At 53.1% G+C, this 71,358-nt stretch overlaps 3 protein-coding genes across 3 annotated transcripts in view; 2 read left to right on the top strand and 1 right to left on the bottom strand.

Moving 5' to 3' along the window:
• Positions 1–23,168: 23,168 nt before the first annotated feature.
• On the bottom strand, positions 23,169–23,504 carry RPRML (reprimo like). Its single transcript, XM_054396542.1, has one exon. It carries the CDS (start codon positions 23,502–23,504, stop codon positions 23,169–23,171), a length of 336 nt encoding a protein of 111 aa, XP_054252517.1.
• Positions 23,505–28,478: 4,974 nt separating this feature from the next.
• ITGB3 (integrin subunit beta 3) lies at positions 28,479–53,801 on the top strand. The gene is made up of 15 exons (XM_054396559.1): positions 28,479–28,551; positions 34,822–34,907; positions 39,274–39,466; positions 41,845–42,097; positions 42,576–42,738; positions 43,640–43,801; positions 43,947–44,042; positions 44,576–44,665; positions 45,043–45,177; positions 46,044–46,473; positions 50,343–50,565; positions 51,568–51,668; positions 51,778–51,897; positions 52,883–53,049; positions 53,733–53,801. Exons 1-15 carry the CDS (start codon positions 28,494–28,496, stop codon positions 53,799–53,801), a joined length of 2,346 nt encoding a protein of 781 aa, XP_054252534.1. The 5' UTR covers positions 28,479–28,493.
• Positions 53,802–58,550: 4,749 nt separating this feature from the next.
• Positions 58,551–71,358, top strand: part of METTL2A (methyltransferase 2A, methylcytidine) — a 16,279-nt gene continuing 3,471 nt past the window's right edge. The window contains exons 1-6 of the mRNA XM_054396509.1: positions 58,551–58,639; positions 60,768–60,859; positions 65,668–66,029; positions 68,145–68,194; positions 68,674–68,734; positions 70,267–70,406. Of these exons, the coding sequence (XP_054252484.1) occupies positions 58,551–58,639; positions 60,768–60,859; positions 65,668–66,029; positions 68,145–68,194; positions 68,674–68,734; positions 70,267–70,406 (794 nt within the window). The remainder of the gene's footprint in view (positions 58,640–60,767; positions 60,860–65,667; positions 66,030–68,144; positions 68,195–68,673; positions 68,735–70,266; positions 70,407–71,358) is intronic.

Genomic DNA, 71,358 nt, shown 5'->3' with positions numbered 1-71,358 from the left:
CAGATCAGGTGGAAGCAGTGTTGAGTGTCCAGGCTGGTGCCTGTGCAGTGGTGTGGCAGCTGGCACAGCACACCCCAAGCTGGCTGCCTGGCTGCACTGGGGATTCATTGCAACCAATTAGTCCCATTTTCAATTATGTGAGAGAATGAAGTTAGCTGATTAAAGCCTAATTACATTTTTGTCTGCTTCTTCAGCTGTCTTGTCCCATCAACCCTGCATTTGGGGACCCTGGGAGGGGAAGGGAGGCGGTGAGGTGGGGCTGGGGGGGAGCTACTCACAGCTGCACAGAGAAACCTGTAGGATGTGAACACTTGCAGGGGCTGCCAGAAGAAATAACTCTGGGCTTAGCCCCACATGTGTGAAAGCTTGAGCCATGCCAGGGCAGAGAGGCAGCAGCCAGCACCAGCCAGGCAGCTGCCACAGCAAGGGGACAGTGCCCTGAGCTTGCTTTCATGCACACCTTGTTCTCCTTGCAAGGTGGAGTGCTCTGCACAAGCAGCAGCATCCATCCGCACAGCCACACTCCTGTGCCAGCCTCAACCAAGACAGACTGAGGCAGCCAAAGCAGCTCCTGGCTGCAGAAGCAGAGTTGTGTAGCTCTGTAAGTCCAGCCCCCCTTCCAGAAAGGTGACTCTGGTTGCCTGCTGCCACAGGGGAGATGTTTCTCCTCCCTTTTGTGTTTCTCCTGCTCTTCATGGATTGTTGCCTTGATCATTTCCCAGTGTCACATCCACAGCTAGAAGGATGTGAAAACTCCTGGCCTCAGTGTGTTGCACCTGGAGCACCACAGGAAGGATGGATCTTGTTTCCTCTCTCTCTAGAGTCACTCAGAGCAAAACCAAATGTGGTGGCACTCACCAAAGGCACAAAAAGGCACAGCTGGAGCTGCATAAATTACAACCAGCCAGGGAGCCCACCTGGCAAGGAAAGGCAAATCTGGCAAGGGGTTCTGGTGCTGTGTGTCCTCTAATCACACAGCTCCTTGCTAGGAGAGTAAATCCATCTGCTAAGGTGATGTCTTCAAAGGTTCTCTTTGGGGCAGGACAACCACATGCACCTGAGAAGCAGTGTTCAGCCAGGTCTCAACAAATCAAAAAGAGGAAAGTTGGTGGATGGAAGAGTTCTGCCAACACAGAGCACTATGCCATGGCCAGAAGGATACCAGGGGATGTCACACAGACCATCTCTCTCTGGCACACACACCCATCTCTGCCACACACATCCATCTCTGCCACACACATCCATCTCTGCCACACACACCCATCTCTGCCACACACATCCATCTCTGCCACACACATCCATCTCTGCCACACATCCATCTCTGCACACACACATCCATCTCTGCACACACATCCATCTCTGCCACACACATCCATCTCTGCACACACACATCCATCTCTGCCACACACACCCATCTCTGCACACACACATCCATCTCTGCACACACATCCATCTCTGCACACACACATCCATCTCTGCCACACACACATCCATCTCTGCCACACATCCATCTCTGCCACACACACCCATCTTTGCACACACACCCATCTCTGCCACACACACCCATCTCTGCACACACACATCCATCTCTGCACACACACATCCATCTCTGCCACACACACCCATCTCTGCACACACACATCCATCTCTGCACACACATCCATCTCTACACACACACCGATCTCTGCACACACATCCATCTCTGCCACACATCCATCTCTGCACACACATCCATCTCTACACACACATCCATCTCTGCACACACATCCATCTCTGCACACACATCCATCTCTACACACACATCCATCTCTGCACACACACATCCATCTCTGCACACACACATGCATCTCTGCACACACATCCATCTCTGCACACACACCCATCTCTGCACACACATCCATCTCTACACACACACCCATCTCTGCACACACATCCATCTCTGCCACACATCCATCTCTGCACACACATCCATCTCTGCACACAGACATCCATCTCTGCACACACATGCATCTCTGCACACACATCCATCTCTGCACACACACCCATCTCTGCACACACATCCATCTCTGCACACATACATCCATCTCTGCCACACACACATCCATCTCTGCACACACACATCCATCTCTGCACACACATCCATCTCTGCACACACATCCATCTCTGCCACACACCCATCTCTGCACACACATCCATCTCTGCCACACACCCATCTCTGCACACACATCCATCTCTGCACACACACCCATCTCTGCCACACACCCGTCTCTGCACACACATCCATCTCTGCACACACACCCATCTCTGCCACACACCCGTCTCTGCACACACATCCATCTCTGCACACACACCCATCTCTGCCACACACCCATCTCTGCACACACATCCATCTCTGCACACACATCCATCTCTGCCACACACCCGTCTCTGAACACACATCCATCTCTGCACACACATCCATCTCTGCACACACATCCATCTCTGCACACACATCCATCTCTGCCACACACCCGTCTCTGAACACACATCCATCTCTGCCACACACCCATCTCTGCACACACATCCATCTCTGCACACACACCCATCTCTGCACACACACATCCATCTCTGCACACACACATCCATCTCTGCACACACATCCATCTCTGCACACACACCCATCTCTGCACACACACATCCATCTCTGCACACACACATCCATCTCTGCACACACACATCCATCTCTGCACACACATCCATCTCTGCACACACATCCATCTCTGCACACACACATCCATCTCTGCACACACACATCCATCTCTGCACACACATCCATCTCTGCACACACATCCATCTCTGCACACACACATCCATCTCTGCCACACACACATCCATCTCTGCACACACATCCATCTCTGCACACACATCCATCTCTGCCACACACCCATCTCTGCCACACACCCATCTCTGCACACACACATCCATCTCTGCACACACACATCCATCTCTGCACACACATCCATCTCTGCCACACACACATCCATCTCTGCCACACACATCCATCTCTGCACACACATCCATCTCTGCACACACTGGATGGCTGGAAACTTATCCAGTTCCTCATGCAACTGCACGTAACACCATTCTTGGCCTGGAGAGACAAATCCTGTGGAGACACGGAACTCCAGAGAGGATTGAGTCAGACAACGGAACTCATTTCAAGAACAATCTTGTAAAAAACTGGGCCAAAGAGCACGGCATCGAGTGGATATTCCACATTCCCTACTATGCACCAGCTGCAGGGAAGATCGAACGCTACAACGGTTTGCTGAAAACCACTCTCAAAGCCATGGGGGGTGGATCATTGAAAAACTGGGAGAAACATTTAGCACAAGCAACCTGGTTGGTGAATAGTAGAGGTTCAGTGAATCGAGCTGGACCTGTCCCAATCAGATTTGTTGCGAAAGGAGGAAGGTGATAGAGTTCCTGTTATCAGAGAAAAGAATCTGTTAGGCAAAACTGTTTGGGTATTTTCTCCTTCAGGAGAGGCCAAACCTGTCCGAGGGGTGGTTTCTGCTGAAGGTCCTGGTCACACCTATTGGGTGATGCAAGAAAATGGTGAAATTCAGTGTATTCCACAAAGAAATCTAACTTTGGCTGAGAGAGGTTAAATTCAGAGTGTTGCGCAGATACAGCATCGCGCCCAAGAGGAGAGTTCCATGAGATCTACGGTGCACGAACCCTGAGAGCCCTGAGTCACCTGAGAGTCCCTGTTCCTTTCTTCGCTCCATCTGCGAGGAAACAAGCTGTTTGCTGTTTTTCCTGTGATTTGACTCTTTTGAATCATCTACATCCGAGATAGCCGGAATGGACTATGGTCTTTATTCACCTATTGTTGTAGATATTATTTTAGATTAGATAGATGATAGTAGCAGCCAATGGAATTGTTTAGAAGGGGTGGACTGTGATGGTTTGAAACTGTCTTTTTAATTTTTCCTTGCAAAGTTCAGAACAGAGAAAGTGAAAGAATGTAAATAAGTCACTATTGGGTGTAAGAAAGCAAAATAACGATTGTTCTAAACACTTCCATTGGATAGATAGAAATGTTTAAGAAATATTACCCAAAACAAAGTAGGCATTCTGCACATTCTGCGTTCGGCAGTGGGGGCAGTTGCTGGGCTGTCTGGCTGCTGTTTCTTCTTCTCTTCTGGCTGAAGATAACACACTGACCTTGGCAGCTAAGTTAACAACTTTCTGCTCTAACTAAACTCTGCTTCTCTGTCCAGGGGGGTCTGGGGGGGAAGCTCCTGGGAGAGGGAGGCCCCTTTGGGAGGGTCCCCTTGGGGGGAAGCAAAGGGAGATTGGTTGTGCTTTTTCTGTTGATTGTATATATTTGTAAGTGTTGTGAATTTTGTATATTTGTACATATTCATTGCATTTCATCTGCTTGTAAATACAGCTTTTCATTTGCTTCCAGACTGGGCTAGCCTGGTTATTGTCGGTGGGGGGGGAATTTCAGCTCACACCGATACACTTTTTATTTTTGGCGCTCCAACTCGGGGCTCGATTGCTTGTGATTTATTTCTGCTCAGATTAGGAAGCAAAATGAAGCTGTTTTGGGTTCTGAGTCATTCTATTTTATCTATTATCAGTGTGATTGTCTACAGATGGGCCATTTCTTGCATGATAGACAAGATTGTGAGATATGTGGCATATAAGTCTCTGCACACACACCCATCTCTGCACACACACACCCATCTCTGCCACACATCCATCTCTGCACACACATCCATCTCTGCCACACACATCCATCTCTGCACACACACCCATCTCTGCACACACACATCCATCTCTGAACACACATCCATCTCTGCACACACATCCATCTCTGCCACACACATCCATCTCTGCACACACACCCATCTCTGCCACACACATCCATCTCTGCACACACATCCATTTCTGCACACACACATCCATCTCTGCACACACACATCCATCTCTGAACACACATCCATCTCTGCACACACACCCATCTCTGCCACACATCCATCTCTGCACACACATCCATCTCTGCACACACACATCCATCTCTGCACACACATCCATCTCTGCACAGGCACACCCATCTCTGCCACACACACCCCTCTCTGCACACACATCCATCTCTGCACACACACATCCATCTCTGCACACGCACACCCATCTCTGCCACACATCCATCTCTGCCACACACATCCATCTCTGCACACACACCCATCTCTGCACACACACATACATCTCTGCACACACATCCATCTCTGCCACACACATCCATCTCTGCCACACACATCCATCTCTGCACACACACCCATCTCTGCACACACACATACATCTCTGCACACACATCCATCTCTGCCACACACATCCATCTCTGCACACACACATCCATCTCTGCACACACATCCATCTCTGCCACACACATCCATCTCTGCCACACACATCCATCTCTGCACACACACCCATCTCTGCACACACACATACATCTCTGCACACACATCCATCTCTGCACACACACATCCATCTCTGCACACACATCCATCTCTGCACACACACCCATCTCTGCACACACACATACATCTCTGCACACACATCCATCTCTGCACACACACCCATCTCTGCACACACACATACATCTCTGCACACACATCCATCTCTGCCACACACATCCATCTCTGCCACACACATCCATCTCTGCACACACACCCATCTCTGCACACACACATACATCTCTGCACACACATCCATCTCTGCCACACACATCCATCTCTGCCACACACATCCATCTCTGCACACACACCCATCTCTGCACACACATCCATCTCTGCACACACATCCATCTCTGCCACACACCCATCTCTGCACACACACATCCATCTCTGCACACACACCCATCTCTGCACACACATCCATCTCTGCCACACACATCCATCTCTGCACACACACCCATCTCTGCACACACACATACATCTCTGCACACACATCCATCTCTGCACACACACACCCATCTCTGCCACACACATCCATCTCTGCACACACATCCATCTCTGCACACACACCCATCTCTGCACACACACGCATCTCTGCACACACATCCATCTCTGCACACACACACCCATCTCTGCACACACATCCATCTCTGCCACACACATCCATCTCTGCACACACACACCCATCTCTGCACACACATCCATCTCTGCCACACACATCCATCTCTGCACACACACATCCATCTCTACCACACACACCCATCTCTGCACACACATCCATCTCTGCACACACATCCATCTCTGCCACACACATCCATCTCTGCACACACACCCATCTCTGCACACACATCCATCTCTGCACACACACATCCATCTCTGCACACACACCCATCTCTGCACACACATCCATCTCTGCCACACACATCCATCTCTGCACACACACCCATCTCTGCACACACACCCATCTCTGCCACACACACCCATCTCTGCCACACACATCCATCTCTGCCACACACACCCATCTCTGCCACACACACCCATCTCTGCACACACATCCATCTCTGCCACACACATCCATCTCTGCACACACACATCCATCTCTGCACACACACCCATCTCTGCACACACATCCATCTCTGCCACACATCCATCTCTGCACACACACATCCATCTCTGCACACACACATCCATCTCTGCACACAGATCCATCTCTGCACACACACATCCATCTCTGCACACACATCCATCTCTGCCACACACACATCCATCTCTGCACACACACCCATCTCTACACACACATCCATCTCTGCACACACACACCCATCTCTGCACACACATCCATCTCTGCACACACACCCATCTCTGCCACACACATCCATCTCTGCACACACACCCATCTCTGCACACACATCCATCTCTTCACACACATCCATCTCTGCCACACACACCCATCTCTGCACACACATCCATCTCTGCCACACACATCCATCTCTGCACACACATCCATCTCTGCACACACACATCCATCTCTGCACACACACATCCATCTCTGCACACACATCCATTACTGCACACACATCCATCTCTGCACACACACCCATCTCTGCACACACACATCCATCTCTGCACACACACCCATTACTGCACACACATCCATCTCTGCACACACACCCATCTCTGCCACACATCCATCTCTGCACACACATCCATCTCTGCACACACATCCATCTCTGCCACACACATCCATCTCTGCACACACACATCCATCTCTGCACACACATCCATCTCTGCCACACACATCCATCTCTGCACACACACACCCATCTCTGCCACACACACCCATCTCTGCACACACACATCCATCTCTACCACACACATCCATCTCTGCCACACACATCCATCTCTGCCACACACATCCATCTCTGCACACACACCCATCTCTGCACACACACATCCATCTCTGCACACACACCCATCTCTGCACACACACCCATCTCTGCCACACACACCCATCTCTGCACACACACCCATCTCTGCACACACATCCATCTCTGCACACACATCCATCTCTGCACACACATCCATCTCTGCACACACATCCATCTCTGCACACACATCCATCGCTACACACACACATCCATCTCTGCCACACACACCCATCTCTGCACACACACCCATCTCTGCACACACACCCATCTCTGCACACACATCCATCTCTGCCACACACATCCATCTCTGCACACACATCCATCTCTGCACACACACCCATCTCTGCCACACACATCCATCTCTGCACACACACACCCATCTCTGCACACACACCCATCTCTGCACACACACATCCATCTCTGCACACACACATCCATCTCTGCACACACACATCCATCTCTGCCACACACATCCATCTCTGCACACACATCCATCTCTGCCACACACATCCATCTCTGCACACACATCCATCTCTGCACACACACATCCATCTCTGCCACACACATCCATCTCTGCACACACATCCATCTCTGCCACACACATCCATCTCTGCCACACACACCCATCTCTGCACACACACCCATCTCTGCACACACATCCATCTCTGCACACACACCCATCTCTGCACACACATCCATCTCTGCCACACACATCCATCTCTGCCACACACATCCATCTCTGCACACACATCCATCTCTGCCACACACACCCATCTCTGCACACACATCCATCTCTGCACACACATCCATCTCTGCCACACACATCCATCTCTGCACACACATCCATCTCTGCACACACATCCATCTCTGCACACACATCCATCTCTGCCACACACATCCATCTCTGCACACACATCCATCTCTGCACACACATCCATCTCTGCACACACACCCATCTCTGCACACACATCCATCTCTGCACACACATCCATCTCTGCCACACACACCATCTCTGCACACACATCCATCTCTGCACACACATCCATCTCTGCCACACACATCCATCTCTGCACACACACCCATCTCTGCCACACACACCCATCTCTGCACACACATCCATCTCTGCCACACACATCCATCTCTGCACACACACCCATCTCTGCACACACATCCATCTCTACACACACATCCATCTCTGCACACACATCCATCTCTGCACACACACATCCATCTCTGCACACACACATCCATCTCTGCACACACATCCATCTCTGCACACACACATCCATCTCTGCACACACACATCCATCTCTGCACACACATCCATCTCTGCACACACATCCATCTCTGCCACACACATCCATCTCTGCACACACATCCATCTCTGCACACACATCCATCTCTGCACACACACCCATCTCTGCACACACATCCATCTCTGCCACACACATCCATCTCTGCACACACATCCATCTCTACACACACACATCCATCTCTGCCACATACACCCATCTCTGCACACACACCCATCTCTGCACACACATCCATCTCTGCACACACACATCCATCTCTGCACACACATCCATCTCTGCCACACACATCCATCTCTGCACACACACCCATCTCTGCACACACACCCATCTCTGCACACACATCCATCTCTGCACACACATCCATCTCTGCACACACACATCCATCTCTGCCACACACATCCATCTCTGCCACACACATCCATCTCTGCACACACATCCATCTCTGCACACACACCCATCTCTGCCACACACATCCATCTCTGCACACACATCCATCTCTGCACACACACATCCATCTCTGCACACACACCCATCTCTGCACACACACCCATCTCTGCCACACACATCCATCTCTGCACACACATCCATCTCTGCACACACACATCCATCTCTGCCACACACATCCATCTCTGCCACACACATCCATCTCTGCACACACATCCATCTCTGCACACACATCCATCTCTGCACACACCCATCTCACATCCATCTCTGCACACACATCCATCTCTGCCACACACATCCATCTCTGCACACACATCCATCTCTGCCACACACACCCATCTCTGCACACACATCCATCTCTGCACACACACCCATCTCTGCACACACATCCATCTCTGCACACACACCCATCTCTGCCACACACATCCATCTCTGCACACACACCCATCTCTTCACACACACCCATCTCTTCACACACATCCATCTCTGCCACACACACCCATCTCTGCACACACACCCATCTCTGCCACACACATCCATCTCTGCACACACACCCATCTATGCCACACACATCCATCTCTGCCACACATCCATCTCTGCACACACACACCCATCTCTGCCACACACACATCCATCTCTGCCACACACATCCATCTCTGCACACACATCCATCTCTGCACACACATCCATCTCTGCCACACACATCCATCTCTGCACACACATCCATCTCTGCACACACACCCATCTCTGCACACACATCCATCTCTGCACACACACCCATCTCTGCACACACATCCATCTCTGCACACACATCCATCTCTGCCACACACATCCATCTCTGACCACACATCCATCTCTGCCACACACACCCATCTCTGCACACACATCCATCTCTGCCACACACATCCATCTCTGCACACACACATCCATCTCTGCACACACACATCCATCTCTGCCACACACACCCATCTCTGCACACACACATCCATCTCTGCACACACACACCCATCTCTGCACACACACATCCATCTCTGCACACACATCCATCTCTGCCACACATCCATCTCTGCCACACACATCCATCTCTGCCACACACATCCATCTCTGCACACACACCCATCTCTGCCACACACATCCATCTCTGCCACACACATCCATCTCTGCCACACACACCCATCTCTGCACACACACATCCATCTCTGCACACACATCCATCTCTGCACACACACCCATCTCTGCACACACACATCCATCTCTGCCACACACATCCATCTCTGCACACACACATCCATCTCTGCACACACATCCATCTCTGCCACACACATCCATCTCTGCACACACATCCATCTCTGCACACACACATCCATCTCTGCACACACACATCCATCTCTGCACACACACCCATCTCTGCCACACACATCCATCTCTGCCACACACACCCATCTCTGCCACACACATCCATCTCTGCACACACATCCATCTCTGCACACACATCCATCTCTGCACACACACCCATCTCTGCCACACACACATCCATCTCTGCACACACATCCATCTCTGCCACACACATCCATCTCTGCCACACACATCCATCTCTGCACACACACATCCATCTCTGCACACACACATCCATCTCTGCACACACACCCATCTCTGCCACACACATCCATCTCTGCACACACATCCATCTCTGCCACACACATCCATCTCTGCACACACATCCATCTCTGCACACACACCCATCTCTGCACACACATCCATCTCTGCACACACATCCATCTCTGCACACACACCCATCTCTGCACACACACCCATCTCTGCCACACACACCCATCTCTGCACACACACCCATCTCTGCACACTCATCCATCTCTGCACACACACATCCATCTCTGCACACACATCCATCTCTGCACACACACATCCATCTCTGCACACACACCCATCTCTGCACACACACACCCATCTCTGCCACACACATCCATCTCTGCACACACATCCATCTCTGCACACACACACATCTCTGCCTCACACATCCATCTCTGCACACACACCCATCTCTGCCTCACACATCCATCTCTGCACACACACATCCATCTCTGCACACACACACCATCTCTGCCACACACATCCATCTCTGCACACACATCCATCTCTGCACACACACACCATCTCTGCCACACACACCCATCTCTGCCACACACACCCATCTGTGCACACACACATCCATCTCTGCACACACACACCCATCTCTGCACACACACATCCATCTCTGCACACACACATCCATCTCTGCCACACACATCCATCTCTGCACACACATCCATCTCTGCCACACACATCCATCTCTGCACACACACATCCATCTCTGCACACACATCCATCTCTGCCACACACATCCATCTCTGCACACACATCCATCTCTGCACACACATCCATCTCTGCCACACACACCCATCTCTGCACACACATCCATCTCTGCCACACACACACCCATCTCTGCACACACACACCCATCTCTGCACACACATCCATCTCTGCACACACATCCATCTCTGCACACACATCCATCTCTGCACACACATCCATCTCTGCCACACACATCCATCTCTGCACACACACATCCATCTCTGCACACACATCCATCTGCCACCCATCTCTGCACACACATCCATCTCTGCACACACACCCATCTCTGCACACACACATCCATCTCTGCACACAGATCCATCTCTGCACACAGATCCATCTCTGCACACACACCCATCTCTGCCACACACATCCATCTCTGCCACACACATCCATCTCTGCACACACATCCATCTCTGCACACACATCCATCTCTGCACACACACCCATCTCTGCCACACACATCCATCTCTGACCACACATCCATCTCTGCACACACACATCCATCTCTGCACACACATCCATCTCTGCACACACATCCATCTCTGCCACACACATCCATCTCTGCCACACACACCCATCTCTGCCACACACATCCATCTCTGCACACACATCCATCTCTGCCACACACATCCATCTCTGCACACACATCCATCTCTGCACACACATCCATCTCTGCACACACACCCATCTCTGCACACACATCCATCTCTGCACACACATCCATCTCTGCACACACACCCATCTCTGCACACACACATCCATCTCTGCACACACACAACCATCTCTGCACACACACCCATCTCTGCACACACACCATCTCTGCACACACATCCATCTCTGCACACACACATCCATCTCTGCCACACACATCCATCTCTGCACACACACATCCATCTCTGCACACACACCCATCTCTGCCACACACATCCATCTCTGCACACACATCCCTCTCTGCACACACACCCATCTCTGCACACACACCCATCTCTGCCACACACACCCATCTCTGCACACACACATCCATCTCTGCACACACACCCATCTCTGCACACACACCCATCTCTGCACACACATCCATCTCTGCCACACACATCCATCTCTGCACACACACCCATCTCTGCCACACACATCCATCTCTGCCACACATCCATCTCTGCCACACACCCATCTCTGCACACACACCCATCTCTGCACACACACATCCATCTCTGCACACACATCCATCTCTGCACACACATCCCTCTCTGCACACACACATCCATCTCTGCACACACATCCATCTCTGCACACACATCCATCTCTGCACACACATCCATCTCTGCCACACATCCATCTCTGCACACACACACCCATCTCTGCACACACATCCATCTCTGCACACACATCCATCTCTGCCACACATCCATCTCTGCCACACACACCCATCTCTGCCACACACATCCATCTCTGCACACACACATCCATCTCTGCACACACACCCATCTCTGCACACACACCCATCTCTGCCACACACATCCATCTCTGCACACACATCCATCTCTGCCACACACACCCATCTCTGCACACACATCCATCTCTGCCACACACATCCATCTCTGCACACACATCCATCTCTGCACACACACAACCATCTCTGCCACACACACCCATCTCTGCACACACACATCCATCTCTGCACACACACCCATCTCTGCACACACATCCTTCTCTGCACACACATCCATCTCTGCCACACACACCCATCTCTGCCACACACACCCATCTCTGCCACATACATCCATCTCTGCCACACACACCCATCTCTGCACACACATCCATCTCTGCACACACATCCATCTCTGCCACACACATCCATCTCTGCACACACACCCATCTCTGCCACACACATCCATCTCTGCACACACACCCATCTCTGCCACACACATCCATCTCTGCCACACACACCCATCTCTGCCACACACATCCATCTCTGCACACACACCCATCTCTGCACACACACCCATCTCTGCACACACATCCATCTCTGCCACACACACCCATCTCTGCACACACACATCCATCTCTGCCACACACATCCATCTTTGCCACACACATCCATCTCTGCCACACACACATCCATCTCTGCACACACATCCATCTCTGCCACACACATCCATCTCTGCACACACATCCATCTCTGCCACACACTTCCATCTCTGCACACACACCCATCTCTGCCATCCACCTCTCAGCCTCTTGCACCACTGTGCTAAAATCTCTCTTATTAAACAAATGTTTGGGCTTTATTGTTGATTAACCTTCCTTAAATTAACGATGGGAAAATGGCACTGATGACTTCTGGGCAGGATGAGAGCTGCAAAGGCACCTCTGTAGCTGGACTGGTGTTGTTCTTACAACCTTAATTCCAGGTAGATGAGCAGCATTCATCAGATCAGAGACAGGAGCTTTGGATACATGCTCCTGCCTCTGAAGGCTGCCAGTGGGCCCCACCACTTCCCAGCCCGTTGACAGTGATGTCTTCAGGGATGTGCCAAACCATCCTGGCTGTTGGCAACATTCTGATTTTTCTCTTAACTGAATTTCCCCTAACCATGTGCTGATGGAACAAAACAAAGTCCAAGAAATTTCCTGGCTCTAAAATTAGAGGAGCACAAACGTGAGCAGACTGTTGGGGAATTGCCTGGCTCTGCATTCTCAGTGGGAGAGCTAAGTGTGAACCCAAAGGTGTCCCCAGCACCAGGCAACAGGCAGTTGTCAAGGCTCTTGAGGAGGTTTTGTGCCTCTCTGTGGCTTTTTTTTTTTTCCCCAAGATATTCTCCAGGATAAATCCAGGGGCTTCCAAGCCCTCATTTGTACCTGAGAAGATCGAGTTGGATTCAGAGAGCCAAACAACTGCTCTAAAGACATCAGAGCTGAGATCTTACCTTGCACAGACAGCAGATCCCAAGGCAGTGTCCTTGACTGCACTGTCATCTGGGAACTCTGCCCAGGGTCAGGTTGTTGGCACAGGTCCATAGCATGCCAGCAACCATTCTCACAAGTTAACAAAGTCAGAGGATGAATCATAGAATGGTTTGGATTGGATTGGAAGGGACCTCCAAAGGTCATCCAGTCTGACCCCCTGCAGTCAGCAGGGACATCCTCCACTAGATCAGGTTGCTCAGAGCCTTTTTGACCCTCACCTTGAATATCTCCAGAGATGGAGCCTCAACTACCTCCCAGGGAAACCTGTTCCAGTGTTTCACCACCCTCATGGTGGAGAGCTTGTTCCTAACATCCAATCTAAATCTCTTCTCTGATTTCAAACCATTGCCCCTCATCCTATCACTGCAGGCCAACAGTCCCTCTGCAGCCTTCTTGTAGCCCCATTCAGGTACTGGAAGGCTGCTCTAAGGTCTCCCCAGAGCCTTCTCTTCTCCAGGCTGAACAACCCCAGCTCCTTCAGCCTATCCTTGAGCAGAGGTGTTCCAGCCCCCTGATCATTTTTTTCACCCTAAGTTCCAGTGGCCAGGAACATTCCTGGAGCTGTTCCTTTTCCTAGTACAGATGGAGCTGTAGGATCCATATTTTGTATCAAGGACTCCAAATGGTCACAGGATCACAGACTGCATCAGATTGGAAGTGACCCTTGAAGGTCTTCTTATCCACCCCCCCTGCAGCCAGCAGGGACATCTCCAACTAGATCAGGTTGCTCAGGGCCCTATCAAGTTTGTCCTTGAATGTCTCCAGGAATGGAGCCTCCACCACCTCTCTGGGCAATCTCATGCCCTGACAGCAAGGGCACAGCACAGGGAGGAGCTTTCTGTGCCCCAGGTTTTGTGGTGGGTGCCAGGTGCTCTCTGCACCTCCATGAAGGGCAAGCCCTGTGCCAGGCTACCAACTCCAGGCAGGCTCAAGCATGTGGCTAGTGCAGGACAGGGCATAGGAGAAATTCCAGGCCAGAACTGACTGTGGATGAAAAACAAAACATAGTCAAATCAAAACCTAAATACATGAAATTAAACATTCCCTGTTCCAAAATTAATCTAAGCAGTCCTGCTTCAAACCAGTGTGGTCTGCTTTGGATACCACCTGATCACTTGTGGTCAGAAAGGTCTCCTTTGTCTGGCTTCCCTGAATGCTGCCCTTGGGTTGGAATACTTCTGCCTGTTATCCTCTGTCCTGAGAGAACTAAGTTATCAGGTCTCAGGTGATAAAATCTGTGAAATAATGGAATCTTTTTTATTGCTTGGACAGGGCCTCCAGCAACCTGGACTAGTGGAAGGTGCCCATGGCAGAGGGGTTGGAACTGGATGATCTTTAAGGTCCCTTCCAACCCCAAGCTGTTCTGTGACTCTCTGAAAATGCAGCACCAACCACAGCAGCAAAGTGGCTGGGAAGACACAGAAAATGGGAAGACAGAGTTGGAAGACAAACTGGGAATACAGAGACTGGGAAGACACAGAAATGGGGAAGACAGAGAGACTGGGAAGACAGAGAGACTGGGAAGACAAAGATTGGGAAGACAGAGACTGGGAAGACAGAGACTGGGAAGACAGAGACTGGGAAGACAGAGACACTGGGAAGACAGAGACTGCGAAGACAGAGAGTGAGAAGACAGAGAGTGAGAAGACAAAGATTGGGAAGACAGATTGGGAAGACAGAGAGACTGGGAAGACAGAGAGACTGGGCAGACAGAGAGTGACAAGACAAAGATTGGGAAGACAGAGAGTGGGAAGACAGAGAGTGACAAGACAAAGACTAGGAAGACAGAAACTGGGCAGACACAGGGACTGGGAGGGGAGACTGGGAAGACACAGAAACTGGGCAGACATGGACTGGGAAACGTTTCCACTTCAGAGAAACTGGCAGGCAGTCTCTGAAGCTGTGAGGCAATGCTGGCTCTCAAATGCTGACAGAATTTGGCTGCAGTCCTCCCTTGAGCACCTGACTCTCATGGCATCAATTTGTCCCTTCCTAGCAGAGCTAATGGACTACAGAGGCTTCATCTAGAGGCTAATGGCTCTCTCATAGCCAACAGCAGAGAACCATGCTGGGCTGTGGTGGGGATTTATGGAGAGCTGCTCCTGAGGAATTGCCCTGCGTGTTTCAAGCCATCTCTCTGCTAAGTGAAGCCCTGCATGCACTGCCTCAGCTTCCTGAGCACAAAACAGGCTCCCCACGCTGCTGATTGAACCAGCACTGAATTAAAATCCAATGTGAGCATCAGCTGGAGAAACCTGACACACTTGCTGGAGGGGATGGCTTAGGCAGGGAGAGGGAAGTGGCTTTGTCCCCGCTGATGGGAGGGCAAGAGGGAGGCACAGGTAATTTCCATTCTTAATTGATGGGAGCATAGCAGCCTGGAGGGCTTGCCAGAGCTCAGGAAACCTTTTCTTGTTTGCTTCTTAGGTCAGTCATGGGGCTGTAGGAAAAGTGGTTTGTTACCTCTTTACCAGCCCCCAGTCTGCCTGCCTCATCTTGGAGACCACCTTTGGGACCTTCATCATTTGGGGTGCAGGTAACAGCAGGCTGGCTGCAAACTGACATCACAGCATCCTTCTGTGTGCTCAGTGGGATGAGGGCTGCTCCATGACTGCTCTCCTGTGTGATCCTTCTGTGTGCTCTGTGGGATGAGGGCTGCTCCATGACTGCTCTCCTGTGTGATCCTTCTGTGTGCTCAGTGGGATGAGGGCTGCTCCATGACTGCTCTCCTGTGTGATCCTTCTGTGTGCTCAGTGGGATGAGGGCTGCTCCATGACTGCTCTCCTGTGTGATCCTTCTGTGTGCTCAGTGGGATGAGGGCTGCTCCATGACTGCTCTCCTGTGTGATCCTTCTGTGTGCTCTGTGGGATGAGGGCTGCTCCATGACTGCTCTCCTGTGTGATCCTTCTGTGTGCTCTGTGGGATGAGGGCTGCTCCATGACTGCTCTCCTGTGTGATCCTTCTGTGTGCTCAGTGGGATGAGGGCTGCTCCATGACTGCTCTCCTGTGTGATCCTTCTGTGTGCTCAGTGGGATGAGGGCTGCTCCATGACTGCTCTCCTATGTGATCCTTCTGTGTGCTCAGTGGGATGAGGGCTGCTCCATGACTGCTCTCCTGTGTGATCCCTCTGTGGGATCAGTGGGATGAGGGCTGCTCCATGCCTGCTCTCCTGTGTGATCCTTCTGTGGGATCAGTGGGATGAGGGCTGCTCCATGACCCTTGTGCACATACACTTGGAGGGATGCACTTGTCCTTCCCTTCCCCAGCCAGCTGGGGACATGCCTGAAGTCAGGCAAGAGGTCTGGCAGGGAAACCAGGTGGTGGTGGAGCATACCAGACCCAGCCATGAGAGAGGTCCAGCCCCTCACCCCCATCAGCACTCAGACCTGCAGGGATCCACTCCAGCCATTCCCCAGGCTCTCCAGGACAACCTGTGCCTGGAAGAACCTGGTTCCCTCCACCTACCTACAGAACAAGCCCAGAACTGCCAGACAAGAGACAGGAAACTGCTACTTATCTAATCTGATTTTATTTCACTTCTTTTTTTTTTTTTCTTTTTGGTTTAATATTATTTTTTTGGGCTCTCAGAACTGTATTCAGTCTGGATTGAGGTTACAACCTGGGTAATGCCTCCCTGCCTAGGAAAAAAAGTCTGTTGCCATAACAACCTGACTCTGCTCCTCATTACCATGGCAATTCTCAGGAATTATTAAATACTGTGTATGTTTGGTGCACGAGCTCCAGCTCCAGTACATCTGGTGCTGGGCTCAGGTTGGGATCCTCCCTCCACCCTAATCTGTTTGTCTGTCTCATCTTGGTTAACTCTTTCTTTGCCCTCAGCCAAGACTGCCAGGGGAGGGAGAAGGATGTGTGCATTGTTTGGGACTTCATAGAATGGTCTGGGTTGGAAGGGCTCTCCAAAGCTCATCCAGTCCAATCCCCTCTGCAGTCAGCAGGGACTTCCTCCACTAGATCAGGTTGCCCAGAGCCCTGTCCAGCCTCACCTTGAATATCTCCAGGGATGGAGCCTCAACCACCTCCCTGGGCAACCTGTTGCAGTGTTCCACTACCCTGATAGTAAAGAGGGTTTGGGTTTCTCCCACCACATGCAGGTCTGCATCTCCTGGGTTGCTGAGCTTTCCCAGGTGAGTCAAGCCACCTCTTGATTCCCCCAACTGTACAATCAGTAGTAGAGGATTGCTCTTTGCAGGCAGGCTGCTTGGCAGAGGGAAATGCTCTCACCCTTGCCTTGCTCTGCTCTTTCCCTGCTGCCTGTCTAGAAATCTTACCAGGCATTGGAAGAGGAGAAGTGGTGGAGTCCCCATCCCTGGAGGTGTTTAAAAGAGGCATGGATGTGGTGCTGAGGGCTGTGGTTTAGTGGCAGTGTCTTAGCAGCAGCTCTGGAATTGTGAGCTCTGGGTGAGTGGTTGGACTTGATGAGCTCAAAGGTCTCTTCCAACCTCAACAGTTCTATGGTTCTGTGAAATAAGAAATTCCAGCTGGAACAGAATTGTGGCAAGCAGGGACCAGCCCAGAGCCAGGAAGCTGTTCCTGAAGGAGGTCCAGGGCAGGTTGCTCTTGGTGAGGCTCAAAAAGCAGTCCCCCATCAGCAGGATAACCTAACTGGCCAAGCATTGCCTAAAATGCTGACTGCTTTCAGAGGAGGGATGGCAGGCCAGTTGGGCCAGTGGCCCAGAACACTATGGCCAGTGCCACAGGATTGCATTGGTACCTTGGGTTCCTCTGCTAGATGATTTTAAATGAGACTCAATGGCTGGCCCTTACTCTGGCACTGGTGTGATGATCCCCCTCAGCATGTCCCTTCCCTCCCTGTCTCCCTGCTGGACTTTCTAACCAGCATCACCCTCATACAGCTCCTGGCTCCCCAGTGATGGTCTGGAAGTTAAGCTGCTGCAAGCAGCAATTAAAAAGGAATAAATCAATTTAAAATTAAACCAGCCTCATTTAAAAAAACAAAACAAAACAAAAACAAAACCCTGCTGACATCATCTTAGGAGCCAGTACCTACCTGTGGGCTTCAGTTAGATGAGTAGAGGAGTGTGAGGAACACACAGAGTTATTTGTAGAGAGAGGCAGCAGCAAGAGCTATTAGACTCTACTGTCCTAACACAAGCCCTGCAGTTGCCACCTCATCCTCTGGCTGCAGGACTTGTGCCCATGGGGCAGGGCATTTGGGTTTGCAGGGGCTGAGCTGGCAGCTCCCCTGAGATCTGGGGAGCATCGTGGTGCCCTCAGCCCCCTCCCTGTCCCCAGGCACAACCTGCTCTGGCATCTGCTCTGTGCAAACAGAGTGGGGAAGAAATCACAGCAGTTAAAACAGCAGCCATGCCTTCACCTCAAGAGGGTCTTTAGACTCTAAATCTCTAACCCAAGAGGTTTCCTCATCCTGCCAACCCTCCCTGCCTTTACTTCTCCCTTTGCTGTCTCAAATCGATGCCTGGCATCAGTCCTCCAGAGATCTTCCTTTCCCTTACTTATTCCTCCTCTCAGTGGGGTAATCAGCCTTTTATTGGGGATCTAGTGGGATGAGGACTTGTGTGCAAGTCTCTTAAACCCACTGCAAGCAAGGCAGAAGCCCAGGAGCCCCATGGAGATACAGGCCATGTAGTAGGGCAAAGGTGGATGGTGCTCACCAACTGCACCACTCTGCAGACCCTCCTCTGTTGGCCCACACAAGCTGGAACTGTAGACATTACCTTATGGCTGAAAGGAGGCACAGCACAGCTAGAGGATGGATAAGGCAATGGAAAGCTGGGCTCTTGCCCCAAGGGGCCATGTGGAAAGTCCTCCCCCTCCTCACTGACTCCTGAGCAAGCTCCATCTGTCTCAGCAGGTGCCCAGCTCTGCTCTCAGGGGTATTACACTGCTCCTCCACCTCATGTGTACACAACCCTGCTGTGGTTGGCTTTTCTCCGTTCCTCTGGAAGACTCTGGAGCACAAAAGGGATGAAGACCCCCACGCTCTCTGCAGGATGTGGCTTCTAAGGACATTTGGTGACGTGGTGGCTCTATGGGATTGCAGAGCCATGTGGAGCCCTTGGGCAGCAGGATTCATCAACACACCCCAGCTCTGGCAGCCCCTGGGGACAGCTGAGATCATTTGGCCAGCTCCCTCACTCAGAGCATTGCTGCAGGTTGGAGTGAAGGTGGTTTTGATGTTCTCTGTGGATTAGCAGCTCTTCCTGTGCCTTGCTGCCACTGCTAACACTGGAAGGCTTCTTCCATCACCTCTGAATCCTCCCTTGTGCTGGGGCCATGGCTAGTGGCTGGACTGGCAAGAGGGACCAAATGCCAGCTCAAAGCACAACCTGGATGGGAGTTTAGGGAGTACCTCTGGGCTGTTTTCTGGTGGCACAGGGACCTGAAGGCCATAGAACCATGAAACCACAGAATCATTTTAGTTGGAAAAGACCTTTAAGATCTTTGAGTCCAACCATCAACTCCACACCTCCATGGCCACTGGACCCAAATGCCATGGCCACTAACCCCAAGTGCCATGGCCACAGGCTTTTGGAACACCTCCAGGGATGGCAACTCCACACCTCCCTGAGCAGCCTGTTCCAGTGCTTGGCCATTACACATGTAGCTGATGCATGGAGCAGAGCCCCAAGTGTTTGCAGAGCTGGGTCATTGTGTGCAGTGGGGTTATGTGCACCTCAGCCTGAGGTCCTGACCAGGCTGTGCTCCCACAGTGGGAGCAGTGTGCACTCATGTGCAAAGAGGTCAGTGGCCATAACACCCTCTTCAGCAGCAGGGACCACAATGCCCTTCCAGGCTGCTGCGTGAGGCCAAGGGAACAAACCCTCCACGCTAGGAAGGCTGCTCAGGTCTGCAGACCTACAAGCTGCTCACACAAATCCAAGCCCTGCCTGTTTGGTCATTTCACTGGCACCAACAGGAGAGTTCAGAACTCTGAATGCTGAATTCTGGTCCTGCTGCCACGCTGTCATTGTCCTCTTAAGGTGTTACAGACAGCAGCTGAGTGGAAGCAACCAGTGGCAGCGCTGCTGGTCCTGCTCTGCATGGGGTTTAGTCCAGCAGTACCCCCTGGGAACCTGGCAGAAGGTGCTCAGCAAATATTGATTCATTCCAACACAATTTTGGTCCTCCTTCAGGGAAAGGCAGAGGGCTTTCCCTGAAGCTTTCCCATTTACCTCCAAGCAGATCAGCTCACCAGCTCCTCCAGCACCCTGGATTGCTTTTCCCACTCCAGAAGTGCACCCAGCAGGAATATTGTTGGCTCAACAAAACTCAAATTATTTCCATCTCACTCCCACAGGCAGAGCTGTAATTCCATCAGAGAACACAGGTCAGGAGTCCTCCTCCTCTCACATAATTTAGTTTTGGCAGCTCATCAGGATCAGAGGAGCTGGAGATTGTAACTCAGAGGCCTGAAATCCTGCTTTGGAAGAGGCACTCAGAGCATCTTTATGAATGTCTGCTTCAGAGCTGGGCAGATATTTATTGCACACACACCTGAAATTCCCAGCTCCTGAGGAATTTGTTTGCTGCTGGTGACTGACAGTTGCCTGTGATGAACAAATGATCATTCCTGCTCTAAAGAAACATCTCTAATTAGAGTTCAGTTGGCAGCTGAGCTGATTGCATCTGGAACGAGGATTGAAATACCTGAACCCCACACAGGCAGGGAAAGAAAATGAAGACAACACAAAATTCTCTTGAACCAGGTTCTTTCTTTGTGGTTTTGTTGTTTTGTTGGTTTTTTTTTTTTTCTTCCTCAATGTTCAGCAGTTTACAAAAGAACTACAAAAACCTGTTCACAACAGAGCACTTGGGGGACAGGCTGCTGTCTACAAAACCAGGCATGCTTTGGGGTTGGGGTTGGAGTGGGGCTCTTGCATTTCTCTGGGTTCTTTCCTCCCTTCAGCACAGTGTGAAAGAAGAAAAGGACCAATTTATTCACCAGGAGAGCTCAGGGAAAGAAGGAAGAACATGCTGTCCCCTCACAAAACTGCCCCAAGCTGCATGCTGGAGGTCCCAAATACAAACACACATTTTGTAGCACAGAGACTTCGTAGTACAACCCACACTGCACTTTCCTTCCCCTGCCCCTCGGGCAGAGATGTGGAGATGTGCTCCATGCCATGCATTTTACTTTCCCTTTAGTTTTGGGGTTTGATTTGCTTTTCCTAATCAGTTATTTACCTTTTTTTTTTTTTTTCTCTTTTCTGTTTTTGTTTGTTGTTGGTTGGTTGGTTTTGTTTTTTGTTTTTTTTTTAGCCCCAAATCCCAGGTAGCAGTATCCAAGGTAACAGGGAAGAGTCCAGAGCTGCACATTATCACTGTTTCTGCAAGTTTCATGCAAAACTTAAGCCATTTCTGCATGCAACACGATGCTGGCCATTTATTGTGCTTCATACAACTCCGGGGAGGTGTCCCCACTCCCCACCACAGTTGGGTTACTGGGAAGCACAGCTTGGCTTTTCCACAGACACAGACAGATTAAAAGACCCTTCTCCTGCCCCCACCTTATCACTCCCCCCCCACCACAGCTGCCCCAAATGTGCATCTTGGCAGCAGGTGCAGACAGTTCACTTGCCTACAGAAGCCTGGAGGCTTCAGTAGAGTCCCATGATTGCAGCTCCCACATCCTTGGAAGGTCTCCGGTCCTTCACCAGGAAGTTAATCATGCTCTCCGACTTGATCAGCAAGTTGCAGCCCAAAAAGAAGATGCCAAAGAGGACAGTCAAGGAGAGGACGCAGAGGACAGCGATCTGCACCACCCTGGTGATGTAGAGGTTCCTCTCATCAGGTGCCAGGACCGAGGAGCCGCCGTCGGTCGCCAGCACTGAGCCGGTCCCGTTGCAGCAGGCCAAGAGCACCCCCAAGCCCTGGGTCCTGTTGGGGTAAGCTCCCTGTTCTAGGAGAGTCTGGTTGAAAAAGGACTCGTTCATGGTCTCTGCACGATCCCCGCGCTCTGGGGAAGGCAGGAAGAAAGCTTCTTGCGCCCCTGCCTACCCCTCACACGCCAGGGCTCGGCACCTCCGAGCCACCTCCTGCCTTTCTTCTCCCAGCACCTGGGATGGAGAGTAAACTTCTGGAGGCTGTGAGCAGATGGAAGCCAACTGTGGAGCCCAGGGATGGCTGCCTCCGGGGTCCCTCCTGGCACAGACGGCGTTAGCACAAGCCCCCAGGCGAGCAAAGAGAGAGAGAGAGAAAAGGCGAAGGGGGCACAGGGGAGAGGAAAGCAGCCGAAGGTCCCCCCATGCCTCCTGGCCCTGCCACTGCCCCAAAGCTGCCACCCCGAGGCACAGGGCTGTGGAGTGATGCCCACTCCCGGGGACAGGAGGGAGAGCTGCTTCCTGCCGGCTGGGAGCTCCACAAATGCAAGTTCCAAGCTAAAGTCTTCACCGTGTTCAAAGAAAAAACAGCAACTCCACCCCCTTCCAGGCTCCCCCCAGGACCGCCTTCCTCCCCCTCCACCCTCACTCAGGCTGCCCACCCCTTCCCCGCGCCTCTGCACCCCCTCTCCGACCTGCCATGGGTGCCTGCGCCCACCCCTGTGCCACCCCCTGCTGGGGGCCGACCCCTAAGGCACAGCACCTAACCCATCCTTCCCCCCAGCCCCTCGACCTGCTCCCCAAAGCTGCTCGCATGGTCCATGTTCATCCTGGACCCCCGGCAGGTCCCTGTCCTCCTCCAGCGGAGGCTCCCGGGGTCAGCACTGCTCTCACCAATCCCTGACTGCTGCTCTGTGCCACCCACTCCTTCTTGCAGGAGGTCCAATCCAGCCCAGTCCACCCCCAGCTCTGCTCAGTGATGCTTGTCCTGTGCCTCCAGACGAGAGATGGATCCAGCCTCTTCCCTGCATCCTGATCTTCCTCCAGCTGTGGCTTTCCTCCCTGGGTACCTTTGCCTCCCTCCTCTCCCCCTCCTGCTCTCTTAGCCCCTTTGAAGAGGAGCACTGCAATGCTGCACCCCAATCTGTGCCCAGCACCCCTGCCCTGTTCCTAGCTCTGGGTCCTGCAGCAGCATCACTGCAGTGTGGCAGAGCTTCTCACCCAGGCCCCTCAGCCCCAGCAGGCAATCCCAGGAGAAGTTCCATCCACCTTGCTCTCTCTGTGTCAGTCTAAGCTCCCAAAGTGACACCATGAGTCAGGGGGTCCAGCACTGCCTGGCTCAGTCCTGACTCTGCCCAGATCAATCCTGACCCTGCCTGCCCCAGAGCTGTGCCCTCAGACATGCCATGGCCCATTGGTGTTTGCCTGGAACCATGTCAGGATGGCACCAAGCAGCAGATCAACCCCAAGCCACAATGTGAGGACCTTGTTCTGATCCATCTGTGTCCATCTTGGCTTGATTCCTTTGCCCAGCCCCCAAAGGGGATTTTAAGAACCCTAAAATGAGAATTGCTCAAGGACAGCTAAGGCAGAGGCATGGGGCTGGCTGAGGATGGAGCTGGCTTGGCAGAAAAGATGCCAACTGATTGTCCTTTTAGACTGCCCCAGCCCGTGTCCCTCTTCTGCTGCTGTGACTGCAGGGGCTCACAACCTGCTTGCTTTGGGGTTTATTTGTTGCTTTTTCCTCCCTGCTTCGCTCATGGAGGCTCTCTCCCTGAAGGGCTGCCCGGTCTGCGAGGGCAATTTGGGGCAGAGGCCCTTGCTGGAGGGAGGTGGGAAGTCCTGACTGAACAAGAGCATCTGCTCCTGCTTAACCTGAGGGCCAGGGGGAATGCCCACGGGAAAGCAGAGCATCCCCAGCCCGGCTGGGAGCTCCTCTGCCCAGCTCACTCCTAGTCTGGAGGAGTTTCTGCTCCCTCTGGTGGCTCCAGCTCCAGGCTCTCCTCTCGCCACACACCCGAGCGCGGACTTGGGCTGCCGCACCCCTGGCTCCTGGGTCACAGCCTGTGCGGGGAGGCAGCCAGGGCCATGGGGCTCCTCGGCTCTCAAACACCTCCCTGCCTGCTCCTCGCCTTCATCCACCCCTCATCCATCCACCTCTTACACAGTGCCTGGAGGTAACACCGCAGGACGTCCTCAGGACAAGCAGTACCTCCTTGCAAATGTTAAGTTCACACCATCCTTGTCCTCAGGCAAGAGGAGAGCCCAGATGGCTGCAGGCAGGTCAAATCCCTGATTTGGGGACTTCTCCCTTCTTCTTCAGAGTTTTAGCCCCAAGTTAGAGCATCCCAGTTTATGCTGGGCAGGGAATTCCAGAACAGGGTCTTGTCCTTCTAGAGCTAGCAGCTCCTACTAGCCTGGGCAGCCAGCAAGTTGCAGGCTGAGTTGCAGGATGTTTTGCAGGTTTACTGGGCAGGATGAGTCCCCCAGTGAAGAGAGCCTGGAGATCGATGGCAGGTGGGATCTGTGGGGTGTGCAGAGCCAAGCAGAGCTCGAATGTTTCTCTCTAGACACAGATAAATTGCTTGTCCCTTCCATGAAGCATTCAGTCCCGGCAGGGGGCTGCAGTGCAGCGTGTGGCTGTGGCCACATGAGGAAGGGCCACACAGGTGGCATTTCCAGGCAGGATACATGCAGGAATTTGGGTACCCTGAAACTAGCTAAGGGGGTCTGCAGTGTGAGATGGCTTTGGGGTCTGGAGCAGGGCAAGACCTGGAGCCTTCCAGAGAGCAGATCTGGGGGCTGTACTGATGGAACCATAAAAGCATTTCAGTTGGAAAAGCCCTCTGAGATCATCCAGTCCAACCTTCAACCCAGCACCACCATGCCCATTAAACCATGTCCCAGAGTGCCATGGCCATGCATATTTTGAACCCTTCCAGGGGTGGTGACTCCCTGGGCAGCCTGTTCCAATCCCTGACCACTCTTGCAGCAAAGAAATTTTTCCTAATCTCCAACCTAACCCTCCCCTGGCACAATTTGAGGCCACTTCCTTTCATTCTATCAATTGCTACTGGGGAGAAGAGCCCAACCCCCACCTCTTTACAACCCAGCCACGGTGCAGCCCTTTCTGACACTGCATGAAGATCAGTTGACTTCTCCTAACCTCCTTTATCAAATCCTCATTAACAACTCTTGGGGGAGGAGTTGGATCCCAGGTGGAAAATGATCCCAACGCTGAGCCCCCAACAAGACCATGAGAGGGCACCCACAGGGAGTGGGCAAGCAAAGAAGCATCAGAACTTCCTTGAAAGCCAAGAAAAGTCCCAGCTCATGAGGCAGAGTCCCTGGAGACATTCAAGGCGAGGCTCTGGGGCTCTGAGCAATCTGAACTAGTTGGAGATATTCCTGCTTGCTGCAGGGGAGTTGGACAAGGTGACCTCTAGAAGACCTTTCCAAGCCAAAGCATTCTGTGATTCTGTCATCTCCATCTCACCCTGGCAAACTCCATCACCCCTTGTTGAGATCCACACAGCTCTGGGGCAGGAGCTGTTGTCCCCACTCATCCCTCCCAGCGTGGGGCTGTGGTTCAGCACCTTGCACATCCTCACCCCACAGCATCCGGCACCGCCAGACAGTGCCTGCAGCTCTCCACACCCACACCAGCTCCCTTCCTGCAGTCTGGCTTCTCTGTCTGTCAGAATGCCTTGACCCAGGGTTGTGTCATTACTGTCCCCAACCCCTGTCACCCACTAGGACAGAGCCATTCTCTCCCTTTTGCCCCCCCAGCCTGTACTTGGAGTGCCTCAGTTTCCCTGGGTCTGAGCAGGACCTCGGTATTGCAGGGCAAGGAGGGGTTTATAAAACCCCCTCAGGGGGCACCCACAAGCAGCCCAAGCATTTCAGCTGGGACAATCCCTGTTGTAGATCCAGCTCCTTGTATTTGCTCAGCACAAGAGCAATTTCTGAGGACACAGAGGGGTAAAAACAACACAGGTGAGAAGAAAACCCAAATTACCTGACCCACAACTGCACTTCACTCCCTTCGTGATGTCCAAGTTTAAACCCAAACTGCTGGTTTCAGCAGGACCAGTTCTTGGCTGGGTCTCACTCAGCTCCCAGCAGTTCCAGCAGGGATATTCCCATTTGCACCAGTGCCCTGAGAACCCACACTTCCACAGAATCACCTGCTTGGAAAAGACCTTAAGATCATCCAGTCCAGCCATAACCTGACACGTCTTGTCAGACCATATTCCTAAGCTCCTCCTTTAAACACCTCCAGGGATGAGGACTCCACCACCTCCCTGTGCAGCCTGGTCCAGTGCTCTATGACCCTTTCTGTGAAGAATTTTTTTTCTAACGTCCAAATTTCATATTTTAATTTTCTTTTTTCTTTTTTTTTTCATTCATTTTCATATTCAAGCTGCCCAGGGAGGTGGTGGATCCCCTGGAGGTGTTCAAGAACTGTGTGGACACAGCACTTTGAGACATAGTTTAATGGCCATGGGGGTGGTGGGTTGAGGATTGGACTTGATGATCTTGGAGGGCTTCTCCAACTGAGACAATTCTATGATTCTACCATTTCAGTTTCAAATTCCTCATGTTTCCATTGCAGTTTGTATTTGCTCTCTTTCTCCTTAAATCCTTGCCCTCAGAGGCAGCTCAGGCTGGGTTTTAGAGCCCAGGCTGCCTTTCAGGCAAGAGTTAATAAAAGAGGGAGTGAGCAAGAATCCTGCCAGGAATTAAACCCAAGTGGAAGAGCCTATGGGAAAGAGCCTGTTAGCCGGGGGCTGTAGGTCACTAGTGCCGAGTACTCGCTGCCAGGGTTTATTAGGTCCTGCTCTGAGCTGAGAGAGCAAGAAAAAAAAAACCAACAAACCCATGAGGAGCCGGCTGCGGCGCGGGTGGGGGCACTCCCTGCCTCCCAACTGAATGACGAGCTGCAGTTTCCTCTGGCCGGCCCCGCTCCCCGTGTCATACACCCAGGCTCATGATTCATCTCCTGGGCTGCTCAAAACCTCCAGCTGCCCCAGAGCTGCTCTCCATCGCTCACCGAGGGGCTGGTCCTAGCAGCCCCGCAACGTTAGGGGCTGGCAGGAGAAGATGGGAAGGCTCTGCGCGGCGGTCGCGATCCTGATGCTCTGCGCGGCTGGCGGCTGGGGTAGGTTTAGAGCCTGTAGCGCTGTTGCTTGCTTCAAGCCAGGTCTGTTTAAGTGACTCTGTCCCTTGTTCCAGGAGTTTCTGCGTTCCCGGGGATTGCGATTTCCTGGGGAAAGCGCTCGGAAGGGGGTTGGCAGCCTACAACCTCGGTGCGGTTTCAAAGCGCTGCTTGGGCTTCGGCTGGGTCGGGGCCAGAGTTTCTCAGAGATGTTCTAGGGTCAAGCCATGGTTTGGCGGGGGGTGGGTGGGAGTGACTCCCACCCTGGGTGAGGCAGGGCTGTGTTTTCTGCCTACACTGTGTTTGGCAGGGCACTGGTGTGCAATGGAAGCACTGGGGTGTGACTTGGGCTCTGTCATTCATAAACAGAAAACACACCGGGGGGGGAGTCCTCAGGGCAGGTGGACCCTGGATCCAGGGAGGTTTAGACGTCAGTGCTGCTGTCTTCTGTTTTTTATCTCATGTTATTTTGGTGCTTTCCTTTAAACACTGACTCCTGGCACCAGGGAACTACAGGACAAACGCAGTTTGTGTACAGAAAAGTTTTCTTTGAAGCCTGGAGAAGCTCAGAGCAGTTACCTCCTCCCCAGGTGTGCTTCCAGGCCTCAAAGCAAATCCTCTAGCTGCACAAGCTGAGGTGTTCCCAGATCCTGAGTTATAAATCAGCCTCATTGTTTTCCAGGCCCCTACTCGAGGGGGTTTGGGACAACACTGCTCCAGCTAAAGAATCCCAGACTTTGTTGAATTCCCAGGAAGAGCCTGAGGCTCTCATCTGCTGCTGGATGCAGCTGTCATCAGCACAGGACATGGGGCAAGCCCTGGATAAATTTGCTAATGGTACAACAGTTTTGTTGTTGTAATTCTTCTTACACCTTCCAGTGGTGGAATTCCAAAGCAGGTCAGGCTCTTTTCCTTGCTGTGAAGTGCTTTGGTTGCACTGCTGAGGAAAGAGGAGACAAGTCTGGAGAGGTGTTACCATAAAATGATTGGAGTTGTGGAGTATCTAAATTATTTGAAGTTATCTGTGGCCCCTTTCCTTCCAGACCATTGAAATCCCCCCACTGGTACATGGGGCACACAAAATCACTTTGCTTGCTTGTTCCTTTGAGCTGCAGTTTGGGGCTGGGCAGGTGATTTCCCTGCTCCTCTGCCTTCCTGCCTGTGCTCAGCTGAGCTCAGTGTGGGGCAGATGCTGGCAGACAGGGAGAGGTTCAGAGCAAAGGCACAGCCTCAGTGATGGGGTGGCCAGGAGATCAGCCAGAAAAACCCAAATCCTTATCACTGAGTCAAGCAGAAAGGGCCAGAGAGAGGGCTTTAAGGATGGGTTTACTGAAATATTTTAATCCAGTTTTCTGTGTGCACATTCTTGGTCAAATTGGCAGAAGGGAGAAAAAAAAACAAAGAGTGTGGCTGGTGGAGGAGGTTACTGGGAGGGCAGACTGGGGGATTGAGTAATTGTCTCCAGCCAGGGAAGGGTGATGCTCAGCCACAGGCGTCTGGGGTCCTTGGAGTGCATCACTTCACCTCTCTGGGGGCTGCAGCCCTGGTGGTTCCCATGCTACCCAGTTTCTCTTTCTCTGTATTTCATGTGCTGGGATTTTTTTAAATTTTATTTTAATTTTTGGTTGGTTGTTTTTGGGTTTTTTTTAAAGCCTGAGTCTTCAGGATCAGCTCAGCTGCTTGCATAGTGAAAAAAATGCAGCTTTAGTACTTTGGTTTGTTAGTTTTTATGGCTAGAAAAACAAACCCTCAAAATGATTGAAAAAAAAAATGAGAGAGAGAGAACTAAAACCCACAGAATGTCTTAGTTTAGGCTGTGCTGGGATTTTGTTAACCTGCTCAGGGCCAGACAGAGTCCTGAGCCTAGGAAGTGCTGCTGGGCACTCACAGGGCCACAACCTGAAGGGGCTCAAGTTGCAGCATCCTCAGCTTCTGCTCCTGCATCACCCCAAGGAGCCACTCCCCACCTCCCTCTTGACACCAAACCCTGTATCCAGCCACAAGAGCAGTGCTGGGAATGCCAAACTAGGGACATCTCCCCTCAGCTTGGGAGGGAGGCTGCCTGCTCCTAGCATGTTTGGGTTGGGATAACTCCCTCTGTTAATCACCACTGGTGCCCAGGTGATTTTTGACCCTTGCCCAGGGAAAAGGGATGGCCCTACTCCAATCCAGCCCTGGATGAGGGGCAGCCAAGAGTGAAGGTTGGGGAAGGGTCCTCCATCCCCAGGCACTTGTGTCAATCATGGAATGATGGAGACCACAAGGTCCACAGGGCTCTGTGAGTCTGGGGCAGACACCCCCAGGCTGAGTCAAGGGGTACAGGACAAGTACCCACCTGTGGGGACCTCCTGGGCAAATCCAGCACTGCCATCAATGGCATGGTGGCACGATGTGGTGGCAGACCCCAGGGCAGCCTTGGGCTTGGCAGCCTCCCTCCTGCAGGGTCCCTCTGTGCTGCAGCCCCATCTAACCCCACATGCTGCTCTCCAGCCTCAGGGCCACTGCTCTGCCCAGCTGGGACAGCCTGGCTTGTGGCCCTCAGTCCAAAACCAACCCAAAATTGGGTTTACACCTCCAGCATGAAGAGGGACACCAGATCAAGGATCCCTGGGCTGTGGGGTAGTGGCAGGAGGGGAAGGGAGAAAACCACTGGGGCCCAGAGGCTGTGCACAGTAATGTGTACCAAATGCTGGGGAGCAGATGAGCTTTCCAGCCCAAAAGGACAGTCCTGGAGCTCCTCAGGCCCAGATCCCAGGTTTCATAGCATGAGGAGGAGAAGTGGAGACAACCAGGGGCTCCCCTGGCAGAAATGAGCTTGGAAATCCTCCTCTTTGTGCTTCAGAGCAGCTGAGAGCAGAGTTAACCCTGCACAGGGGAAACTGAGGCAGGGAGCAGCTGAAGGACTTGGCTCAAGCCACAGGAGAAAGCTGTTTGAGGAAGGATTTGGACAAGGATCTCTCACATCCTGGCTGCTGGTGTGAGTGAGCCCTGGGTCCTGTCTCCTGGCTGGGAGTGTGCCTGGAGCACCCATGAGTGGCAGGAGCCCTTGGCAGCTCTGGACTTCCCCAGCCAGCTGGGTGCTGGGGCAGAGCTGGGTGATTAAACAATCCTCCAGCTAGCTAAAAACCCACTCCTGAGGGAACAAACTCCATGCTGGCATTAATTAGGAGCTGGCCAGGAGTGTTGCTGGTGGTACTGGGTGCCATAACCCTGCCCCAGGCAGGGCTGTGACTTGGCAGCTAGACAGAGGCACTGCAGGGAGAGAGATGGGAGTGGAAAGCACTAAAACACCTGGCACAGGCCAGATGGCTGCCTGGCACCTCTCCCCTCATCCTCTACCCAGGGCCCATGGTGCTGATTCAGCTATCAAAGCATCAGGGACCTGAACTTCTGGAAGCTGTTCCCAGGTTCAGGCACATGGCCCCAGGGCTGGCAGCTCTGAGGGTTTAATTCTGAGCACTCTGAGCTGCCAGGGCTGTCCCTGAGCCCAAGAGGTGCCAGGATAATGCCTGTGTCCCTGGAGGGCTGAGCTGCTGCCAGCCATGCCAGAGCATGGCACCAAGATATGGCACAGTGCAAATCTGAGGTGTGGCACAGCACTAATCCAAGGCATGGCACAAAAACCAGCCCAAGGCAGGGCACAGCACAAATCCAAAGTATGGCATAGCACAAATCCAGGGCACAGCACAGCACAAATCCAGGGCACAGCACAGCACAAATCCAGGGCACAGCACAGCACAAATCCAGGGCACAGCCCAAATCCAAGGCACATGCCCTGACACTGGGCTGCAGCTGCCAGGCAAGGCAGGAGGGATTTGACACAGAGGCAGCAGGAGCAGGTGTGGGAACCAGAAGCTGACACTGTTGGTGCTGCTGCTGCTTTCCAAGAGCCTTTTGCCTTCCCCCAGCCCAGTCCTGGCTCCAGTCCACTCAAGGATGCTGTGGCACATTGCTAATTGTCCCTGCTCAGGCTGTCACTCCTCTGGGCAATGCTTAATTTCATAGAGTCATAGAATTGGTTTGGTTGGAAAAGGCCTCTGAGAGCATCCAGCCCAACCATCAACCCAACCCCACCATGGCCACTAAACCATGTCCCCAGGTGCCATGGCCACAGGTTTCTTGCACACCTCCAGGGACGGGGACTCCACCACCTCCCTGGGCAGCCTGTGCCAATCCCTGACCACTCTTGCAGGGAAGAAATTCTTTGTAATATCCAAAAACCCTTCCCATCCTCACAGGCCAGGTATTTGGGTTGATGGAGAGAGCCCTGGGAGTGAGTGCCACCCCAAAGCAGGGAGTGTGAGTGGCAGAGGTCCTGGGGCATGTCCCTGAGCAGTCACCTGCCTTGGGGACAGTCACAGAATCATAGAATGGCTTAGGATAGAAGGGACCTCAGAGATCATCTACTTCAAATTCCCCACCATGGACAGGGACACCTCTCAGCTAGACTCAGCTGCTCAAGGCCTTATCCAACCTGGCCTTGAACACCCCCAGGAAGAAGGCAGCCACAGCCTCCCTGGGCAGCCTGTTCCAGTGCTTCACCACCCTCATACTGAAGGACTTCTTCCTCAGCTCCAGTCTAACCCTGCTCTCCCTCACCTTCAAACCATTCCCCCTTGTCCTGTCTCTAGACACCCTCAGGAAAAGTCCCTCTGCAGCCTTCCTGTAGGATCTCTTCAGGTACTGGAAGGCAGCTCTAAGGTCCCCCTGGGGTCTTCTCTTCTCCAGGTTGAACATCCCCAGCTCCCTCAGCCTGGCCTCACAGCAGAGGTGCTGCAGCCCTTGGATCATGCACAGTGTGTGCAGCCCAGCCTGTGGCAGCACCTTGGCACAGACACACACCCCTGGCACACACACACACACACACCCCTGGCAGGCTGCAGGCACAGCTCCCACGCTCACACCCGGTCCCTGCCTGCGTGCCCGGGGACACAGACACGCGGTGCTGTCACCATGGTTCTGCCCAAGGTCCTGACGACGTCGTTTCATCATTTCCTCCTCCTGCTCCGTGTTGCATTTCCTGCGGCTGTGGGAGACGTTGCTGCCCACGGCTTCCAGGGAAAGCCACGGGTGGGGACGGGGCAAAGAGGAGACCCTGTGCCCGCTGCTCCATGCTGGCATCTCCTGGGCTGCAGCGTTCCCCCAGCCACGCTGGCAGCTGGCTGTGGTCTGCTCTGTCTAGGGAACTGTGAATCTCTGCTTGTGGCCCAGGAAGGAGGAAGAGCTGAGGATGATGCCACCACAGCCCTGACCCCAGCCACAGCAGCCGTTGGCAGCAGGAACCACAGAGCCACACGGTCCTGCTGTGCTGGAGAAGCTCCTCCTGCCCTGGCAGGCACTGCCACTGCCCTGGGGACCCTGCAGGCATTTTGGGGCCCTTTAACTGGGACCCACACAGCCCCAGTGGCCTCTGAGCTTCACAATTGGTGCCATAATGCATCTCCCAAAGTCCCCACTGCCACTTTCCCCAGCAGAGCCCAACCTTTGCCCAGGGCATTGGCACAAATGGCTGCCAGCACGTTTCTGGACTCATGCCCCTTCCTTCCCCTCCTTTCCCGGGGTTTGAAGCCCAGCCAAGACCAGCTGCTCAGTGCCTGCACCAGAAGACACCAACCACCCTGGGTTGGGAGCAGTGAGAAGAGGTGGCAGCTCCCCAGCTGCTGGCAGGCCTGGGGGCACCACGCTGAGCCCCTGGGAATTCATCCCTCCCTGCTGTCCCAGAATCTCTGCAGGGAGGCACAAGAGGAGATGCCCAACTCTGACAGCAGTGTGGGCTGCACTCCAACATCTGCAAGGCTGCAGAGATGGGAGAGCCCTTTAAGGAGCTAGCAGGTGGCAAACGATGCTCAGCGCTGGGCAGGATGAAGCTCAGCTGGTACCAGGCTGGGGAAGTGCTTATAAAAGGGGCAGGGAGGTGGGGGAGGGGTGCAAAGAAAGGTTCTCAGGTGTTGGAACAGGCTGCTCAGGGAGGTGGTGGAGTCCCTATGCCTGGAGGTATTTAAAAGCCACCTGGATGTGGTGCTGAGTGCTGTGGTTCAGTGGCTTAGCAGCAGTGGTGCTGTGAGCTCTGGGTGAGTGCTTGGACTTAATGATCTCAAAGGTCTCTTCCAGCCTCAAGAGTTCTATGACCACCTGGATTTGGGGCTGGGAAAGGGCTCAGGGTGGGATGGGGGCTGTGTCTGCTCCTGCAGTGCTGGCTGAGCACTGACACTTCAGCACATGTGTGGGGCTGGGGGCTCTGCAGGTTGTGACCCCTTTGTTTTGCTGTTCCAGGGGGTAACATCTGCACCACCCGTGGGGTGAACTCCTGCAAGCAGTGCCTGGCTGTGAGCCCCCTCTGTGCCTGGTGCTCTGCTGAGGTAAGAGCTGGGGGGAGGCCTAGGGGGGACTGAAGCAGGACCCCAAGCAGGACAGGGGACCTGTGGGAAGAGTGAGCCTTTGGGCTGTGGGACAGGTGCTGCTCCCTCTGCAACAGCCTTGAGCTTGGTCCCCATCTGCCCCTACCATGCCTAAACACATCCCCATGGCATCTGGCTCTGAGCACAGCTCAGGATGCCCATGGGGAGCTTAAGCTGCCTGTTCCTGCCTTGCTCCAAAAATCTGCCCCTTCTCTGGGTGTGTTGCTGGGAGCCACATGGAGCAGGTTGGGAAATGCTGCTGTTACCCACTTTGTCTCTTAAAAAACCTGTACTAAAAAAAACCTTAGCTTAATTCTGGTTTGCTTATTGAAAAGTCATTGTCAAGCTCCAGCTAAAGGAGTTTAATTGCTGGAAGGGCTGTGGGAGGAAGGAGAAATACTGATTAGAAGTTTAGGTTTGGGTTTCAAAAGCTTTTATTCACTGGAATGAGGAGGGGGAGGGAAGACAAGGTGCCTGGCTGTGGTTAAAGAGCTAAAGAGGATGTGAGAGCTGAGTTGTGACTCTAAAATCATCCTCCTTGGGTGAGTTAGAGCCTGGAACATCTGCCACGTTCCCCTCCAAAAATGCTGCCCTGGGGGCTAGTCCATGGGGCAAGATGGAATTTCCCAGCAGATGGAAAGGAGCCCCAGGGCAGAGACAAGGGAGATTGGGATGGGGAGAAGTGATGAAACCTCCTTCAGGGCTTCCCAGGAGAGCAGCTTCCCCTCTAGCAAAGCTTTCCTTGCTATCTGCTTCTTCTCCATTCATGAAACCCTGCTTCCTTTGGCTGTGCCTGTGGTGCCCACTGGGGCTGGGAAAAGTGATGCCAGCTGGAAAACGCTGCTGGATCCTGTCTGCATGGGCTGATGCCTCGGGACCGGTGTGTATCTGGAGGGGCTGCCTCTGCTGGCTGTGCCCATCAGATACAGCTTGGTGTGAATCAAGATGCTTGTAGCCCATCTTATCTCCCACAAGGAGTGGCTGAAATCCGGAGGGTGATAAGAGCCCTCACTCCCCTCTCCAGATGGGGAATTACTGGCTGGGCTGGGCTCCCTCCTTCCTTCCCAGCCACTGCTCCTGGGCCGGGGCTGATCTCTTGACGCTGCAGTGGGGGCCGTGATGGGTTGGGGTTTGTTTTGTTGGGTGCTTTGGGTTTTTTGGTTTGGTTTGTCTTTTTCTTTTTTTTTTTTTTTTTCCCCTCCAGATCAGCAAAAGTTTCCAAAAAAGGCAATATTTCCAGTGGTGCTCAGGGCTGTGCTCACAGCCAGACGTGACAAGCAGCAAGGGAACCCTCCCGCTGCCAGCAACCCGCCCCGGGAGAGCCAGGGCTCTGCAAGCTCTGCTCAGCAGCTCTGCCTCCAACATCTGGACCCCATTGCCTTAATTTAGCAAATGAGGGTTTTTGCTGCGGGTTGGTTTAATTTCCCTGGGGTGGAGGTGGTCCCTGATGCTTTCCCCCCAACACCTCCTCCCCCTTTATTTTTTTAAAGGGACAGCACTTTTATTTGTGCTCCCACTGCAGCCCTTCCCCACCCACGCTGCCTTCCCATGGAGGTTATCAGTTTCCCCTGCTCCATCCTGCCTCTGGACTGGAGAAGAGTTTCACTGCTGTCTCCTGTGACCCTCACTGAGTGCTGATGTGGAGGAGGAGTTGAGTTTTATTTATTTTTTCAGTAACCTTGGCCACTCTCAGCAACAACTCCTTGTGCCCATCCGCTCGCTCTGCCTTCTGCAAAAGTCAGCCAAGCCTCAGTGCTGAGATCTGCTTCTAAAACCACTTTGGAGATGATCATCACATCTTCCAGGGTCTCACCCACCCAAAATGTCACCTTCCCTCGAGGGAAGGTGGAGGCAAGGCTGGACCAGGATTTGAGTCTGGAGAAGCTGATGGAAGGTTTTTAGTTCTCATCGGTGAAGGCATCTGTGCTTTGGGTCCTCCCAGGAGCTCTCCTGCAGAGAAGCTGAGGCAGGCTGTGGTTGTCTGCAGATGAAAACAGAGATGCCCTGGGGCTGGGTGACTCCTGAAGCCTCCCCCACCCAGCAGTGAGGGAGACTGGGGCTGGAGGTGGCCCTGCCAGCACCCTGCCTGATCCTGCCCTCAATGATGGGGTCTGGAGGCAGAGAGCAGGGGATAGATAAAAACATCACATTTCCCACCCTGGAGGAGATGCTGAGCTGAAACCTCCTTCTCTGCTGTGGGACAGAGGTGGCTGGAGGGGAGGTGGAGCTGGGGAGCATCTCAGCTAAGGGATGGCTTGTGATGGGGTGGGGTGGGAGCATGTACCCCTCCCCAGCATCCCCATGATGGGGAGCTGATGCTGTCAGGGCTGGTTTGAAGTGGGGGTTGCAGGGTGTGTGTCTGTGCATGAAGTCCCTGCCCTGGGAGTTTGTCACCAGCAAGTCTGGGCTGCTGCTGGGTCCCTGCTACCTGGGGCTGTGCCCAAGTCACTGAGTCTGGAAGTCATCAAATCAGAGTCACTTCAGCTGGAAAAGACCTTTAAGATCAAGTCCAACCATTAAGGTCTATAGAGCCTGGGAAGAGAAGAAAATAGATTAGGGGCTGGGGGCTGCAAGGGCCTCACAGCCAAATGTCCTGGCAATGGCACAGCAACTGCCCTTTGGCTTTTGCAGTAGTTGTGTGGCTTGGCAGGTCTTGTGCACCCTGAGGCAGTGACACCTTGGGCTCCATGGAAAGGATGCAGCCCTGGGGTTAAACAGCTTCTCTGTGGGACTATCACAGTAGGAATGATGCTGCCAAATCCCATAAGGTGATCTCCAGGTGTCCCCCAAGAGCCCAGCACCACAGTTGGAGCCCTCTTTGCCTAGCCTGCTCCTCACCCCCATATCTTAGCAGTGATTTCCCCACCTGGGACAGGAATGTTTGAGGTGATTGATGGGATCTGGACCAGCACCTCCTCCAGCAGTGGGGAGCCCTGAGGGGAAAGCCTGAGAGGTGGGTGAGTGGAAAGGAGCTAATTTAGGAGGATGACTTCTCCTCTTCACTGACAGCATGGGGCAAGGGTGGGAGCAGGAGGCCATGGGGGGCGGGGGGAGGACCACGCCTGCTGATGTAATTTCTGGCTATTGCTTGGCTGCTTTTTCCAGAGGGCTGTTGGCCAGCCAGGGCCTCCTGACACTGTTTGCATTTTTCTCTTGTTTGCTTAAAACACACAAATTCATTCCTGGGTTCAACCAGCCTGAACCTGGAGGAGCCAAACTCCTGAACGGGGAACCCCTCCAGTGCTGGCAGGCTGCAGGGTTGGGATCCAGCTTCCCAGGAGCTGGAACAGCCACAGCAGGATTTGTGCCACCCTTGTGTGCTGCAGGGAAAGGCTGCATAGGTCATCTGCTGCAGGACTTTGGATGTAGAATGATTTGGGCTGTGGGAGGGAGATGCTGAAGTCCTCTGGAGCAGAGGGTGGCTGCTGCCTGCCCGGAAATTGGCAGCGTTGGGCTGGGAGAGAAATTCTTCCCATATTTGTCCTCAGGAGAAACCAAAGCCACAGGAGCCCTTCTGATGGGCTGTGATAAGGGCAAGGAGCCAGCAGCTTTCTAGGAAAGGAGGGACAGGGCTGGAGCCCCACCATGACTCCACACTTTGTGCTTCCTGCCCCTGGCAGGCCCTTGACAGCTTTTCCTGCAGCTCTGTTGCCTTTTTTGTTCTTTCTTTCCTTTTTTGGTCCTCTTCTGCCCCCACTAGCCAGCTCCATCCAGCAGGAAGCTGGAGAGCTAGAGATAAGCCTGAGCCCTTCTCAGACAGGAACTGAGCACTGCTCCATGCTATGGGCTCACCCACAGCAGGGCTGCTCCTTGCCCATGGTGAGATGTCCAAGGGCACAGGCTGAGGAAAACAGGAGGGAAAAGGTGGCTCTGCTTCTGCCAGGGGTTAGAATATAATTAAAAACTCCCAGTCTCTGCCCCTCACCCCCAGCCTGCCCCAAGCTCATCCCACCTCACCCTCCTCTAGCTACCCCACAGAGAGAGGCTTCCCTTCTACCTCTGCCAAAATCCAAACCTGAGGCTGCAGCTGCTGGGAGTCAGGAGGGGGCTGGGCAGGGATGCTTTGCCCTTGGCAGAGGTTGCTGAGCTCCCCTGTGAAGCACAGGAGACCAAAACCTGCCCTGAGCCCCAGGAGAACTTGCTGATGGTCCTGGATCCCCTCTGTCTGCCACCTCCCTCTCAAGCAGAGACCTTGAGCCCCCAAAAGCCTCCTATCCCAGGCTTGCCTCAGATGTGCTAAAGGAGGGGCTCTGCAGGGCATGGGGGTCCTCTCCTCCTGGTATAAGCCCGGGGAGAGCTGGTTCCTGACCGTGTGCCCCTCCTGCAGGTCGTGGGGCAGTCATCCCCTCGCTGTGACTTCCATGCCAACCTCCTGCAGCATGGCTGTGGGCAGGACCACATCGAGTTCCCCACCAGCAGTGTGACCATCCTGGAGAACAGACCCCTCAGCAACAAGGGCTCAGGGGGCTCCACCACCACCCAGATGAGCCCCCAGAGGATACAGCTGGACCTGCGGCCAGGTAAGAGCCCCCAGGCTGCTGTGGGAAGGGGAGATGCAGTGGGGATAACCCAAAGGGCTCAAGTGATGAGTGGCCATCACTGCCTCACTGGCCAAGGTTGTCTGATGTCCATCAGGGCTGCACCAAACCCTCTCAGAACACCCCTGATGGGCAGCCAGGCTGGCTGTGAGCTGCTGTTCAGCCTCTGGTATCCCAGGGAGCAGGCTGGGATGTGACTCCAACAAGGCACAGGCTTAGTTCATGAAGACATTTAGAGCTCAGCCACTGCTGCTGCACTGTGAATGCTCTGGTGGGAGCCAGCCCATGTCTGAGGAGCTGTGGAGCAGCTGGCAGGGCTGGGCTGCCAGCAGGTCCCTCTGATTTCCCAGGCTCCTTGCAGCCAGGCAGGCTGGAGCCAATTAACTGTTATGGGCCTTTGCCAGCACTGAGGAGTTTCAAGAGGTGCCAGGCAGGAGGCAAAGCTAACAAACCTCACTAGCCCAAGGCCACAGAACCAGTCTGGGGAATGTGGAGTGAGTGGTGCCCTCACCCTGCTCTGCCCCACACGTAGCCCACCCCCAGCCATCCACTCATGGATGACTTCCAGTCTCAGCAGGAACAGATTTGGTTCCTTGTGCTCAGTAAAGCTCTGGGGCCAGATAGCAGTGGCTGAATGCACATGGCATGCTGAGGACACCCCTGGGAGGATGTCCTGGGATGTCCACTCCAAGAGGAGTCCTGACTCACCTGAATGGCAGCAACCTGAAGTGTCTCCATGCAATGGGGACATGTAGCAGCTAAGTGGCCCTTGGGCTATTTTAGGGCTCAAGATGCTTGGCAGCAGGCTGGGGGTGTGCTGCTCTGCAGAGGGGCAGAAGCAGGGTGCAGTGCTTTAAGTCCCTGTTCCTTGGAAGCAGTAGAAGAAAACCCAAGCTTGGAGTCATCTCTGCCCATCCAGGAAGGCTTGGCATGAATCACAGAGCCACAGAATTGCTTCTGTTGGAAGAGGCCTTTAAGATCAGGTCCAACCCTCAGTCCAACACCACCATGGCCTCAAGTGCATGCCCACAGGTTTCTTCAACACCTCCAGGGATGGGGACTCCACCACCTCCCTGGGCAGCCTGTTCCACTCCCTGACCACTCTTGCAGCAAAGTTTTTCCTAACCTCCAACCTAACCCTCCCCTGGCACAATTTCAGTCCATTTCCACCTGAGACCAGGGAGAAGAGACCAACCTCCACCTGGCTCCAGCCTCCTTTCAGGCAGCTGTAATGCAATGAGGTCTCCCCTCAGCCTCCTCTTCTCCAGGCTGAACACCCCCAGCTCCCTCAGCTGCTCCTCCCCAGCCCTGCTCTCCAGACCCATCCCGAGCTTCATTGCCTTAACTCATGAATCAAGATTAAAAAGCAGAAGGACATAATTAGGACAGGTCACAGCCCATGTCCTGCAGGCTCAGAGCCCTCATGGCTTTAGCTCAGCAAGAAGAAACAGCTGCCCAAAGTTGGGAGTCCTGCCTGTGGTGCTGCTGCAGCAATGCAGCTGGAGGGGGCATGGAGCTCTTTGAGCTCTTGCAGGTTTTGAAACTTCCTCCATCCTGAAAGTCAGAATGTGATGTGTAGGTTCAGATGGAAATATGGCAACAAGAACAATTTAAGCTCAATTAAAGCCTTTATTTCCCCCTCCCCTCCCCCCCCCATTATTGGAGGTGTTGTGAGAAGGCTGCAGCTGTGCTCCAGCTTCTGTTTCAAGGAGCAGCAAGAATGAACCTTTGTGTCTTCAAAAGGAAAAGGTCAACCCAAAGGGTTTGCAGCCTTTTCTTTTTCACTTTTAAGGCCAAAAGTCATTGAAATTGGCCTGTGCCCCAGAAGGTTCTGTCCAAGGAGAGTTTTGTTTCAATGGAAAATGTTTCACTGAATGTTTCCCAGAAGGAGCTGGGAGGAGCCAAGAGGAGAGGGAAGGAACAGGGTTGGAGGAGGCCCTGGGACATGCTCAGAGATGTCCCAAGCAGCCTTGTGATCCCTGGGAGATCTTGCTGCCCACTCACTGAGTGTCTCACTCCCTCCATTCATCACATGTTGGTGTCACACTGCTCATGCCTGAGGAGTCAGCTCTGAGCAGGAGGATCTGCTCACATCCTGGTGATGAGAGGTTTGGAGAGCCATAAGCCACATCTGCCATCTCCAGGGGGTGCACAGCATTCCTCCTGCAGGAGCACCCTGCCCCTTGTGTCTGTGTAACTGTGATGTTCTCCTCCCAGCCAGCTTTAAACCACCTCCTTGGGTTCCTGCTGGCCTTGTAGGTTGACTTTCCCCCAGCCCTGTGCTGAGCTCCCTTTGCTCCTCCCAGGAGAGGACCTCTCACCCCACTGCCCTCTCACCCCACTGCCCTCTCACCTCACAGACGACTCCCAGGTCTTTCGCGTCCAAGTGCGCCAAGTGGAAGACTACCCTGTGGACATCTACTACCTGATGGACCTCTCCAACTCCATGAAGGATGATCTGAGGAACATCCAGCACCTGGGCACGAAGCTGGCCAGCGAGATGCGCAAGCTCACCAGCAACCTGCGCATTGGCTTTGGGGCCTTTGTGGACAAGCCCCTCTCCCCCTACATGTACATCTCCCCCCCAGAAGCTGTCACCAACCCTTGCTATGAGTGAGTCCCAGGCTGAGGGAGTCCTGTCAGGGCTTGAAGTTAACGGGACATCAGTGGAACCTGGCTGGAAAGCCCTACCCATGGATTTCAGTGGGGAGCTGGGCAGGGTTGAGACTCTGTTTTTTTTGTTTATTTTTTTTTTTTTAAAGCTCCTCCTCCAGCCTTTGGCTTTGTCCTCAGGCTCTTGGAGGGGTTGGGTTTCTCTAACATATCCTGAACAGGACCATGGGACATGGGATGGCTGCATAATGGGGATGAGAGCTGGGAGTCTCTTGGAATTGTTTGGTTTCTCCAACACATCCTGAGCAGGACCATGGGATGTGAGATGGCTGCATAGTGGGGATGGGAGCTGGAAGAGTCTCTTAGAGTGGTTTGGTTTCTCCAACACATCCTGAACAGGACCATGGGACATGGGATGGCTGCATGGTGGGGATGAGAGCTGGGAGAGCCTCATGGCTTGGCTGCTGTCCTCCCACAGGATTGGGGACACCTGCCTGCCCATGTTTGGCTACAAGCACGTGCTGTCCCTCACGGACGAGGTGACTCGCTTCAACGAGGAGGTGCAGAAGCAGAAGGTCTCACGGAACCGCGATGCACCGGAGGGTGGCTTTGATGCCATCATCCAGGCCACTGTGTGTGATGTAAGGGCAAGAAGGGGCACAGCTGGGGCTGGAGAGGGTCATCAAGCTGGGCCTAGGGGGTTAGCAGAGACCACCCAACCCCACCAGGGCAGGACTTGTAAGCCCTTGGAGCTGCTGCAGGGCTCAGATCCAGAGAGGGTGAACACTCACCTTGGGCAGTGGACACAAACTGGAACACAGGAGGTTCCACATAACCATAAGGGAAAAATCCTTCACTTCAAGGGTGTTAGAGAACTGGGATAGGTTGCCCAGCGAGGCTGTGGAGACTCTGGAGGCATTCAAAAAACTTGCCTGGACGTGTTCCTGACTAATTTATTCTAAGTCTAGTAGTGGGGTTGGACTAGATGAACTTCAGAGGTCTTCCAGCCCCCCTATTCCATGAGTCTGTGACATTTCTAGACCAACAACCAGGGCAAGGGAAGAGCAGGACCCTTACAGGGCGCTGGGAGAGGAGCAGAATAGGTGCTTGGGAAGTGAGGATGATCCCAGCCCTGCAGTAACCAGCCCAGAAGGGACATCTCCTCCTGTCCTTGATTTTGCAGGAAATGGCAGAGGCTGCATCCCTCTTGATTAACACTCAGCCAATTAAAACCTTGATTCATAGAGTTTCATAGAATTTTCTGGGTTGGAAAAGATCTCCAAGATGATCAAGTCCAACTATCAACCCAACACCACCTCTTTCACTTGCCCAAGCAGCCCCTGCCCCTTCCAGGCTCCACAGCCCTTCCCTGGCATAGCCCTCGGGTTCCCTCTCCATGGCAGGTTGGTCCCTACAGCCAAGCCATGCCAGGCCATGCCACCTCCTCAGGTGGTGGCATCCAAGGCAGCAGTGAGGGTGCTGGCACACAGGGCTGCCCTTGGCACCCACTGCCACGTGACTGGGGGCTGCCCTTTGCTGCAGGAGAAGATTGGCTGGAGGAATGATGCTTCCCACCTTCTGGTGTTCACCACGGATGCCAAGACGCACATCGCGCTGGACGGCAGGCTGGCTGGCATCGTGCAGCCCAACGACGCCCAGTGCCACATCGATGAGGACAATTTCTACTCTGCCTCCACCACACTGGTAAAGCCCAGCCCAGGCACGGGGTTGGGGTCCTCAGAGCTTCTGTGGGATGGGAAAGGTGGTCCAGCCCTTGTTGGAGAGCATGATGGGGACCAAGGTGACTGGGGACACATGTTCCTAGAGTATGACCTCTCCTCTTCTCCAGGACTATCCCTCTCTGGGCCTGATGACTGAGAAACTCTCCCAGAAGAACATCAACTTGATCTTTGCTGTGACAGATACAGTTGTTGGCCTCTACCAGGTAACAGCTGCTGTGCAAAGTCACCTTCTTGGGGGTGGGGGTCCTGAGGAGCACTCTAATCACCTTCTTGGGGGTGGGGGTCCTGAGGAGCACTCTAATCACCTTCTTGGGGGTGGGGGTCCTGAGGAGCACTCTAATCACCTTCTTGGGGGTGGGGGTCCTGAGGAGCACTCTAATCACCTTCTTGGGGGTGGGGGTCCTGAGGAGCACCCTAATCACCTTCTTGGGGGTGGGGGTCCTGAGGAGCACCCTAATCACCTTCTTGGGGTAGGGGTCCTGAGGAGCACCCTAATCACCTTCTTGGGGGTGGGTCCTGAGCAGCACTCTAATCACCTTCTTGGGGGTGGGTCCTGAGGAGCACTCTAATCACTTTCTTGGGGGTGGGTCCTCAGGAGCGCTCTTTGCAGCTGGACATGGGTGGCTAGACATAGCCTGGTGGTCTCCTGTCCTATCAAAGCTCCCTGGGAAGGGTTTGGCCCAGCTGTGTCCCATTCCCCTCTCACAAGCAGACCATGCTTATGATGTTTCTCCAGAACTACAGTGAGCTGATCCCAGGCACAACTGTGGGCACCTTGTCCAGAGACTCCAGCAATGTCCTGCAGCTCATAGTGGACTCCTACGGGGTGAGTGTGCAGTGTGATGGCCTCACAGCTGCCCTCTCCCTCCTGAAACAGACACAGCTTCACACTGCAAGCAGCCCACACAGGTTTGGCAGCTCCCTCAGCCCCAAGCATCCTCCCTGGACCAGCTGCAAGCATCTGCCTCCACTCACACATGCAGGGACCCTGGGGAAGGGACATCACTCTGCTCACCATTTGCCCCTTCCCATCCTTGAAGGCATTTCCCTTTGGGGAACGATGCAGCCAAGTCCCAGAACAGAGTTGGGGCAGTTGGCTTCCTTCCCATGTGCATGGGAGCATTGCTGTGGTGCTCAGGGGGGGACTGAGGATTAAGCCTTGCTCTGTGCTGTCATCTTCATCACTCCTCTCTCCTCCTGCAGAAAATCCGCTCCAAGGTGGAGCTGGAGGTTCGTGACCTCCCTGAAGAGCTCTCTCTGGCCTTCAATGCCACCTGCCTCAACGATGAGGTCATCCCTGGGCTCAAGTCTTGCATGGGGCTCAAGATTGGGGACACGGTGAGAAGGCTGCTCATGGGTTGGGTTTTCTTTCCCTCTTTGTAGCAGCGCTGCCAGCTCGTCTGATGCTCTCCACTAGCACCACCTTCCTGCCCCACAACCTTCTGAGAAACAGGCAGAAGATAAAGGGATAGACAAAGATACAGACCCTGTATGTCTGCAGTGCAGAGAGGGGTCCAGCTGGGCAGGTCCACAGAGGAAAATGCCCTTTTGAGTCTGCTGGATGCCAGCTCTAATCTGCTAGCGCAGTCCAGGCTGCTGGCCACAGTGTGGGATTTAGTCTGGTTACTGTGGCAGGCAATGCCCTGACCCAAACCATGCTGGGACACCTTTGAAAAGCTCAGAGACACCTGGTGGGGCCCATTTCATAGAGTCACTGAATTGCTTTGGTTGGAAGAGACCTTTAACACTATCGAGTCCAACCATTAACCCAGCACTGCCAGGTCACCACTAAACTATGTCCCTCAGCACCACATCTCCATCTCTTTGAAGCCGCTCCAGAGATGGTGATTCCACCACTTCCCTGAGTACCCTGGTCCAGGGCTTGACAGGGCTGCTTCTTTTGAGGAAGAAATTGTTCATGTCCAACCTAAACTGGTGCAACTTGAGGCTTTTTCCCCTTGTCTTGTTGCTTATTCCTTTGAGAAGAGACCAAGTCCCACCTAACTCCAACCTCCTTTCAGGGAGTGGTAGAGAGCCAGAAGGCCTCCCCTCAGCCTCCTTTTCTCCAGGCTGAACACCCCCAGTTTCTTCAGCTGCTCCTCATAAGCCTTCTGAGATCCTTAACCTTGTTCATAGACTGGAGCAGGTACCCCAACACCATGCTGCTGGCTCCTGACACCCAGACATCCTCCTCTGCCTTCCAGGTGAGCTTCAGCATCGAGGCCAAGGTGCGGGGGTGCCCGGAGGAGCGTCAGAAATCCTTCACCATCAAACCCGTGGGCTTCAAGGACAGCCTGACGGTGGCGGTGAACTTCCACTGCGACTGCTCCTGCGAGAGCCTAGCCGAGGCCAACAGCTCGGCCTGCAGCCAGGGCAACGGCTCCCTGGAGTGCGGCGTCTGCCGCTGCAACCCGGGGCGCCTGGGGTCGCACTGCGAGTGCTCGGAGCAGGAGTACAGCCCCGCGCAGCAGGACAACTGCAGCCCCCGGGCCGGGCAGCCTCTCTGCAGCCAGCGGGGCGAGTGCGTGTGCGGGCAGTGCGTCTGCCACAGCAGCGACTTCGGCAGGGTCAGCGGCAAGTACTGCGAGTGCGACGACTTCTCCTGCGTCCGCTTCAAGGGCCAGATGTGCTCCGGTGAGTGCTGCGCCCCCAGGGCAGGGTGAGCAGAGGGCTGGGGCAGCTGCCCTGAGAGGACAGGCTGAGAGAGTTGGGGCCGTTCAGTCTGGAGAAGGCTCCGTGGAGATCTTGTTGTGGCCTTCCAGTATCTGAAGGGGGCTACAAGAAAGCTGGGGAGGGACATTTTAGGGTGTCAGGGAGTGATAGGACTGGGAGGAATGGAGCAAAACGAGAAATGGGGAGATTAAGATCGGATGTTAGGAAGAAATTCTTCCCCATGAGGGTGGTGAGACACTGGCAGAGGTTGCCCAGGGAGGTGGTGGAAGCCTCATCCCTGGAGGTTTTTGCAGCCAGGCTGGATGTGGCTGTGAGCAACCTGCTGTAGTGTGAGGTGTCCCTGCCCATGGCAGGGGGGTTGGAACTGGCTGAGCCTTGAGGTCCCTTCCAACCCTAACAATTCTGATTCTATATCGTCCCAACTCGTGGATGAGGGAGTGCTGTGGCCAGCTCTAGCACCCTCACCCCACCCCACCCCCAAAACAAGAAGGATGTGGAAGTGTTGGAGAGGGTCTAATCAGAGGGCTGGAGCACCTCTGCTGGGAGGACAGACTGAGGGAGATGGGGTTGTTCAGTCTAGAGAAGAGACATAGCCCAGGGCAGGGATTGTTGCCATGCTCCTGTCTGGGTGTGTGAGATTCAGTGTGTGTTCAGCCTGGAGAAGAGAAGGCTCCAGGGAGACCTTAGAGCAGCCTTCCAGTACCTGAAGGGGGCTACAGGAAAGCTGGGGAGGGACTCTTGACAAGCACTGGTAGTGCTAGGATGAGGTGCAGTGGTTTAAAACTAGAGCAGAGTAGATGAAGTTTGGACATTAGGAAGAAGCTCTTTACTATGAGGGCGGTGAGACACTGGAACGGGTTGCCCAGAGAAGTTGTGGACACCTCAATGAACCATAGAATGGTAGAGGCTGAAAGGGGCTTCTGGAGATCGAGTCCAACCCCTCTGCCAAAGCAGAATCACCGAGGGCAGATCACACAGGAATGCATCCAGATGGGTCTTGTAAATCTCCAGAGAAGGAGACTCCACAACCTCTCTGGGCAGCCTGCTCCAGGGCTCTGTCACCCTAACAGAAGTCATTCATGGAAGACCAGGCTGGATGAGGCTTTGAGCAGCCTGGTCTAGTGAAAGGTGTCCCTGCTGATGGCAAGAGAGTTGGAACTTGACCCCAGGGAGTTTGTGGAGTCTCCTTCTCTGGAGACTTTCAGGACCTATCTGGATGTGTTCCTGTGTGACCTCTACTGGATTCCATGGCCCTGCTCTGGCAGGGGGGTTGGACTTGATGATCTTCAGAGGTCCTTTCCAACCCCTAACATCCTGTGATCTTTAAGGCCCTTTCAACTCAAGCCTCTCACCGGCCTGTGCTAACGGAGCTGGAGACACTGGGTTTCCCCACCCTGAGCAGCTGGTGCCCTGGGGCAGCCAGGTGCCTGTTCCTGCTGGGTTTCCCCACCCTGAGCAGCTGGTGCCCTGGGGCAGCCAGGTGCCTGTTCCTGCTGGGTTTCCCCAGCCTCAGCAGTTGGTGCCCTAGGGCAGCTGGGTGCCTGTCCCTGCTGGGTTTCCCCACCCTGAGAAGTTGGTGCCCTGGGGCAGCTGGGTGCCTGTCCCTGCTCCTGGTGCCTGTCCCTGCTCCTGCTGCCTGTCCCTGCTCCTGCTGCCTGTCCCTGCTCCTGCTGCCTGTCCCTGCTCCTGCTGCCTGTCCCTGCTCCTGCTGCCTGTCCCTGCTCCTGCTGCCTGTCCCTGCTCCTGCTGCCTGTTTGCACAACGGCTGCCGGATCTGGTGGGCGAAGGGACAATGACAGAGCTCTGCCCCCAGCCTGGGTGAGCTGTTAATTAACAGGATCTGTCTGCCCCTGCTGGCATCGATCCCGTCCCACTGAGCCATTTCTCACTGTCTGTTTCCATGCCTTGTCACCCAGCCTGGTAGCAGTTTTCCTGTGACTCAGCCCTAGTTCCTCATGACTGGGTTGCACATTTATTTCTCACGCTGGTGCCCCCAAGGTCATATTGGGGATGGTGCATGGTGAGGAGAGGAACATCTCCCTGTGAGGACAGGCTGAGGGAGCTGGGGCTCTTTAGCTTGGCGCAGAGGAGCCTGAGGGGTGACCTCATTCATGTTGATAAATGTGTGAAGCGCAGTGTGGGGAGGACGGAGCCAGGCTCTGCTCAGGGACATCCTATGACAGGACAAGGGGCAGTGGGGGCAAGCTGGAGCAGAGGAGGTTCCACAAGAGCAGAAGGGAAAACTTTTGCACTGTGAGGGTGACAGAACCCTGGAGCAGGCTGCCTAGAGAGGTTGTGGAGTCTCCTTCTCTGGAGACATTCAAAACCCACCTGGATGCATTCCTGTGTGAGCTACTCTAGGTGATGCTGCCCTGGCAGGGGCTTGGACTGGATGACCTTTCGAGGTCCCTTCCACCCCCTACCATTCTGTGGGGCTGTGTGCCTGGCCACTCCTGACCTGTCCTGCTGCACCTGGGGCTGGGGCCGGGCCGGCACGTGCCGGCTCCACGGCATCCTCCCTGCTCGCTGGGTCTTGTCTTCTAGCTGAAATCAAACCACAAGCCAAACAGCCCCAGGCTTTGGCAGGCTTTAAGCACGTCTGTCTGTCTGTCTGTCTGTCTGATTAAACCAGCGTTGGCAAGCGTGCAGAGCTTGTGAGGCTTTTCCCAGCAGTTGGCTACCCCTGATCAGTTCTGGGCTGGGAAATCATAGTCCTGGAATTGTTTTGGTTGGAAAGGACCTCTAAGGTCATTGAGCCCAACCATCAGCCCAATAACCACCACGGCCACTAAACCCTGTCCCCAGATGCCATGGCCATGCATTCCCTGAACACCTCCAGGGATGATGACTCCACCACCTCCCTGGGCAGCCTGTCCAATCCCTGACAACTCCTGAAGCAAAAATATTTTTCTTAATCTCCAACCTAAACTTCCCCTGGTGCAATTCTTCTTGTTTTAGCACTTGGCACCTGGGAGAAGAGACCAACTCCCACCTCACTCCAACCTCCTTTCAGGGAGTTGTAGAGAGCAATGAGGTCTCCCCTCAGCCTCCTCTTCTCCAGAATAAACAACCCCAGTTCCCTTAGCTGCTCCTCACCAGATCTATTCTCCAGACCTTTCACCAGCCTCATTGCCCTAAATGAGTGGGATCTGGGGGGATTGACCATATGTCCTCACCCAATCTGAAATTAAAAGCCAAAGCCAAAGCTTGACTAACTCAAGAGATGGATCTGACTGAGCATCTCCAGCTGCTGCTGCCATGAGACCCCACCTGGAGCACTGCATCCAGTTCTGGTGACCCCAACACAAGAAGGACACAGAACTGTTGGAGCAGGTCCAAAGGAGGCCATGAAGATGATCAGAGGGCTGGAGCATCTATGGGGACAGGAAGAGAGAGTTGGGGCTGTTCAGCCTGGAGAAGAGAAGACTCCAAGGAGACCTTAGAGCAGTACCCAAAATGGGCTACAAGAAAGCTGTGGAGGGACTTTCTACAAAGACTTGTAGTGACAGGACAAGGGGCAATGACTTTGAGCTGGAAGAGGGGAGGTTTAGACTGGAGATTAGGAAGAAATTCTTTAGAATGAGGGTGGTGAGTCACTGGAACAGGTTGCCCAGGGAGGTTGTGGATGCCTCCTCCCCAAAGGTGTTCAGGGCCAGGCTGGATGAGGCCTTGAGCAACCTGGGCTGGTGGGAGGTGTCCCTGCCCATGGCAGGGGGGTTAGAATTGGATGAGTTTTAAAATCGCTTCCAACCCAAACCATTCTATGGTCTGTGAGGATACCTGTCTGTGAGGATACCTGAGGGTCCTGATGCCCTCTTGGCTGTCTCCAGGCCACGGGAAGTGCAGCTGTGGGGACTGCCTGTGCGACTCAGACTGGACTGGTGACTACTGCAACTGCACCACCCGCACTGACACCTGCATGTCCAGCAACGGGCTGGTGTGCAGCGGCCACGGCTCCTGCCTCTGCGGCAAGTGCGACTGCACCCAGCCCGGCGCCTACGGAGACACCTGCGAGAAGTGCCCCACCTGCCCGGATGCCTGCACCATCAAAAAGTGAGAGACATGCCCCACTGGGGAGCTGGGATGGGTCATGCCCCATTGGGGAGCTGGCAGGGAGCTGGGATGGGTCATGCCCCATTGGGGAGCTGGGATGGATCAAGACCCACTGGGAAGCTGGAATGGGTCATGCCCCATTGGGGAGCTGCAAGAGAGCTGGGATGGGTCATGTCCCATTGGGGAGCTGGGATGGGTCATGTCCCATTGGGGAGCTGGGATGGGTCATGCCCCATTGGGGAGCTGCAAGAGAGTTGGGCTGGGTCATGCCTCATGCCCCATTGGGGAGCTGGGATGGATCATGTCCCATTAGGGAGCCAGCAGAGCGCTGGGATGAGTCATATCCCATTGAGGAGCTGGGATGGGTCATGCCCCATTGGGAAGCTGCAAGAGAATTGGGATGGGTCATGCCCTACTGGGAAGCTGGGATAGTTCATGCCCTGTTGGAGAGCTGCAAGAGTGTTGGGATGGGACATACCCCATCGGGGAGCTTCAGGAGAGCTGGGATAGGTCATATCCCATTGGGGAGGCTAGGAAAGAGCTGGGATGGGTCATACCTCATTGGGGGGGCTAGCAAAGAGCTGGGATGGGTCATACCCCATTGGGGGAGCTAGCAAAGAGCTGGGATGGGTCATACCCCATTGGGGGGGCTAGCAAAGAGCTGGGATGGGTCATACCCCATTGGGGGGGCTAGCAAAGAGCTGGGATGGGTCATACCCCATTGGGGGGGCTAGCAAAGAGCTGGGATGGGTCATACCCCATTGGGGGGGCTAGCAAAGAGCTGGGATGGATCATACCCCTTTGGGGAGGCTAGCAAAGAGCTGGGATGGATCATACCCCTTTGGGGAGGCTAGCAAAGAGCTGGGATGGATCATACCCCATTGAGGACCACCTGCAGCTGGGTTGGGGTTGCAGTGATTTCTGCAGCCTGAGACTGAAAGGTGTGGGGGTTCCTTGGGCAGAGCATGGCAGAGCTCACAGTACCTCCCTCCTCTTGCTCAGGGACTGTGTGGAGTGCAAGAAGTTTGAGCGGGGAGCACTGGTGGAGCAGCAGTCCTGCAGCCGCATGTGCCGCGACGAGATCGAGACGGTGCAGGAACTGGGTAAGAGAGGAGACCCAAGCCCTGCCCTAGGGCATGGACATTTGGGGGGCTGTGCACACAGCCTGCTCTCCCCCCGGCACGGGGGGCTCTGAGCCTCTCACTCTGGCAGGTGACAGGGGCAAGGACGCTGTGAACTGCACCTACAAGGACGAGAACGACTGCGTGGTTCGCTTCCAGTACTACGAGGACTCCAGCGGCAAGTCCATCCTCTCCGTCATCGAGGAGCCAGGTAAGCCCCAGCTGGGAGGTCAGAGCCTGCAGAGCTGGGTTTCCATGCTACCTGGGGGGGGATTTTGTGTCCCTTTTGTAACGCCCACCGCTGCCAGGCTCGCAGAGCACCGTGGTCAGGGACTGAGAGGTTAAAGAACTGCTTTGTTCTCCGCTCTGTGCCACTGGGGCTGTCATTTCCTGCCTGTCTCATGTTTCCCCACCACGTCGCTCCATTATTTCACCCCCAGGTTGAGGCCAAGGATGGGGGCTCAACCTTCCCACTGCCCTGATCCTGCTTCTGCCTCCATGGGTGTGATTTTCCTCAGGAGAGATAAGAGCTGGTTCCTGTTAACCAGGCAGGAGCAATGTTGTGGCTGCATGCCAGGACTGGGACATGGCAGCCCTGACCATGCAGAGCTGCCCTGGGGTCTCCAGCAACCTCATGCTCTGATTTCCAGCTGAGCTGGGAGCTGTTTGGCCACAGATCCTTCAAAAGCAGGGCTGGAGCCCACCCTCCTTGGCCCCTGTGCCTGGAGGGGAGAGGCAGGAGAGGGCTGGGGTGGCTGCACAGCCCTGGGCAGGGGAGCAGGGTGGGTGCTGAGTTCACACCAGGTCTTGCCACCCTGGTTTGCCGGCACTGTGTTGATGGTGCCAGGGCATCAGCCAGGCTGGTGGCTTGTAGATGAACTTCCACCAGCCCAAGGACTTGGTGTCCTGTGTCATCCCTCACCAGGGATGGGACCTGCGATTCTCCAGACCTGGCTTGCTCCAGGCTTGGGTGCAGACCTCTATAGGACCTTGAGGATGTCAGCACACACACCCCATAGGTGGGCTCCTCCTTTATAGACCCTGCTGTGCTCAAGGGCAGAGGCTCCTGCTCCCTAGTGGAGGATGAAGCCCTTCTGAGACCAAGGGAGCTCCATGTACCCACAGCCAGCCATCCACAGAGCTGCTTTTAACTGCCCTGGGGGTGCTGAGCCTCTCCCAACCCTGTCCTCCTGCAGAGTGCCCGAAGGGGCCGGACGTGCTGGTGGTCCTGCTCTCGGTGACAGGAGCCATCCTGCTCATCGGCCTCGCTGCCCTGCTCATCTGGAAGCTCCTCATCACCATCCACGACCGCCGCGAGTTTGCTCGCTTCGAGGAGGAGAAGGCCAGGGCCAAGTGGGACACGGTGAGGGGCAGTGCTGGCCAGGAGCCCCTGAACCCCACAGCCCCTGGGCTGAGTGGTTCCAGATCCCAGCGCTCCCAGCACGGGAGCCCAGCTGCTGTCTGTGGTCCCAGAGCATGATCCTTAAGGACCACCTTGCCCACCCCTCTCTGAAGCATGGCAGAGTGTCACAGCAGGGCTCAGGGTGACACTGCCAGCCTGGACATCCCTTGCCCAAGCCCACTGCAGTCCCAAGGGCTGTGCACAGGCCATAGTAGATGTCCCAGGTGACTTTCTTGCCTCCAGTGTATCCCAAGCACTTGTCACCAGTGTGACATCTTACTCACTGCCCACAGCAGCGTTTCCATCCTGTGAGTGAGCTGGAAGGTCCCTGCTGCCACAGGGTGCTGGAAGGGCTGAGGCACCCAGAGCACAAGGGAAGGGGGCTGGGACAGGGCCTGTCCCCTACTTCTCCTCCACCTCCCCAGAGAAAAGGGGTGGAGTGGATCTTTCAGGAGGCCTCTCTGCTCCTGAGCTCCTGCTGGTTTTTCACTTTGTGGGGAGTCATCGAACTGCAGCCAGAGCTTTGGGTGCAGATGTGGATCCACCACTTGATGCTGAAATGGTGCCCCAGTTTCCCCAGCTGGAAAGCAGAAGGAATGCTGGTGCCAAGCACAAACTTATGATGCTCTTTTTCCTTCTTCTAGGGCAACAACCCTTTATACAAAGAGGCTACATCAACCTTCACCAACATCACCTACCGTGGGAACATGTAAGGCTGCCACATCCAGCACTGGGATTAGCTGAGGATCCAGGGCACCTTCTGGAGTCTGGTTTACAGAGGAGCTTGTATGTGCCTCTGTGTAATTTAACAAGCCCTCAGCTGCCTCCCAAGCCCTGCTGTCCCTCACCCCACTGCAGGGATGTGCTTTCCACAGCAGATCTCTCGTCCTTACCTCGGTGGGTCACTGGTGGGAGCCAGCAACCCCTCCACACACTGAAGACAGAGAAATGGACTTTCTGTGAACTCTTAGGTGCTCATCAGGCCAAGAGGATTGGGGGAGCAGCTGCTTGAACTGAAGGCTGAGCTGTGTTCTCCTCCATGGCCCTGTGCTGGCCAAGCTCTGCCCACTCATGCACTGGACAGGTGTGGGCCCTTGGGTACCACAGGAGCTGTCCCCTTAGGGGACAGGGCAGCTATGCTTGCTGCCAGCAGGCAGGAGCCAGGGTATGGCTTTGTGGGTTTGGGAAATCACTCCAGCAACCCAGTAGCCTCCCTCTTCTTGTAGCCACACACTTCTGGTGCTGCTGTGGGCTGGGATGGTGAAAAGCAAATGTCCCAGCATCACAGTGCCCTTCCTCCTCCCCTCTCCACCTGCACTCTCTGTATCACCAGCCAGCTCTATGTAGCATCAGCTGTGCTGGTCCCAGCTGCAGCCTGGCTCATCCCCTGGGATGGTGCTGAGCTCCCCATGTCCCCCTTCACTGTGCCTATGCCACGAGGCAGCTGGATGCCCAGGCAGGAGCCTGGGGAGGGCTGTGACACCCTCCAGCCTGGCCCTCTCTCTCCCTTTACTGTGCTTTTTTTGGGCTGTAACTGCACCGTGCTTGGTTTTCTGTTTAGCTCAGGGTTCCAGAAGAGCAGGCAGGGTTCAGGCCACATCCTGCTGCCAGGGGCTGTGCATTGTCACCCAGGGATAGTCCTGTGGGGAAAAACCAAAGCAATGTCCCAGCAGCAGAGTTTGGCTCTCTAACAGGGCTGGTGTCTGATCTGCCCAGCCAGAGCACAGTGGCTCTAGCCCCTGGACTGCACCCAAGATCAACACAGCCCTTGTGCTGGCCCCAAGGGCAGCACCAGCGTGGTTGGCTCAGCAGGTGCTGGCTGTGTGTCCCTGCTCCCTGGTGGCCTGTCCCCAGCAGGGTGGGAGCAGGGACAGGTGTGGGCTGCAGGCAGCCAGGGCTGGGGCTGAGCCCTGGAGCTGGGGAGGGGTTGGAAGGGGAGAGCCAGAGCAGCAGCAACTCACACCACCAAAATAAATGAAAACCCTCAAGCTCCTGATGGTGTCAGCGACCACACCACAGGGTTGTGCCCAGGCTGCCCACCCCTGGCACCCCAGCACGACCTGGGGAGCTGGGCTGAGCTGAGATGGGTGGAGGGAGGGTGGAGCCAGTGCAAGCAGGGCTGTGGGTCCCCCATGGGGGTCTCTGCTCTGTTACTGGTGCCCTCCCGAGGGTGGAGAACAGGTCTGGGGGCACAGGGCAGGCCAGAGCCCACCATGGTGTTCCTGGCAGCTACCTTCATTGCAAGTGGGGTGCACAGCAGCAGGACCCCTCTACAGGTCCCTGTGAGCCTTCCAGTCTGCTGGAGAAGCCCCCAGGGGCTGGGACCACTGCAGGACCATCCCAAGGACAGCTGGGGCCTGGGCTGAGGGTGGAAGTGCTAAAGCAAGGAGTAGGGTCCTGCCTTTGCCCCCCAGCCCCTGCACCCACTCTGCACTGTGTTGCACAAGGCTGTAGGGACACCCAGCGGCCACCCTTCAGAGCAGCACTCTGGGACCACGGAAGGTGCTGGAAAAGCTGCTTGCCTGGCTCTCTGACACCCCCATCCCCGCCCTGGGCTAGGAGGTGCCCCAGCCCAGTGTGTGGAGGCACCTGGGGCAGCACTCAGTGTCCTCAGCTGCAGCAGGCAGGGGGTTGAGGTGGGTGTTCCCACCACCTGAGGGCTCTGGGGTTGGGTTGAGTTGGGCATAGCTGGGTCCAGCCCCAGAAAGGAGCATTTCAGCTGCAGGGGAAGGCAGAGGAGTGCTTAAGGCAGAGCCTGGCTACAACAGGAAGAAACAGGATGAGACCCCCAAGCTGGTGTGGCCCAATCTGCACAGAAGCTGAGGACCTCCCCAAGAGATGGAGGACTGCACCCTCCCCAAACCCCTAGACAGGAGCTGCTAGGTCACTTCCCAAGCTGGTGCTGGGGCAGTGTTTGATGGTGTGGGTGCTCCTGGCCCTACACCCCCTCCTCCTGAAGGTGTTATGGAAGCAAGGGCAGCTTCAGGGCAAGAAGATGAAGGAAAGTCTGTGAGCTATGGCCAGGATCAGGCACAGCAGCGAGCCTCAGGGGCCAGCAGTGCCATGGAGAGCTGCTCCTAAGCAGCCCCCATCCCAAGTGGCTGTCACAGCCAGAACAAGGCCTGTCTGGGGCTGAGCCAGTCCTACCCCTGGGTCTCCCCCCAGAGTGCTGTGGGCCTCCAAGACAGAGAGGCAGGTGCTGGGCAGGGTGGTCCCAGCCGTGTCCATCTGCTGCCCCAGCAGGAGGAGCATGTCCAGCTGTGCATGAATGCATACAGCCAGGAGGGAGAAGAGCAGGATGAGGCTGTGCTGGAGCTGGAAGCTATCCCTGCTCCTCCCCACCCAGCTCAGCTGTGCTTGATCCATGGTGCTCCTCTGAAACCCTCTGTCCCACCTTGATACCAGCATGACAGAGGACCTGAAGTGGTGCACCCTCTGTGGTTCAGACAGCTCTCCATTGCCCACTGAGCTGTGAGATGAGATGAAACCCCGTGATAAGGGAAGTTCACTGCCCCTTGGTGCCAGTGGGATCAGCAGGATCAGGGCCATGACTGTGAGGACCAGCTGCTGGCAGCCTGGAGTGACATTTTCCTCTCAAAATCAGGGCTGCGCCGCGGTGCTGGACGATGTAAAGAGCGTGAGCAGCCAGAGGTAGCTGGGGAGGTGGTGGCTGCTCTCAGCTCCCTAGGAGAAGCCATTCGGGAGCAGGACTGACTCCAGCCCTGCTGAACCTGCACGTTTTGGGCTGCGTTGAGGCTGTTGGTGTCGGACACCACTAGATGGTGATGTCTGTACGTGCTCCACCAGAGGCTTTCCACCTTCCTCCGCGGCTTTGTGCTCATTTCCTCACTGCGGACAGGGATCCTCAGGGAAATTATCCCCATGGAAATTTCCAGAGAGTGGGGACTCGGCTGGACTCGATGATCTTAGAGGTCACAGTTCTGTGATTCTGTGACAGCTTGGAAGCCATCCCACAGACAGCTCCTGCAGCAGCATTTCAGGCTGGGGTTCCTTTGGATCCTCCTTTTATTCCTGAAAGTGCTGAAGTGCTCCCTCTTGGAGCTCCTTGGTACATCAACTTTTGTCTGTTACTACATCCAAGGATGAGCAAAGCTCTTCCTGCTGCAGCTAGGAGATGTCCTGAGGTGCATTCTGCCCCGTGCATTCATAGATTCCATAAAATGGTTTGGGTAGGAAGGGACCTTCAAGATCATCCAGTTCCAACCCCCTGCCATGAGCAGGGACACCTCCCACTAGAGCAGGTTGCTCAGGGCCTCATCTGCTCCAGGTTGCTCGACAAAGACACTGCTGTAAAGGCCACCATGTGTCTATCACACACCTCTGCACTTTGGGTCTTTCCAGTTTGGCAGGTATGCAGCAGCCAGCACTGAGCAAGGCCTTGGGCTCTGCTTCACAGAACGATGATGACCTCTTTTGTCTTCTAGTTACCACCAGCAGAAGCTTAGGGACTGGCCAGAAAAGTCTGGGCCCAGGTTAGGTTCCAGATGAGAAGCAAAGACTTCCACCACATCTTCTGCTGCTGGTCATGGAACACCTGCCAGGATCTGGCCAGCCACTGACCTCTGCAGGCTGGGACACCAGCTCTGCTACCAGCAGAGGCCATCAGGCAGGGAACAGCAGTGGATGCCAGGTGAAGGCCAGGCCCTAGGAGTTTCTCAATGCTCATCAGGACTGCAGGGCTGGGGGCAGGAGCATGGGGAGCATACAGGTGGTGCTGACAGGACCAGGAGCAATGAGCACGACCTGGAACCCAAGAGGTTCCATCAGAACAGGAAGGGGTAATGCCCCCAGGTAATTCCAAGCACAGGCTGTTATAATTAGCTGTCATTTCCCAGGACAGAGAACTCATCACATCACTGAGAATTCAGGAAGCCAGTTCTATTGGTAACTTCCCATGGGAAAAATAATAGTTCCCCTAGAACTGCACTTGGTCTTTATTGTGAGGGTGCTGGAGGCCTAGAGCAGGCTGCCCAGAGCGGTTGTGGAGTCTCCTTCCCTGGACAGACTCCAGCCCCCGCTGGCCATGGTGCTCCGGGGCAAGCCGCTGCGGGTGCCCTGCTTTGGCAGGGGGTTGGAGTGGGTGAGCTCCAGAGGTCGCCAACGTGCTGAGAGTGACAGCACCTGGGACCTGTGAATGCTGGACAGCGGCAGCCGAGCCCGCGGTGCGCGAAATGCGCCACAGACGGCGGCAGAAGCTGCCTGGGGCTGGGGCTGGGGCTGGGGCTGGGGCTGGGGCTGGGGCCGGGGCCGGGGCCGGGGCCGGGGCCGGGGCCGGGGCCGGGGCCGCCCCTGCCCTGCCCTGCCCTGCCCAGGCCCGCGCGCTTCCCGCCACCACCCACACGTGACAGCAGCGTCACTCAGGTGACCGCCCCGCCCGGCCAGTCCTCTCTCGGGTCGGACCGCGCGGCGCTGCTTCCGGTTCCGGTGGCCCTCGTCCCATCATGGCGGCGCCCAGGAAGACGCCGGAGCGGCGGCCTTTCGGGAGGCGCTTCCTCACCGACCCCGCCCGTCTCTTCCAGCACAACGCCTGGTGAGGGTGGCCGCCGCCTCCTCGCCCCATCGGTGCCCGCTCCGAGTCCTCGGCGCTTTGCTGCCCACCGCGGAGAGGCGCGGGGAGCTCGGCCGGGGCGCTTCGGGGCGCTGCTGCCCTGTGGTGCAGCTCTGCGCTCGGGGTTGGGAGGGGGTGGCCGGGGGTGCGCTCCTCCTCTCCGTCCCGGCCTGCCGGTAGTTTGTGGCGTAGCCGTGGTGTAATGGAGCTCTCGGCGGTCGGGGCGGGTTAGCCCTGAGCTCCTCTGCTCTGCTTCACGGGGGCTCGGCCGCAGGCATTATTCGTGCTTCTCTCGCAGCGCACAGGCCCATCGCCCGGGTTCGCTTCTGAAGTGCCTACAGGGGTGCAGAGCAGGCCGGGGGAGCTGTGGACCGGGGGAGCTGTGGATACGAGGCTGGCGGCCAGGCAGCGAGGAAGGCCTGGAGTGGGGAACCTGGCACCCGCCGTCTGGGGTAGTAGCAGGCGGTGCAGGAAGGGCTTGAAGGTGCGGGAGGGCCCTGCCCAGTTAGGTCAGTGATCCGGGGGGTCCTGACCCCGCCTCGGCTCCTCCCAAAGCAGTTGGGATTCCTGAGGCTCCTTTGATACTTCAGAAGAATGCATTTTGCATCCTAGCAGTCTATTATAGTTAATAAAGTTTTGTGAGCTGCTCTCAGAGCTCTTTAGCCCTTCTTTGTCTGTAGATGCATTAATTACTGGTCTGTACATGGAACAAAGATCATTTCACCCATCTGCTGCCACAGGATGCTGTAGCTGTGAGATGCTGCTAGGTGTTAGCTTACAACAGGAGGTGTTTGATGGGGAAGGCTGGTTTAAGATATGTAAAGCACCCAAATTTTTGGATTTGGTGGGAACTGGAGTAAAATGTGTCCACTTTCAGTCTCTGGCTGCTATACACTATTAAGAATTGGGAATGTTTAATTTGTAATAAAGCAGTATGTGCATGTATCAGCTTGTCCTTCATTTGGGGCCTCTACCAAAGGTATGTTGCAAAAGCGTATCCTCAACATTATTTACCTGAAGAAACTTCTGGTGCTCTGTTTTCAGTTTGTTTATTTTGTTTTTTTTTTTCACACTTGACATTTAAAAGGTTTTTTTATGAGTTAATATCAAAAGACTAAATTCACCTGAGGCCACAATAATGCTTATTGGCCTTTGTATTCTGCTTTTCATTCCCTTGTTTTAATGAAAAAAGGTCAAGTGAATCACTTTAATGACTCCACAACTGTGTGTGCACATTTCAGTTGTTAATATCTCTTAATGCTGTATAGCTTCCTGCATATTTTTCCTGTAATTGTATTTAATTTAACTCTTTGTCTTCCAAACAACCCTCCTGCCTTTGTTGTTTTAACCTGAGAAAGAAAATGCAGTTTGTTAAAGACAGCTAAATCTGATAGCCCTTGTTGATGAATGCCAGCACCTCCCCAGGAACAAGGCTCTTTCACCTTGTGACAAAGGCAGTTCCTCTCCAAGGAGGCCTCTTCCTGCTGGGTGCCCTCATGGTTTTATAGTTATGATTTATGATATATGATTTATGATATGTGACTTTTTAGGGTGTCAGGTAATGATAGGACTAGGGGAAATGGAGCAAAAATAGAAATGGGTAGATTCAGGTTGGATGTTAGGAAGAAATTCTTCACCATGAGGGTGGTGAGACACCAGAACAGGTTGCCCAGGGAGGTGGTGGAAGCCTCATCCCTGGAGGTTTTTGCAGCCAGGCTGGATGTGGCTGTGAGCAACCTGCTGTGGTGTGAGGTGTCCCTGCCCATGGCAGGGGGGGTGGAACTGGTTGATCCTTGTGGTCCCTTCCAATCTTGACAATTCTATGATTCTGTTTCCTCTAAACTTGAGGATCAAATAGGGATAAGGAATAGGGAGCAGGTCTGATGTCTCTTGGGGGTCTCTTGCAGTGACATCTTTGGGAGTGCTGGAAGTGCAGTTCATGCAGAACGAGGGAGTATCTGTGCTGATCGCTTGTGCTGCTGCCAAGGCAGAGTTAGAGCTGGAAAAGAGGTGGAAAAGCTCAGCTGTGGGTCTGGAGGGCTGTCTAGACCAACCTTTCTCTTTGGCCTGCCATTCTCAGCTGAGTAGTTCGTGTTGTTTTTCACAACAGGGATAATGTGGAATGGTCAGAAGAGCAGGAAGCCAGTGCCAGGAGTAAAGTCCAAGAGAACAGCTCACAGCTATTGCCACAAGACAAACAAGGTACTTTTGGTTAGTCTGCTAATGCTGAGTCTTGACTTGGCCACACAAGAGTGGCACAGTCTGACCAGAGCTTCCTAAACATCATCATTTATTCCTCCTTTTCCCTCTTGTCCTGAATCATCCAAAATGCATCCCTTAGTTGTTGATAATGAAAAATGCCAAAGGAGGAATCTTTCTGTTCATAATTTACCTCTCTGTGGCTTTTCCACCTTCTCCAGGCACTCATCCTGCTGGAGCAGAAATGGTTTTGTTGGGAGGAGTCATCTTGGGTTGAGTTCGTGTTTGTGCTGTGCATTTTTAGATACTTTTTAGTGTTCCTTGTTCCACAGATGTTTTTCTTTGTAGTGTTACTGCTTCAGCTTGCTCTTGCTCTCTAAAGTTTTAACTTCTAACAGTCAATCTTCTGGTGGTTTGCATGCTGTGGAGCTGTCCCTAACTCAAGCCTAGTTTTTCTCTTAAGGGAGTCCAATAAAGTAGTGTCCATACCAAGCAGTGTCTCTACCAAGTTAACAAACAGCTTGATAGTGTTTAAATCAGAAGTGAAGTAAAATTATGTTACCCTGATCAAAAGTGTTTATCATTGGAGAGGCAGAAAAGAGATTCCAGAAGTTTGATTGCCTTTTAGCTTAAAGGCAAAGCTAACCTGGCCCTGAATTGAGCTACAGGTGCAAATCTACAGTCAGGTAACACAGCTGAAGCTGGTCTGAGCTGGTTAAATAATGCATCTTTCCTCCCCACTTGTGAGCTCGCTCAGTCCTTTAAATGGTGGTGAAATGAATTCTTGTATGATTCCTAGATTCATAGACTGGTTTGGATTGGAAGGGACCTTAAATGTCATCTAGTGCCAACCCCTCTGCCATGGGCAGGGACACCTTCCACTAGACCAGGTTGCTCAAGGCCTCTTCTAACCTGACCTTGAACACCTCCAAGGACCATGACTTCCCTGGGCATCCTGTTCCCAGTGTCTGTCAAACCCTCACTGGAAAGAATTTCTTCCTAATTTTCAGTCTAAATCTTCCCTCCTCAAGCTTCAATCCATTGCTCCTTGTCCTATCACTACAAGCTCTTGTAAAAACTCCTTCCCCAGCTTTCCTGTAGCCCTCTTCAGGTACTGGAAGGCTGCTCTAAGGTCTCCCTGGAATCTTCTCCTCTCCAGGCTGAACAGCCTCAACTCCCCCATCCTGTCACCATAGGGGAGGTTCTCCAACCCTCTGATCATCTTCATGGCCTCCTCTGGGCCTGCTCCAACATTTCCATGTCCTCCTTATGCTGGGGTGACCAGAACTGGACACAGTGCTCCAGGGTGGGGTCTCAGAAGAGCAGAGTAGATAAGAGGCTTGTTTGATGATGATGATGATGGTGTTACACCCTGCTGAGCCCTAGGGTGGATCTGTTTGTTTGAATTAAATTGAGGGTGTCATCTGTAAAGCGATGCTGAACACTACTGGAGCTATTGAGACACTTCCCATATAGCTTCCAGTTGTGTTCACAATAGCTAATTTAATTATCCCAAAGATCAAGCCTCCCTAATGTCTTGGATTCCCAGAAGCATCCAGCAGTTTCCATTGTGGTGCCCATTGTGTTGAGTTCATTCTAGAATCTGGTTAACATTAAAGGATGCTGTCTGTCACGCTTTGAGAACCTATATAGGAGGCTTGAAATGGTGGAGCAATTTGCTGGTAGAGCAGTTTGTCAGGTCTCCCTGATGTATTTCCCAGAGTGAACAATGGAGGCCAGTCAAATTTGGATGGTTGCTATTCAGCAGGAAGCTTGTGGAGACAATGGGATGGCTGAGATGTGGGGGAAGCCAGCCCAGCCAAATGTGCCTGGAGGGTCGAGTATTTTGAGACTCAGTGATGTCCAAGCAGGAGAACAAAGACAAGCTATTGGTCATTATGGCTGCATTATTCTGGGGACTTCTTGGGGCTGTCAGAATTTGTTCTGAAGAAGGAGAGAAGTTTCTGTGGGGGTATGTTGAAGATATGTCTCCTGGCTGGGAACAAAGAAAGAAGTGGAAGAGTTGGGGTTTTTTTTTTGCTGTTGTTGTTTCCTTTTCAGGCTCCATAATTAGCCCCCCCTTGCAAGTCAGGGGGTCCCAGGTTCTCTTCCTGTCTGTTGTGAACAGTTACTTTTGTTTGTCCTTCTTCTGCAATGTGAAAGGGTGAGTATGGGCTTGGCTTTTGGGGTGTCCTTGCAAAAGGTGAGCAGGAGTCCTTAGCAAGAAGGTCTTGGGGGGAGTCTGGCTTGCACACTGATTCCCCCCCTGAGCTCAGTCCACAAACAGGATCTTGAAGCAGGATTAGGTGAACTTTTCTGGCATAAGTTGTGCAGGAAGTCAGACTGAAAAATGAATATGGTCCTTTTTTTCTCTCCTGTTTTTCTTGCTTTAAATCTCTTTTCTTGCATGAGCTTTGTCAGCTGGCCCTTGATGTCTCGCAGTTTTATTTTCACTGATCCTTCTTTCTTCCAATGCTTTGATAGCACCAGGCTATGAGGTACATGAGCCTTAAAGCTTCCACACATGTGGAGTGGAGTGTAGCAGCTGTTTGAGAGCATCCAACAGAATTTCCCCATAATTTAACACAGGAAGAGCACAGTGTCTTGTTCAGTGTTCTGCTAGGGCAAAAAAGAAACGCAGCTAATCCAAAATGACTGGGCTGGAATTTTGCCCCAGCAGCTCAGGTAAGCATCCCATTGCAGTCAGGTTGGCATGGGCTTGTTAGGAGCAGGAATCAGGGATCAGCAGGAATGATGGTTTTGTCAGGTGAAAGAGCATGTCCAGCTCCAGCAGCTTGGTATGTCCCTGCTAGCTCGTGGGAGAGGTGACAGGTCAGGAAGGGGTACACCCAGGGTATGAATCAGTAAAGCTTCTTCCTTTGACAGGAACAGTCACTGAGTCCTCCTGTGCAAACAGCAAACTGACTTGACCCTGCTCACTCTGAGCTGCAGTCAGATCATGGCACAGACTCACTGCTCTAGTCTGCTATCTGACAGTCAAATTTCTTTCAGCTTAAGGTTTAAGGACAAGGCTTCTTAAAGGGAGAAAATCCTTGTAGTTGAGGTAAAGAGATTATTTTTATATATAGCTCTTTGTGCTTCAGGGAATAGATCCTACTAAAAATATCCATGGGACTGGCTTTTGGTTCTTTATTGCAGCCATTTTTGTCTATATTTGGCTGGGGCTATGTGTTTTTTCCAGGTGTTCTTGGCTCATTTTACTGTTTCCCTTCAGACATCTTCTAAACACTTGGACACTTTCAAGCAAGGCTAATAACCTGCAGTTCAGATCCCAATCCTGATCTCCAATCTAAAGAGTTCTGCTTTCTGTAACCCTACTCTTGAGTACATGTTGGAAAGAAGTTAACCATTCTCACATCCACTCTTGAATTGGGGGAGAATCATTTGCATTCAGTAATGTACCTGATGCTGTGCAAAGCTGCCTAAGGAGTTGCAGTGGGATCTCTAGCCATGGATGTTAATGCCTCCAGGTAATTCCAAGCACAGGCTGCTATACTTAGCTGTCATTTCCCAGGACAGAGAACTCATCACATCAGTGAGAATGCAGGAAGCCAGTTCTATTGGTAACTTCCCATGGAACAAAGAATAGTTCCCCTAGAACTGTACTTGGTCTGAAGTCTGGGAAGCTGTGTGCAAATAATTCTGTGGGTGACTCCAATCCCCTTAGAGCAGGGCTTTGTAAGAGTTCTTCCAGCTCTCTGTGATACTGGGATGGATCCACTGGGTGTGAAAATGATAATGCTGGCTGCTGAAGTTAATTCTTACCATCTTCAGGCTGTCCACTTTAGCTCTCCACTGTTACTTTATTGGCAGGGGTCACTTCTGTTGGTTTCCTTCTTGCTTTAATTTCCTGAATGCGTGATGCTCAAACTTGCACAGAGCTGTGGCAAACAACATGCTGCAGACTGGACTCCAGCAATCCTTGTGTAAACCTGCTGCCCTGCAGCCTTGGAGTGGTGCACAAATGCTAACTGAGCTTTCTGCCAGGCTCAAATTGACTAAACAGACATACAGGTGACTGATTTTTCCGTTTCTCCTTCTGAAAGGAGAGGTGGCTGTTGGGCAGGAGCTCTTCAGCTCCAGGCAGCTGTCACAGAATTCCTTAGAAGTTGTAAGTGCTTGGCACTTGGTGTCACAAGGCTCTCAGTGGATTCAGAGAATCACAGAATGTTAGAGGTTGGAAGGGACCTCAGAGATCATCTAGTCCAAGCCCCCTGCCAGAGCAGGTTCCACAGAAGGGTTCTGAATGACTCCAGAGACAGAGACTCCACAATCTCTCTGGGCAGCCTGTTCCAGTAAAGGAATGTAAAGAAGTTTCTCTTCAAGTTCAGATGGAAATTCCTATGTCCAAGTTTGTCCCCATTACCTCTTCTCCTGTCACTGGGCACCACTGAGAAAGGACTTGGCCATATCCTTCTGACACCCACCCTTTAAGTATTGATAAGCTTTGGGGAGCTGCAGAAGTTGGTGTTAGAGATGGGGGTAAAACCTGGATTTCCTCATTCCAGGCTCCTTCAGAGAGGCCTTTTCTGTTGCCAGCTGCCTTTAAGTCCTACCAGGAGACAGACACTTACCTCTTCTATCTCTTTTCCCTTTTTTAGTCCTAAGAAAGTGATTGTAAGGAAGCAGGCTGAAGGTGAGGGGTGGCACAGGTGATTTTCAGTTGAGAACTTCACTTATTAAAGTAGATTTGTGTGTAGATGCCTGCAGTGATCTCTCACTGTCTGAACTGGTTAAACTCAGAGACCTTTTGATTTGACTGCTGCTGCTGGTTTTGTTTGTGTTCACAGAGGAATATGAGGTGAATGCTAAGAGGTACTGGGATGACTTCTATAAAATCCATGAAAATGGTTTCTTCAAGGACAGGCATTGGCTGTTCACTGAATTCCCTGAGCTGGCACCCAACAGGAACCCAGGGCAAAACGGGGATTCAGCACCTGGCTTTGGTAACAAAGAGGAATCCGACAAAGGAGGGCTGGGAAGCTGTGAAAATGGACTTTGTTCATTGGAAACCAGGGCAGAGAATCAGTTAAACCTGCTAAAGGGCACACCTGAGATCTGCACAGAAGAAGGGACTGCACAGAAGGACACTGAGCTGAGTCAGAGTGGTGGAGATTACCCAGGGTCGTCCGCATCTTACCGCATTCTGGAGGTAAGGACTGTGAAACAGTCACACACCCAACAGTCCCTTCTGTCAGGGGGAGAGTGACTGGGACATAAAATAAATATTGGCAAACAGGAAGTGAGTGAGATGATTGCCTTAAGTCAGTAAAATGAAAAAAAAACCAAAAAAACAAAACAGAGGGCAGCTTAGAACCTCTCCTGTGAGGACAGGCTGAAGGAGCTGGGGTGGTTCAGCCTGGAGAAGAGAAGGCTCCAGGGAGACCTTAGAGCAGCCTTCCAGTACCTGAAGGGGGCCTACAAGAAGGATGGAGAGAGAGTGTTTACAAAAACCTGCAGTGATAGGGTGAGGGGCAATGGCTTCACACTAGAGAAAAGTAGATTTAGGTTGGATGCTAGGAACAAGTTCTTCGCCATCAGGGTGGTGGAACACTGCAACAGGTTGCCCAGGGGAGGTGGTTGAGGCCCCATCCCTGGAGATATTCAAGGTGAGGGTCAACAAGGCTCTGAGCAGCCTGATCTGGTGGAGGATGTCCCTGCTTACTGCAGAGGAGTTGGGCTGGATGACCTTTGGAGGTCCCTTCCAACCCAGACCATTCTATGATTCTATAAATCTGTTGGGATGCTTTTGGTCTAGGCTGTGAAGTAGCAGAGCACAAGGATCATAAGAAGCTTCCAAGTTTAAAAGACAAACTGTTACTCTCAGATGTTGAAACAAACATTTGAAAGTCATCTTTTGAAAGAAGCTGCTGCTTTTATTTGTCTGTATAAAAGTTTTCTTTTGTCATTTATGTTTTGCATGTTTGTGCTGACTCTTTTGTCTTGAGAGGTGTGAAACAAGCAATGGAACCAAGAATGTAAAGATGCTGCTTGGTTTTCTTCCCTGTGGCCTGTGGAATCTCAGTCTAATACAGGATTTGTCCCAGAAAAGTCTGTAGGATTAATAAATATTTGACTCCTGGCAGCTGGTAATGTCCTTTTGCTCTGCCATCTCAGCTTTGGTCACTGTAAATAAAACTGATTTTCAATGCTTCATGTTTTAGGGAAGTTGTGCCCTTCCAGGGAAGGGTCAATTTATGCACTGTCCTTGCAATTCTTTTATTTAATCTGAGGCTTTGAGACTTCCTCAGACTCTGATGTTCTTGTCTCTTTGTGGCTTTCCTGTCTCACCTGAGTCTTGTCAGCAATTATCTGTTGCTGCAAGCCCTCACTGCTGCAAGCCCTCACTGCTGTCTTCAGTTTTACTGATTCCTTCAACATTCAGAGGCAAATTCCTCCAGCCCAGTGGTGTGAGCCATCTTCACATGGGAAGAAGGGAAGGAATAATAGGGCAGGATTGTTGCAGGCCTAGTTGGAGCTTGAGGAAGAGCCATCTAGTGAAGGAAACTCTGAAAGAGCAGGATGTCATTAGAGTAAAGCAAACTTCTTTCTGCTCTGGAAGTGAGTGCAACTAGTCCTGGCCTTTGCCAGTGCTTCAGTGACTCATCCTGGTTGTTATGCTTGGGATTCCAGCAATAACAGTTTTCAAATGAGTAACAAGACACAGCCTGGTAGAAAGAGCTTTGCAAGGACTGGCTTAGTGGTTGCCCACAAATGCTTACAGCTGAGCCTGCTCCTCAGAGCTGAACATCTTCACATCTTGCAGTAAGGTGTGCAGTGGTCACTGCAGTGCTCAGTTGTTACAGGTTCACAGATGGCATTGGGTTGGAAGGGACCCTCAAAGGTCATCTTGTCCAACCTCCCTGCAGGCAGCAGGGACATCTCCAACTAGATCAGGCTGCCCAGGGCCACATCAAAAGTGTTGAATGTGTCCAGAGATGGGGCCTCAACCACATCCCTGGGCAACCTGTGCCAGTATTTTACCACTCTCATCATGAAAAACTCCCTACCTAGATCTGACCTGCTCCAGTTTCAAACCATTGCTCCTCATCTTATCACCACAAGCCCTTCTAAACAGCCCCTCCCCAACCTTCCTGTAGGTCCCCTTCAAGATACTGAAATGCTTCTATAAGGTCTCTCTGGAGCCTTCTTTTACTCAGGAGTTGCTCTTTACTCCATGGCTGTGGAGAGGTGATGTGAAATGGGCTGCATGGGGCATGCTGAGGAAATGATTTTCACTGTGTGTGTATCTGCTGTGTTTGTGCAGGTTGGCTGTGGTGCTGGAAATACAGTCTTCCCCATTTTACAAACCAATAAGTAAGTAGAGTTCTCAGCAGGTTTTTTTTTTTTTCACCTGCATGATTTACCAGCCTCTGAAAAACAACTGGCAGAGCATTGCATGTGTGCTTAGACAATCTGGGAGAAAAGCCAGAGGCAAGTGGGACTTTAACCATCTGCAGCTTCCTATTGTTGTGTTTTGAGCTGGTCTTAGATTTGCAACCAGCAAAACATGATGCCACTTTCTATAGCTCATTCTGAAACCATTTTCACCCAGGCCTTAGTGTCTCTCCTTTTTCAGGAGGGAAAGTAAGCCAGGTCCAAATGAGAATGACTGAGGCCTAAAGGAGCAATGGGATCCAGCAGATTCTGGGGTTCTTGAAGGAGACAGACCAAAGCCCAAAGGACTTCTGGCTCCCAAGTCTGTGCTCTGTGTATTTGAGCCACTCCTGTCCATTCCTGTGGGCCACTTCTAGTTTCTTTGTTTATTTCTTGCTAGTTTCTTTTCTTTCTTGCAGTGACCCAGGCCTTTTTGTTTATTGCTGTGATTTTTCTACAACAGCTGTGGATCTGGTCCAGGTAAGCTCAGTAGTGGCAGAGGAAGGTGGGAGGGTACATGGTGCCAGTTGCACATTAACCCAAATCCATCACAGCAGCCACCAGCTGCCTGTTTCTTCTCAGCCAGCCCTTCTGCTGACCCTTGTGCTGGTAAATCAGGGAAACAAGCCACCAAAGACTGGAGAAATGGGGGAAGTTGGAGCTCTCAAAATGTCACATTGGCAGCAGATAAGTCAGCCAAATTTTCTTTGCCCTGTGGTTGGCAGCACTCTCCCTAAATCCAAGGCTCTTTTAGCTGAGTAACTGCTGAACCTTGGAAACAGCCAAGCTGGTTTTTTTTTTTTAACAGGAACTGAAGCTGGGTTTGGTTTGTGTGTGCATTACTGTGAGAGGAATTTCTGGGAACGTGGTCTAGTTGCTTCTCCACAGACAGCTGAGGAGGGACACTGCAGTCTGTGGAGCAGGAGGCTGGAATTTAGTCAAAGGACAAACACTGCTAACAATTTTCAGGTCAGGGCAGAAGTGAGAATGTATGAAGGATCAAATGTAATCAGTCACTTGATGAGGGAACACAGCAGCAGAGGCAGGATGCCATTTCATCCTCTTAAGGTGACACAAGCACTGTGTAGAGAGGCTATTGCAAGTCATAGCAGCAGCTTTAGAAAAATAGAGAAGTTCTTTTAGAAGTCTAAATATCATTTTTATAGCATAACCCTAGGCAGCCAGGTCTGATTTGTGGCATATAAGGAGAAGTCTGCTTGTACCTGAAATGAATATTGATTTCGGTGATGCAGGAAGGGGCCCTGACACTCACTGTTGTAAAGATTTCCAGCTTAACAGTGTAAATCCCTCCTTTCTTACCATTATTAGTGGAAAATCTGACCTTAAAATTGCAGTAATCCCTCAGTCCAGTGTTGAAGTTTTGTCAGTGCTGATTGTCTGCATGTAGCAAGTCCAAAGCTCTTTGTAAATCTCCTTAGGGTGCTTATTCTTCATGTTTCACCTCTATTCCTTGTCTGACCACAGAACCTATCTGACCCCATCTGCCTTAGTCCAGTCTCTGGACACACACCATAATAGTCATGTCTCACATAATTAAAAAAGATATAAAAGAAGCTGAGGGGAAAGCTTCTCACTCTCTGTAATTACCTAAAAGGAGGTTGTAGGGAGGAGGGGGTTGGCCTCTTTTCACAAGTCAGGACTGATAGAACAAGAGGAAATGGCATCAAGTTACACCAGGGGAGGTTTAGATTGGACATTAGGAAAAAATCCTTCACGAAAGGGTTCTCAAAGACTGGAACAGGCTGCCCAGGAAAGTGTTTGAATCCCCGTCCCTAGATGTATACAAAGCCATGTAGATATGGTGCTCAAGGATATGGTGTGGTAGTGGCTCTGGAAGAGTTAGGTAATGGTTGGACTTGATGATCTTGGAGGTCTTTTCCAACTGTGGTGATTCTGTGTGTAATAAAGAAAGTTAAAATGCTTCTATGTCCAGGTAACCTTGAGATCAAGGCCTGCTGCTGATGCTCTGATGTCTCTCCTCTTAAATACAGAACAATGCAGAATATGACTCTGCTCGCTGCTTTGCCTTTGTCCATGACCTGTGCAACGACCAAAGTCCTTTCCCCATGCCAGATGAGAGCCTTGATGTTGTTATTCTTATCTTTGTCCTCTCAGCCATTCTCCCAGAGAAGTAAGTTGACAACTCCTTCTGGTTGCAGAAGATAATCCATACAGAGCTGGAGTTCTTTATTAGGAGCTGCGCTGCTTTTGGCCTCTCACATCAAGGCAAAGGAAAGTTTCCTGTGTGTCTGCTCCAGTTTTCCATTAAGCCTCTGAAAAGGAAATTTGCAGCTACTTGGTTGTAACAAATTCTGGCACAGGATAGGTGTCACCTTGAGGTGCTAAGTGGCTGTAGACTGGGTTGGACTAGATGACCTTTAGAGGTCCCTTCCAACCCAAACCATTCTGTGATCTTGCTGAGGTCACAGTTGTTGTTCTGAACCAACTCAGCACCCATTTGTGGACAGTGTTGCTGCTAGACTTCAAGGCTCTGGGGCTAGATTTAATTTCTCCTATGGGAGGTGACAAAAAGGGTCAGAAAGCAGTTGAAGTAAGAGCTGTGATCTTGGTGTGACAGTGACAACCACACTGACTCTGTCTGGTTTTGTTCCCTTTGGTTTTATTTCGCAGCATTTTTCTTCAAGTTTACTTCTTACTTGTTTGACAGGAACCAGTGGAAATCATTCTGTAATTAGCAAGAGAGAGCAGCTAATCCCTGCTGTGGCAGCCTCAGTTATTGCTGTAGGAAAAAATGGGCAGCAGAATCAGGGAGTGTCAGAAATAAGGCAGCCAAATAAACTCAACCCACCTCAGTCTGAAGGAGCTCAGAGCAGCACTGGGTTTGGGTAGCTCCTCTAGGAAATGTGTAAAACTGGATATCTTGGTAGATTCAGCTTGGATGTTAAGAAGAAGTTGTTCACCATGAGGGTGGTGAGCAGGTTGCGCAGGGAGGTGGTAGAAGCCTTCTCCCTGGAGGTTTTTGCAGCCAGGCTGGATGTGGCTGTGAGCAACCTGCTGTGGTGTGAGGTGTCCCTGCCCATGGCAGGGGGGTTGGAACTGGCTGAGCCTTGAGCTCCCTTCCA

The sequence above is a fragment of the Indicator indicator genome, chromosome 37, assembly GCF_027791375.1.
Source record: "Indicator indicator isolate 239-I01 chromosome 37, UM_Iind_1.1, whole genome shotgun sequence".
Lineage (NCBI taxonomy): Eukaryota > Metazoa > Chordata > Aves > Piciformes > Indicatoridae > Indicator > Indicator indicator.
This window is presented reverse-complemented; position numbering and strand designations above follow the sequence as displayed.

Bases quoted from the DNA above. Each gene is read 5' to 3' on its own strand.
- RPRML (XM_054396542.1), bottom strand. From the start codon at position 23,504: ATGAACGAGTCCTTTTTCAACCAGACTCTCCTAGAACAGGGAGCTTAC.
- ITGB3 (XM_054396559.1), top strand. From the start codon at position 28,494: ATGGGAAGGCTCTGCGCGGCGGTCGCGATCCTGATGCTCTGCGCGGCT. The intron at 50,566-51,567 runs GTGAGAGACATG...CCTCTTGCTCAG, and splicing joins GATGCCTGCACCATCAAAAA to GGACTGTGTGGAGTGCAAGA. The intron at 51,898-52,882 runs GTAAGCCCCAGC...GTCCTCCTGCAG, and splicing joins CTCCGTCATCGAGGAGCCAG to AGTGCCCGAAGGGGCCGGAC.